Source organism: Balaenoptera musculus, chromosome 10 (genome assembly GCF_009873245.2).
Source record: "Balaenoptera musculus isolate JJ_BM4_2016_0621 chromosome 10, mBalMus1.pri.v3, whole genome shotgun sequence".
Classification (NCBI taxonomy): domain Eukaryota; kingdom Metazoa; phylum Chordata; class Mammalia; order Artiodactyla; family Balaenopteridae; genus Balaenoptera; species Balaenoptera musculus.
This window is the reverse complement of record NC_045794.1, coordinates 55,561,306-55,622,253: the sequence shown is the minus strand read 5'-3', so window position 1 is coordinate 55,622,253 and position 60,948 is coordinate 55,561,306. Positions and strand designations below refer to the sequence as shown.

The window sequence follows — 60,948 nt, the reverse complement described above, 5'->3', positions numbered from 1 at the left end:
ATTTAGGGGATTAGCAGACATCCCTAAATTAGATGGTATCATAGTTAATTGCTAATACGCTCAGTGGCTGGAAAATATTTTGATAAAGTTTGAGTTAAGATTCATTTACAGATTTCAAAAAAGAACTGAATTACAGCACATCTAAGACAAACACTCATTATATAAAAAGAAAGTAGTACTTGAGTCCACTTCATTAAAAGATTTTTATGACCACAAGTATAACTGAGCCCTATAGTTTTAAAAAAATCTAAGTTTAACACCTGCCAAAGTATTTTCAATTCTTCCTCCTATACCTCAAAGAGCTACTGAACGTTGCCCAGAAGGCATACGTTCATAAGTAATATTGCTTGATTTACAAAATTCTTTCCAAAGGAAAAATTCAAAAGATGGTTATGTGGATATTCAAACAATACTAAGAACAATATCTGACATCTTTCTCTCATCATTTCTGTAATTAATGAGTCTGCCCAAATGTTAAATTATGAAACCACGCTATGCAAAATGCACCCATTACATTTAAAAAGAAGTTAAACCCATATTTATTTACTAGCACTTTTAAACATTACACAAAACACATTCAAGTGGCAAGTAATTATAATGCAAGCCCTTGCATGGCAATCCAAATTTATTGAACTACTGATGCTAAGTTATACAAAATTGCACCACTTTAATTAAGGCTTTTAGTTTACATTTGGCCACCTCAAAAGTAGTTGTAACATTAGGTTGGTCAATTTAAATACTGTGGCTCCCTGTTGGATAGACACACAATCTTTACACCCAAACGTTAATGCATACAAAGCAACAAGGCATTGTTAAATAAAACAGCAATAGTTACTGCAACTTAGGCCTTGTGACCAATTACACATGATTAAAATTACTTCCCACATTCACATCCACAGTACTCGTCCACCATTTAACATCTCAACCAAAACGTTACACATGTGAAACAATCACTAACAGGCAAAAATACTAAACCTGTATATTTGGTATTGCAAATACACTTATGCATGAGCAAGCAGGGGATTCACAGTGAGAATCTACAGCTGCAGAAGCCTGAAAATGATTTACAAAAATTGTTAAATCATTAAAAAATTGTTTGAAAATATACACTTCTTGTTGTAGACCCCCACTGTACACACAACTATAAACATTGTTCCCTATGTAAACAAAAAAGGAAACATATAATAAAAGATTTGAAAAGTCTGGACATTTCCTTCCCAACAGATATTAAAGGCAACGTCTTTAATCTAAGACATTATACTGAAAGGACTATCATATTTTAAAGACAAGATCACTGTCTCCACAGGTTTTTAAAAATTAAAAAAACTATATAGCTGTGTTAATCAAAGCGCTTATTTGTACAATACAATGATAATGACCTTGAATTTCTTAAAAAAAATTACAATAAGCTACAAGTATCAAAGAAGCGAAGTTATCTGGAGTAGTCTATATAGGAGCTCTTTGGACTTTCTTTTATTATGCTAAAATAGTGGTGCTTTTAGGATTTACATTATTGTACTCTCCAATACAAAGTATGGGGTGTGTTAAAGTATACAGTACACCATTTTCATACATGTACAACATTGGTGGATGAAAAATGTCTCTTAGCAGTAATACTGGATTGTAGCCTCTGGTTTTACCAGCTGCATACTCTAGGACTATTATATAAGTAAAAATCTCTCTTGTGATACTGGAAAGTGATTAGAATGTGCAAACTGATGTAGTAGCTTTCATCCGCCTCTTAAAGGGTACCACCACAGAAAGTCCATTTAAGATGTTGGTAGGTTTAACAAAGTTGGAATGCTGGCACTGTTGAATTGGGCAACAGTTCTTCAGACCTGTCAAAATGAGAAAATTAAATTAATTGAAAACATGGGGTGTAAACAGCACAGTAAAGATCCAAAGGACATATTAAGACAACAGTGCTAAAGTGTCAGAAATAAATATAATATAGGTTCTTATCCTCGTCATTACATTATGACCATGTACCACGATTCATAGCAAAGCATGGGTAGACATTTTCATCTTTTTTTGGAATGACTTCATCTATTCTGCTGCCTTCTTCAAAGTCAGTCAAATGTAAGTTGAGTGTACCTTAATGCAAATTTCTCTGTATTACCTTCCAAAGATTAAAAGCAAGGGAAAAAACAAAAACAAAAACACCACATTAAAATTTTACATTAGGTCACCTTTACTAGAATTAGGATTATAAAACAGACAGCAATATTAACAAAATGGCTGATGTGTAAGTGTTTACAACCCTAGAATTACATGACGAATACAGAATGCACATCTAACCAGGCTTTCTAGTATTAGAAAATCAAGACTTTTCTTCCCTACTCTTCCCATAAGAGTGGCTAAAAAGCTGGTGCAGAGAAGTGAACAAAATAGAATTTATTTCACGAAGGCTCTCTGCAATTGACAGCTATATACTTTTTAATTCTATATAAACAGATTCTACCAACTCCTAAGACAGATGTCAGAAAAGGCTGTTATTACACTAAAATCATACCTAATTAAACTTAAAAAAATTTGAGTGATGTAAAGAAGGTAAAATCAGAATTCACGGGTCTGTCATTTATTTATTTAACTTTGGATGATTTTCTGCACACATGCCTGAGCTAAAAAAATGTTTCCTTTTTTTTTAACTGGTTTTCTGGGAATCAGATTTGTTGCAAGCTCCAGAAAGGTTGTTAATATAGATGTAGCTGATGAAATAATTTCCACAAATGCTTTGAACTTTAAGCCCTCGTTTGGAGTCTGAACGAGTTTTCTAAGTTTTCTAAATCTTAGCAGGTTGAATGTAGCAAATTGGAAAGGACAGATGGGAGTGTGTGAGCTCAGGCACATGTGTGCTGCTAAGAATGGGCACGTGGTTGGAAATGAGAGGATATAAAAAATGAGAGGTTGTATCTCTAAACAGAAAGCCTTAAATGGAGAGTAGGGACAAAAACTCTAGAGAGATACAGAATCAGAGTTCTATGGTAGTATAGGGCCATTTAACACAGGAAGAAGCAGAGCTACAAACATTCAAAGTTCCCAAGGATAAGAGTACAGTAAGATATGGTTTAACAATACCTGGCAAACAGCAGCTAATAGGTAAGGGTTTACCATGTGCCAGGCACTGAACTAACTGCTTTACAAGTATTAACTCATTTAATATGACTGTTTTCAAAAACTATGTTACAGTGTTGTATGCTCAGTTTTCCTTTGCTGTCTCATCTGAGGGTTGTATTTGTGGTTCTCTCTTCCTGGGAACTCTTCATCCCCTACACAATTTCTACTTATCCATCAGATTTCGACTTAGATGTATCTCATTCTGACAGACTTTCCCGGAATCCACAGTTCACATCTGACTGGTCTGGTGCCCCAGTTAAATGCTCCAATAGCACCCATAATAGTGACCAATTATGGACTTGGGAGCCAGACCAGAGTTCAAATTCTGAGCAATGTACTCAGATCACTAGATTCAATTCTGACTCTGCTATTCACTAACTGCAGGGCTTGAACAAGTAACAATCTTTCTGTGCCTCAGTTCACTCATCTGTAATATGGGAATTATAATAATTCTGCCTCACAGGATTGTTGTGAGAGTGCAATTAACATATATAGGCAGTAGTTAAGAGTGCCTGGCACATAATATATCAGGGGTTTTTTATTATCAGTACCATGCTGGACTTATTCTGCAATAGCATTTATCATATTTTGCAATTGTTTGTCTAATTCTCCAACTAGACCTTAGTTAGCTTAAGGCAACAAAGAAGAAAGCAGAGAAGACTGGTTTTCATCACCACTGTATTGTCAACACAAACCACTGACCCACTGAGGCATGAGTATATACTGGATAAACTCATCTAGAATTGTCACTTATGTGGAATACCTTACTTCTGATGATGATATATAAATGAAATAATTATTTTAATTACTAGGATATCATATTAACTCAAATCTTAAAAAGGAAGTAACCATTTCTTTTTTAGAAAAGAAAATTCTGTATTTGCTTTCTTAACCCTTAATAAAGTTGAGGTTAAAAATTAGAGGAAACAAACAAACAAACAAAACAGAGGAAAAGATAAATTAACATACCTGGCTCAGAGCTACAATGCATTTAGTATATTAAAGCAGCTGACATGACGACTTTTTGCGGGCCTTCCCAGGCACTGGAGTTTTTCTGTTAATTTGCCGCACTAGGTCATAAAAGATCTGCAAACATATTAAATTTTTTAAAAAATTTACAGGGAAAAAAAGCTCCCAAAAAACTAAAAGTGAAAGAGTAAAATGAAAAAACTGAACTTTCCATGAACTTTTCCCCAGAAAGCAAATATTCTGTTCAGTTAAGGAATAGGAGTAAAGCCAGGTATTCTTATAATCGCCAAGTTCTTTTCTGTTTATTTTTTGGGAGGGCTAAAAATCGTTCTCTTTAAAATAAATACTGAGTTGAAGGAGCTGCAGGGATCTGAGTTCAGACAGAACATTCACCACCATCCAAAGAGAACAATTCTGTAGTCTTCTTCAACTCTATGTATCCTTACTCTACAACATTATTTTAAGTCCCTTCAAGGCAACAACCGTTCATGCCTTTTTGAATTTGTCTTTGCCTTTTACATAACATCCTTCATATACCTGAAGACTTAATCTGTCTTCCCCACCCCTATCATTTTCTGTCCAGTCTTCCTTCATTTTATGGTAAATTCCACTGTACCAGTATTTAATAAAGAGGCTCAAAGAGCATTATTGCTTACTAACATGCATGTACCTAACACAAGACTTCTGCCTATATGATCAACAAAGCACCCTGAGTACAAATTAACCTGGGGTTGTGTTAATACAGACTCATTATTTTCCATTAACTTTGAATGCTAAATTCCAAATCAAGAGTTCTATTTCACCATACCTCATTAACATTTATTTTTGATTTTGCAGAGGATTCTAAGAATGCACAGTTGTTCCATTGTCTTGCTAAATTTTGACCTTGTTCCTTTCCTACAACTCTTTCATCTTCCAAGTCACACTTATTACCAACCAGAATCATTGGAACCTAAAAAGGGTAAAAACAAATAAGTAAACAAATACGCAATATAAATTCAAATCAAAATTCAAATTAAAATGTTTCTCCTAAGGATTACTTTTTATATTATGCCAGAGAAAAATGCTAAGTTAATAATGTGTAATAAAATTTACAGTTAAATATGAAAGTCTTGACAATGTTAATTTAATAACTTTTCACATGAAATTTTTTTAGAAAACAAGCTATGATCTACTTATAAAAGAGGGTGAAAACCCCTTAAAACTATAACACAATGGACTTTTATTTTATTTCGGCCACACTGCATGGCATGCAGGATCTTAGTTCCCCAACCAGGGATTGAACCCGTGCCCCCTGCAGTGGAAGCTCAGAGTCTTAACCGATGGACCTCCAGGGAAGTCCCTCACAGTGGACTTTTAACTAATTATAGTAAGCAAAACACAAAACCTTTTTAAAAGGAAGTGCAAAAGGGTATACCAAGAAAAGCCAATATATTCCACAATTTTAAAATGTTTCTCCAAGGCACATAAATCAACTTAAAATTTTCTGGTTTCCTAACATGTATTTATCAAATACTCATTCCCAATTTCATAACACAAAAAGGAGAAATCTGGAAAGCCCCCAAAGCAGAATTTTTAGCTTCTCATACAGTCTATATTAAAAAGCCAAAAAGTAAAATCATCGTAATTTACTAAAAATCTAGACCATATTTATCACGTGTTTGGATACATGTGATGTTTGTAATTTGAGAAGGACACTACAGGGAAGAATAATACTTATGCTGCAAAACTTCTATTAATCATTTAGAGATTGTCTTTCTAAAGAAGTTTTGGAAAAAATCCAAACTAGAAAATCAAGAATTTTGGCTTTTTAAGGAAGAGATATATAGTATTGTATTTATTAATATACAATAATGCAACTGATAGAAAACCATAGTAGTTACAGAGACACTGGTAAACAGCTTTACTGAGGTTGCTGTAAGTATGTCAGGGTCCCCCAAAGTTCTCCTGCTTTAAAAGTCCAGGAAATGGCAGCATTTCCCATAGGTGCCCTCAAGCTCTCGAAATATTTGCTATAATTAAACTATACATAGTACGGTGGTTCTTAAAAGTGAAGTGCCCAGACCAGCAGCATCAACACCATTTGGAAATCTGTTAGAAATGCAAATTCTCAAGCCCTACCCAGACCTACTGAATCAGAAACTCTGAGAGTGGGGCCTGGCAATCTGTTTTAACCAGCTTTACAGGTGATTCTGATGCAAGATCAATTCGATGCAAGATGAATTTATATATAGTGTGAGGAGGAATTAAAATAATCCATTTGAAGTTTCCTAAAGGGATTAAACTCCATTATGGTGTACTCTGAAGGGGCATGTAAATTTACATTAGAATCGAATACATTTGTTGGCTTTCTTTAAAAATTATTATTATCATTATGCTCCTTCTGTCATAGTTGCTTGAGATCTGTTCATATGTTGTTTTGATTCTTGTTAAAAAGGCTCTTAAATCTGCCAGAAATGTGGCCAGAACATCATATGCTCTATTAGTAATATTTGCCACCAACCCTCTCCTTCTTCTCCACGAAATGCATGATTTAAAAACAGGAAGGGTATAAAATTTATTTTACACAGGGGAGAAGAGGGTATTTCTCACTTTTTACACTACATATAGTGTTAAAGATATGTTTTTCCCCTTCAAGGAAAAAGCTTTTGAAAAACAAACAAAGCCCCCAAAATACATTAACTTTAAACTGGATTTAAATTCAAACTTTTAAGCTGGATATCACTGTAATAAGGGTTTGAAACAAAATATATTTATTTATTACGAAGCCAGCTTACATCATCAGTGTCTTTAACTCGAAGAATCTGTTCTCTCAGATCTTGTAAATCATTAAATGTGGACTGTGCTGTGATGGAATAAACTAAGGCAAAGCCTTGTCCGTTTTTCATGTACAAATCCCTCATTGCTGTAAATTGTTCCTACAGTAGAAAGAAAGAATCATTAAAGAACAATAATGTTTAAAAAAAATGTTTTGACAGATAACTTGACAATTTTCAAAGTCTATAATTAGAGCTCAAAGAAGAATGTAGTAGTGTTATGTAACATCTCTTAAAATTACAGTCTGTGGCTATTTGAAAAAAATCAGTATTTCAAGAAATAAGTGTTTTACTTAAAAATAATACACCAGAGCAGATTTATGTGCAGTAAATATACTCAAGTGGAACAGAAATGTCCTGTCTCCAAATGCTACTTAAAGGCAGCTTTTTAATATATCATAATATGTAAGGCACCCAAATCAAATCACCAAGTTACCCACAGCTAGCTCACAATGCTCTAGTTCTATGGAGTCCACCAGCATGTTACCTGTGTCTTGCCATTTTCCCACACTTTTCCTCCTTCACTAGACTGTGAGCCTTTGAGTGTAAGAATACAATCCATGGCACATATCAGGTACTCAAATATTAGTTGAATGAATACCACATATCCAGAATAAATTTTCCCTTCACCTTCAGATACCAACAAATCTAGTTGGTCTGTAAATATACTGAAGGAGGAAAGATAACATACAAAATACTTCACACAGCCACTGAGGAATAAATGTATACTCTAATATTATTTTCCACATTATTTAATAAATGGTAATATAGTTTAACTTGTTTTAAAAGTACTAGTGGGACTATGAAAACTTTCATACAAAGTTTCTACTTATTTCTTCAGTAAATGACCCACTGCAATGGCAAAGCACACACACAAGAAAAGGAGAATTCAAGAGGATAAGGAAGACAGCTTTAAGATTTAACGTAAGCAGTACTTTTAAATAAGCTTAACTAATGTTTGTCTACAGTATACTAGCATCTAAAGGTCAATACTGCACAAGCTGTGCATATACTTTGGTACTCTGTTTTACATACCGTTCCTGCAGTATCCAAGATTTCAAGCATACACTGTTGTGCATCTACTTCAACTTGCTTGGGGAAAAATTAAAATAGATATTCATTTTTTTAAATGTATACAAGACTACTTTAATATACCCAACAGCTAATATGATATTTAAAACAGAGACACAGATTATAGCAACTTCACAACTAATTTCAAGCAATACTTACTTTAACAAAACAGGAGAAAAAAATAGCTAGAAAATAGTTCTACTGACCCCCAAACTGCATTAGGTGCAAAAACCATGTGTTCTCAATTTAACACAAGGATATCTATTGATACAAGATACACAAGATCCAACCTCAATAGGAATCACTCAGCACTTAAATCTGGAGAGGAAATGATTTCAAAATAGCTCAAAAAAAATTTTGTAAAACCAGTAATAGTTCCAATAATATCAGAAGTAACTGTCTATCTCAATTCTTCCATACTTTAGATATACCTTCATTTCTCTAGATAACCACATCCCCTTCACCATATTGGAACAACAAAATTTCTGGGAGCAAGGAAGCAGAGGAGAGCTATCAAATAAATTATATATCCCTGCTACCCTTTTTACCTAACACTTCCTAGGGAACAAAGTTATATACGTGGAAAGAAGAGTAATATTGCCTCACTGCTGGGGTGCAGAAAGGGGTTTCCAGTTTGCTTTGGTAGACTGTGGACACAGAGGGAGGAACGGAAACACAATGTCTGCACAGCAGCAGGGGCCAGGCTGGCCGCTATGTCAAGGTGGGGGATAACTCTCTCCCTGCTAAATAAAAAATCTCTGCACATTTAGTTTTATTGTCACATGCTGTGTAAGTGAACATATTGACAGAAATAAACCTTTCTACTATTATGAGCAGTGGAACTTTCTCAAGGAGTTGTAAGTAGGAAGGTTAGGGAGACTTTTGTACTTACATCTTTATATTAAAAAGAAGGGAGCCTGAGAGTATTCAGTCTTTGGGGGGCAGGAAGGGGAGAGAAACATGGAGCTACCATTTGAAATGCATGGCCCAGCTCTAAAGTTAGTGTGTCAAATTACAATTTTGGGGTCAGTATAAACTTAAAATTCTTTGAGAGAGAGAGATAAGACAGAGAACGAGAGTGACTGTTTAAGATTCTTATAAGCTGGTAAACACACAATGACAGGAAATAATCAGGTGTGATCTTTCCCCACTAATTTTTAAAATTTATTTTTATTTATTTTTGGCTGCATTGGGTCTTCGTTGCCGTGTGCGGGCTTTCTCTAGTTGTGGCAAGCGGGGATTGCTCAGCAGTTATGGCGCAGGGGCTTAGCTACTCCGCAGCATGTGGGATCTTCCCGGGCCAGGGCTCGAACCCGTGTCCCCCACATTGGCAGGCAGATTCTTAACCACTGCGCCACCAGGGAAGTCCCCCACTAATTTTATAAATTAACTCTGCTTCTTCATCCTACTCTGTAAACAACATTTAATAATTATTAAGCTAAAAACAAGAATTTATATTTATAGTAAAGTCAAAAGCAAAAGGCCTTCTAAAGTAACATACCTTTCTATAAGAATCTTCTATCGTAGGATCATATTTTTCAACAAAAATTCCTTGAACAAATTGTACAGTCTGAAAAAAATTAACATACCATTATACTCCCCCCAAAAAGAACACATTCAAATCTGCACATTTTAAAGTATTGATTTCATATAGGTAGTTATACCATTGATTAAAAAAACATAACCACAACTACATTTGAACATACGCATTTGGTGGGAAAATTACCTTAGAAAGCTTTTTCTAAAAAAATTAATAATCACCAAGCTCCTTATTGGGTAAGTCTAAACTTAGAGATCATATATTGAAAAATCGTTAAATGGCTCCTGTTTCAGTCCTAAGGGCTTAAATTTGAATTTTAGTTAGAAAGCGGCTAATTATCTTGTGTACACACCTATGTGCACACTCACAACACCTCCCCATCACTTTGGGTATATTTACAAATGAAAAAGCAGTTCATGCCCCATTGTACACACTTCTCAGTTTGATCCAAGCATGTCAAATTCTGTGCTAGGTGTTTAAGTGGCGAAGTAATGGTCAATCTATCTTACTGTGGGGCTTTGCTAAACTCTGAACTGTTCACCAAGTTATTTCCCCTAAGTCTCTCCCCTTCCCCACCCACCACTGTCAAGTTGTGTCTTCTTTCTTGCTTTACTATTTCTTGATACAAAAAACATGGTGGGACAGTCAAAGGTAATCTTTGAAAAAGTTTTTAAAATAAGGTGTATTTAATTTTTGTAACATAAAATTTGTATTGTAAGCCAACTCACAATGAGATGGACCAAAATTTATTCCTGTCTGGCTCTGAAATGCAGACACCCATTTATATGCGCTGAAAGTCAGTCAGTTAAGAATGGACTCACTTTGGCATAATATTTCTTTGTGCTAAATCTCTTTATATGTTCTTTCCCTTCTGTGCTTAGTCCAAACTGTATTCTGGTCTGGGACCCATGTTCCAGAGAGAATATGATCTACCCAGATACAACTAAAAACTGACTAAATTACAAGAAAAATATTATATTACTTCTAAAATCATTACGAGATTTCACCTTAACAAATAAATAAAGACAAATAAGCAAAACCTAAAACTCAACAGAAAAAGAACATGTCTTGGAGTAAATAGCTTGGGTACAGTGAGAATGTCTTACCAGAGCAGATTTTCCAACTCCTCCGGAGCCAAGAACGACTAGCTTATACTCACGCATGGTGCAAACTTGTAAAATCTAGTACCTTATTAAAGAAAAAAAAAAAAAAAGAATTCTTAAGTACTATCTTTGTATTCATGTCCTTCTTATATAAACAAGACATTCAAGCATGTACTTAAAATGACTACTATACCATATTAATATGGAGCATTTCATAAACAGACTTACTAAAGGATGCTACTGGTAGTGCCCTTTATAAAACATCAGAGGAAGAAAGATCCTGCAGAATTATAGATGTGACTTTTAGCCCTATCCTAAATTCAATTACAATAAAATATTTACTCCATCAAGAAAAAAATGGAGGAAGGCTGAAAAACAGCATTAAGGGGCATTCTGTTAGCTATAAGATGGCAGTGATAGACATGCTATCCCCCTTTTCTGAACCATCTGCAACCCTGAGTCACAAGTAGTTAAGTGCCTACTAAGTACAAGGATATACCCAATGAACAACAAAAAAATTCCTGCCCTCAACTGAGCTAACATTCTGGTAAAGATGAACATGATAGGGGAGGGGTCTGCAAACAAATCCAACTCACTACCTGTTTTTGTACATAAAGTTTTATTGAAATACAGCCACACCCATTCATTTGTGTATTGTCCATGGCTGCTATCTTGTAATGGCAGAGCTAAGTCATTACAACAGAGGCCATCTGGTTCACAAAGCCTAAAATATTTACTATGTGGCATTTATAGAAAAAACTAGCTGGCCTCTGAGATACATAAATGGTAAGTGAGTTAGCAGAGAAAGCAGACCAAATATCTATTCCTGAAGTGTGTGTGGAGTGTGGGGTGTGGGGTGTGGGGTGTGGGGTGTGGGGTTGGGGGATGGATGGGGTGGTACAAAGAAACTGAAATGGTCAGGAATCAGAAGCAGATCTCAAGAACATGAAAGCCCAGACTGAAAAAGTCTACTGAGTGTTCAGTATGCTGAAATGGTGGAAATCAAAACAAAACCAAAAAGAAACAATCCATACCAAGGCTCATCATTAGAAAATTTCAGTACACTAAGGAGAAAGAAAGAAGATCCCGAAAGTTTCAGGGTGGGGAATAACATGAGAATACAAAGCTCCCACATTCTTAGAGAAAAATAATTGGCCAGTGGCCATGGTGCAAAAGTAGCCACCAGAACAGGTTTTAAACCTTCTTAATCAAGAAATGACAGTTCTTTAGTCATAGTAACACAATACCAGGACTGGTTTAAACACATTTAACCAACCAATAACCATTTGCTTCAGTGAATATGCTTCTGCAAACCAGCCTATTATTGACAGCCCCTTATTTCTGAAAGTCAGTCAGTTAAGAATGGACTCACTTTGGCGTAATATTTCTTTGTGTTAAATCTCTTTATATGTTCTTTCCTTCCAGTCCATACTCTTAGAAGACAGCATTTGTTTTACCTATCTCTATATGCCATCTCTTTATTTCTCCTCAGGACGCCATGTCTAATACCAAGGACTTCTTTTCAAAAATTTCTCCTTCACTTCCACCTTTAAATACATGGATTATTTCCTGTGCTTTCTTCATTCCTTAATGGGGGGGGGGGGGGGGGGGGGGGCAGGGAACCAAATATAAAAACCACCAAAGAAGTCGGCTGCTGACATTCCCACTTACTAGTCCCTACATTTTATTTCGAAACTTACTGAACCCATTATTTCCATAGACTTTTCTCCAGTTCCGGAACACTGTCTCCATAACTTTTGTGAACTGCATGGTTCTTACCAGGTATGATTTTAGGAAAAAGGATATGAAATAAAAGTTGAATCAACTTCCAGCTTTAAGAATATTCCACATGGTAGTGTGCATTTAATTTGGGACAAATAAATCTTCCTTTGTAAACATGTAACTCAAGTCAGGTTTATTTCTTTTAATGTAAAAAATCCTTTAAAAATAGGATTACTTAGGTGATAATTCTATTCAGTTCCATGCACACATTAGCCAACCACATGGACCTACACTAATATTTGAGAAATATTTAAAAATAAACTTAGGATTCTCATGAAAGACGCCTTCAAATAAATTTCTGTTTCTGAACCCATCTAGAGGGAATATGGTAACTTTGGGGACAAGAATTTCCTAAACATCCCAAAGAGCAAACCAACTAACTTTAACACAAATAAAATTAGACTCATCTCCCTGCATCTTTTATCCTTTAGGTAGCTGGGCTGTGTCACTTTTTGATGCCTTCTTTGTCATTGTTTATCATTAACTTAAAAAAAAAAAAAAAAAAAGACTCACTTCAGTGAACACGCAGCAAAATGCCAACCAATCAGCAATTGCCTCACTTGAGTGACACTGCTCTTACTGTTGACATTAACTCACTCCTGCCTTTGAAAGTCTGTGAATCTTTGGACTCTGAAGTTCCCTAAAAACCCTGTAAGACTAGCGGCCTGCTCTGCTCAGGGGAGGCAGTATCAGACCAGGATAGCTTTTCCTTAAGTAATCAATGATTTCAGCTTTGTGTTTTTGTTTAGATATTGAATGGTGTCTCTCATTCTTTGACAGTCAACCTAAGACCCTCATTTGGCATCATTCCAAATGACGCTCTTAGACAAACAAGTGTACTGAATGGGCTGCCTGTGTCCAACTTGTTTGTTCTTTGATTTTCCTATCAGATGAGTCAATCTCAACAATGACGGGTGCTCCAATCAGTGTCTTGAGCTCACACTGCTAACTTTGTTACCCTAGGATTTGTACCAAGTAGGTTTTTGTATTAGGCAATTAGGCCTTTTGGCTTTGGCTTGGAGTGTATTATTTGATAAATATTTTTGCCATTAGTTTACAATTCTTCAGCTACTTGCTTTGCTTTTGTTCATCTACTTGCTCAAAATTTTGTCTCACATGTTTTGTTTTGTCCTGTACTGTCTTGTTTCCATTCACTGAATAAGGGAGTGCTCCGTGTGGAATGGATGGACGCATAAGCCTGATAGCCTCCAATGCAATTCAAACTGGCCCCAAGCACTAAACGTTAAAGATGAGTAAAAACAGTGACCAATTCAGGCAAAGTTGAGTGATGGGCCAAACTTCACCTCGGGTCACTTAAACTTTCATGACAGCATTACAAGGTCAATAACCAAGGGGTTTATTATGTGGCACCTTCCTAACTTCTGCCTGATCAGGGAACCTGAGAATCTGTTTGTAAGGACACATTTGTTAAAAAAAATTTTAAACTTTCTGCCATCTTTCTGTGCTGATATCATGGTGCACATGAAAGTCCTAGCTGATGCTCTCAAGAGCATCAAGAATGCTGAAAGGAGAGGCAAGTGCCAGGTTCTTATTAGGCTGTGCTCCCAAGTCATCATCCAGTTTCTGTGATAATGAAGCACGGTTACATTAGCGAATTTGAAATCAATGATCACAGGGCTGGGAAAACTACTGTGAACCTCACAGGCAGGTCAAACAAGTGTGAAGTGATCAGTCCCTAGATTTGATGTGCAACTCAAAGACCTAGAAAAATGGCAGAAAAACCTGCTCCTGTCCTATCAGTTTGGTTTCAGTGAGCTGACAACTTCAGATGGCATCACGGACCATGAAGAAGCAAGATAAAACACAGGAGAGAAAATCCTGGGATTCTTTTTCTAGGGCTGTAATAAAAACATGCAAATAAAATGCCTCAATGGGGACTTCCCTGGTGGTCCAGTGGTTAAGAATCCGCCTTCCAATGCAGGGGATGCAGATTCGATCCCTGGTTGGGGTACTAAGATCCCACATGCCCCAGTGCAACTAAGCCCGCATCCTCTGGAGCCCACCCTCTGGAGCCCATGCGCCACAACTAGAGAGAAGCCTGCGCACGGCAACAAAGATCCCACGTGCCTCAACTAAGACCTGACACAGCCGGAAAAAAAAAAAAAAAGCCCCAATGGAAAAAAAAATTTAAAGCACTCTTAAGTCATTTTTATTTAGGAATAATTTACATCCAGTAAAACAAGGAGATCTTAAGCATACAGTTAAATGAGTTTTGGCATATGCCAATACCCTCACAACCACAAACACAGCCCTCATTCAGATTTAAAACACTTCCAGGGACTTCCCTGGTGGTCCAGCGGTTAAGAATCTGCCTTCCAATGCAGGGGATGCGGGTTCCATCCCTGGTCGGGGAACTAAGATCCCACATGCCATGGGGCAACTGAGCCTGTGCGCCGCAACTACTGAGACCGCGTGCCACAACTAGAGAGAAGCCTGCACGCTGTAACGAAGGATCCCGTGTGCCGCAACTAAGACCCGACACAGCAAAATAAATAAATAAATAAATAAATAAATAAATATTTGAAAATTTATATTAGAAAAAGAATTAAAACACTTCCATTACCCAGTTTCCCAATGTGCCTCTTCCCACTTAATTACCCCAACACCGTTTTCTTCACTCTAGTGATCTCTTACTTGCCAAGGCCATACCTTTTCTAGGGAAAACTTCTGTGTCTTTTATAAACTTCCAATATAATCTTGACTCTTGCACTTACATTGGTAAATTACAAAAACGGTGACTTTGACAACTGCAACATAACAACAGGACTTACGGCCAACTTTTACAATGTCAAAATTAATACTTTAAGAGGAATTATAAATATAGAAAAATTATGAGACAAAAATAACATTCAATAATCAACTTCTCTAATTGGTATTCTGAAGCCTCAAAATAAAATGACTAAGATTGTCTCTCTTTACTCCCCTGCTCAAACCTTTGGAAACCTACCCTCCCCGAATCATTGTCTCTTTATACTATGCACAATACCCTTCTATTCCATCTGCTCCTTACCCATACCTCTGAAATGAACTACCTTTCTTGGGGGTTTCTCAGCAAAGGAAAAATTATACTATACAACAGCCTCTCTAAATTGCTGGAGTAGAAGTCAGAGCTATAGAAACTGAATTTAAAGACTGGTCTAGAATTTAGTTGGGAGTTATGTTTAAAGATTTTTCTAAATCTCAGGTAGACTGACAGAAATTTGTTGCAGAATCCCAACTTACTTAGTAATTACTTAATTTCATCATAGAGGAAAAAGGTTAAAAGCAGCAGGATAGTAAAGACCAGATTCAAACAGCCCAGCCTGTTAAAAAAAAATTGGCCTTGAGAGAACAAGAACCTATTTAGGAAATACACTATTTCAGGGGTAGATTGGTCAACATTTAATATTGTAAACAAAATGAACACTACTTGATAGGAAACAAAATAAAAATTGACTTCAGGAAATTTTAAAGGGAGACATGTCCCTTCTTTCTGTAAATGGGCTCAGACCTGAATAGGAAACTGAAAATGGAAAATTAGAAAATCTGCAATAGTTGAGCATTTTCAGAGATCCTCACAAAGTAAACAAGCTAGAAAGAAAAATTAAACCAAAAGGTCTTTGTTTTCTAAGAAATGGGGGCCTATGGGTGAGGAAACTTGTGCATACTGACTATAAAAAGTAAACATTTATGGGAACTGCATTTCTTTTTTTTTTTTTTTAAACATCTTTATTGAAGTATAATTGCCTTACAATGGTGTGTTAGCTTCTGCTTTATAACAATGTTAATCAGTTATACATATACAGTATGTTCCCATATCTCTTCCCTCTTGCATCTCCCTCCCTCCCACCCTCCCCATCCCACCCCTCTAGGTGGTCACAAAGCACCGAGCTGATCTCCCTGTGCTATGCGGCTGCTTCCCACTAGCTATCTATTTTACATTTGGTAGTGTATATATGTCCATGACACTCTCTCACCCTGTCACATCTCACCCCACCCCCTCCCCATATCCTCAAGTCCATTCTCTAGTAGATCTGTGTCTTTATTCCCGTCTTGCCACTAGGTTCTTCATGGCTTTTTTTTTTCCCTTAGATTCCGTATATATGTGTTAGCATACTGTATTTGTTTTTCTCTTTCTGACTTACTTCACTCTGTATGACAGACTCTAACTCCATCCACCTCATTACAAATACCTCCATTTCATTTCTTTTTATGGCTGAGTAATATTCCATTGTATATATGTGCCACATCTTCTTTATCCATTCATCTGTCGATGGACACTTAGGTTGCTTCCATGTCCTGGCTATTGTAAATAGAGCTGCAATGAACATTTTGGTACATGACTCTTTTTGAACTATGGTTTTCTCAGGGTATATGCCCAGTAGTGGGATTGCTGGGTCCTATGGTAGTTCTATTTGTAGTTTTTTAAGGAACCTCCATACTGTTCTCCATAGTGGCTGTATCAATTTACATTCCCACCAACAGTGCAAGAGTGTTCCCTTTCCTCCACACCCTCTCCAGCATTTATTGTTTCTAGATTTTTTGATGATGGCCATTCTGACCGGTGTGAGATGATATCTCATTGTAGTTTTGATTTGCATTTCTCTAATGATTAATGATGTTGAGCATTCTTTCATATGTCTGTAGGCCATCTCTATATCTTCTTTGGAGAAATGTCTATTTAGGTCTTCTGCCCATTTTTGGATTGGGTTGTTCGTTTTTTTGTTATTGAGCTGCATGAGCTGCTTGTAAATCTTGGAGATTAATCCTTTGTCAGTTGCTTCATTTGCAAATATTTTCTCCCATTCTGATGGTTGTCTTTTGGTCTTGTTTATGGTTTCCTTTGCTGTGCAAAAGCTTTTAAGTTTCATTAGGTCCCATTTGTTTATTTGTGTTCTTATTTCCATTTCTCTGGGAGCTGGGTCAAAAAGAATCTTGCTGTGATGTATGTCATAGAGTGTTCTGCCTATGAGGAACTGCATTTCTTAATGCAATGCCTGGGGTCCTACTTCCCAGTTGCTTCATTTATCCATAAATGAGTATTACTTGTTGCTAGAATGAGTCAGGTTCATCCATATTATTGCTTCTATCAGTAATTTGTTCCTTCTATCTCTTATTATTGATAAAAAGCAGATCCACTGTATGGATATAGATAACATTTTCTTTATCCATTCACCCGCTCATGGACATTTGGTTTGTTTCCAGCTTGTGGATATTATAAATAACGCTTATCAATTTGTTTTAATTTTAGTAACTCAACCAAGAATTTTTACTGCAGATCTCTAAGATCACAGGAAATTGAAAACATTTCAAATTTTGAAGTAGGAAATACGAAAGTCATCAATAGACTTTCAAATTTAAAAACATAGTGACAAAACACATCTAACTTACCAATAAGCAGCTTTCTAACAAGGAACACTGATAAGTAAGAACCACAAATGAACAGTCATTCTCTTTCATTAATTTTTTGGCCAATATTTCCTTATATGGACAAACAACCAAAATATTTTTATTTAAATCCTAATAAATACCAATACTACGGATATTGTTTTCCTTAAAAAAATAAAAAAGTCTAGCAGTATGAAAGCCAAGATTTGAACTAATACCTGTTTTTCAAATCTGTGCCTTCTACTACACAGCTTTGAAAAACTGTTTACATATTCTAAGCCTGGGATAAAAAGTGGATTTCATTATGAATGCCAACTCTGATTGGCTGGCAATGACCATTACTTCTGTTTTTAAAATTTCATGCACAATTTTAAGATGGGTAGAGTTATATCAGAATTTCAAAGGGATTTGTGATAACTGCTGTTTGAGACATTGAGAACAATTGTTCTCTTTCACTGAACTCCAAAAGAGGGACAATTCTGACAGCATAGCATAGTGGTTCACAGCACCTAAGTTTTAAATCCTCGTTCTGTATAACCTTGGGCAAGTCATGAAACCTTTCAGAGCTTCACTTTCCTTACAAGGAAAATGGAGACAGTAATGCCTACATGGTAAAGTTGTGAGATGGATACACAAGAGCATAAACTCCACAAAAACAACAATTTTTGTCTGTTTTATAATATCCCCGAACCTCAAACAGTGACTGACATATAGTATTTGCTCAACTAATTCGAGAATGAAATATAGTGATTTCTCTCAAGACCACGTACACATAGTAATAATCAATAAAAGATAGCTTTTAAAATAATTATAACAGCAATGGTCTGGGCTACTGCTCAGTACAGTGTAGAATTGATGTTCCCTCGGTTGAGAATCACTGCTCTCCCCTTTTACCTACTAGCTTAATAACATTAAGAATGCAGGAGGAAGGTTGCTATCCAGCTTTTGTCTAATTTAGAAAGTTTCCTCTAGTTAGGCAAAGAGATACAACGCATAGCCTAAAACTATTTTCCAATCATATGTGGGTTTCTATCCTTAATTTAGTCCTCCTGTCACTACAACCAGTTTGGAACATGTTAAAATCAACTGAACTATATTATAATTCTTTAGCTATACTTACTATTTAAGTATCATCTAAGAGGCACTTTTAGAATACATTTTAACATCTATGAAACTTGAATGTACCTTATAGCAAACTCCCGTGTCAATACAAAAAGCTAATTATATATCAGTATTTTGAATCATTTTAAAATGTAGTTTAGGGAGAAAGACTGGGAAATTACTCTCCTGTAAGTCTTTAAAAAACATAACTATGCAAAAATCCTTTACTATTGGTGTTTTCCCTGACCCTTAATATTAATTACATGAGTCAATATACTTTATTGTACTTCAAGTTATGCAGACTGTAATTCTGACGACCTGGGAAGAATTTCAGTATTACTACTTTAGGAGTAGTGAGAAAATCTTGAGCTTGTAATGTAAAATGAATTTTAATTCTCTTGAACTTTATTTATGTAAATATATGGTGGTGGATTGTCTTTCTTCTTTTGCTTATGTTTTTTCTGACAGTTTTATTACCAATAAACAGTAAAATTTTAAAATACACAAATGAAAATTAAAACTGAAAGGTGAAAGAGGAATTGTGGAGTTGTAATTACTCCATTTTAATTGTAACTTAAAAATATTGGTAACTATTGGTATTTAAAAAAAGGGGGGGATTGGATGAAGGCAGTCAAAAGGTATAAACTTCCAGTTATAAGTGCATACTAGGGATGTAATGTACATGATAAATATAACACTGCTTATGTTATACAAAAGTTGCTAATAGAGTAATAAATCTTAGGAGTTCTCATTACAAGGAAAATATTATTTTCTATTTCTTTAATTTTGTATCTATACGAGATGATAGATGTTCACTAACTTATTGTGGTATCATTTCATGATGTAACTAAGTCAATTCATTATGCTGTACACGTTAAGCTTATACAGCGCTTGTACGTCAATTTTATCTCAATAAAACCACGAAAACAAAGTGGCCATTAGAAAATCAAAAATGCCAAGTTTAGCCTGTCAATCAACTCACAATGAATTATAATTATAAAATACTGACGTTGGCAAAAAAAGTATTTTTCAGATAAATAACATGCTGATTGTGACGTATGTTTAAAGAAAACAGACAAGCTTAAAAGAAGAACCAATTAAAATTCTTTCAATTCTATTTTTAAACCTTAATAACTAGTATGCCTCTTCTCAAAAAGGGCTAAGAGTTGACTATTAAACATTACAAAATTAAACTTATTATTTTAAGTGCTTTATAGAAAAAGAAATACTCTATACAACGTAAATATTGACATTTTAAACATTTTCCTCTCTTATGTCGAAGCAGTATTTGTCTTTTTTATTAATTATCATGCTAAAAAATCTAGAAAGAAAAGATAAATAGGGTAGCAAAGGATTTAAGTTCTAAGTACTTGGATTGTATTCTGAGAAGCCTGCTGATCTGTTGTGTCTTCTTGTACATAAGTAGGAAATAAGGATTAAGACACACAAAAAGATACAAAGTATCTTAGAAATTATTAGAAGTATATTAGAAATTACTGACAGATGGTAACCAGACATCATGGTGATCATCTCCTAACTTTCATAATGTATATAAACGTTGAATCACTTGAAACTAATATAACATTGTGAGTTACACTTCAGTAAAAAAAATTAACAGAGTTTTGACTATTATGTATTATTGCAGTGGACTGCCATTTAAAGAGATGGGAAGAACAATTAAAACTATTTTATAATCAACAGAAAAACTGACACTGAAAGAGACTTTAACAACCTTCAAGTTAAGGGCAACACCATCAAAAAGTGTTAGATGAAGATGTCAGCAATGGCGGATATCTCGGCTAAACATTTTGCCAAGAATTATGGTGCTACTGGTCAACTGTAAAACATTCTAGTTTGATTTCCATTGTAGGCGATGGGATTTGATTTTGTTGGTTTATATATGCTCCCTTTTATGGCATTTCTTGTACGTAATGGCATTTATCCAAAAAATCTGAATGCAGTTTGGAAGTTATCTGTAATGAATTATAAATTAACAATAACCTGTTTATATGTTAATCTGAAATTCCAGAATTATTTGAATCAAGCTTTAATCTATGAACTCACCAATTATATTAACTCATTAGTTAATGAGGGAATCTCAAATCCCCATTTTTTGGGGGGTGGCTAAACAGGCAAGAACATAGAATACGTGCAAAATGAATTTATCAATAGTGCCATTTCTCATTTATACTTCTTCATCAGCGAGAAAGTGCATATATACAAGTAGACATTTATCCAGTTATAAATATGAAGCATGATTCACACAGCTTCTCCAACCATCTAACATTCCAGATGAAGAAAATCAATTAAATTTGTAAAGAACTATCAAAACACGGAAAATTCCACTATGGTTACAACTGGAAGCATTTTCTACACTAATTTTTCAAATGCGTGAATATTTCTGCTACTTATCTTTGAATAAAAAAATTTGGGGGGTAATTTTTGGTATTATATGTCATTTGCATTTAAAGATTCCTTATTTTAGTTACTTATATAGATCCCCTAAAATCTGTATGACTACAACCAACTCCTGGATGAATCGAAGTAAGTGATACATTAGAGACTTATCTTTGCTTTCATTGGTTCTTTTTATCAGTTTAAGCAAGTGTTTAATTCTAGTCTCAGAGAAAATCATAGCAAAGACATGTAATGACAAGAAAATAAAACCCCTAGGGTTCCTTCTCAAGTCAAGTTTCAGTTGCTGCTTTGTAATTGCTTGAAATGAAAGTTGAGAAAAGACGACACAATCATATTCTACATAAAGTTCAGTAAGTTTATCTAAGATAATATTTCATCAATCAGAAATGACTGGCATTTTTACAAAAATACAAAACAATAATGGATGCTATAAAGATTCTGAGCAAAAAATTCTGAAGACATTTATGAGTCAAAGAAAATAAAAATTCAGTAAAGTTTTAGTCTAAATGTATTCACTATATAAAAGTACATATCAAAAAGCAAACAACTGATTCAATTATCTACCATTCTATATTGCATATTTTTCATTAACAAGACCTAGGGCACACCCAAGTTCAGATATTACTGTCCCCAATTAAAAACTATAAGAGTAAATCTAAATATCATCGGGGGAATTTTAAAAAGCATTACAAAATGATAAACAGATGTACTAAAAAAACCTCTTGGCTATTTACTTCATGTTGACATTTACTGAAGACCTACTCTGAACCCAGAATTGTGCTAGAACCTGAGGATTAAAAAAGAAAATCTAAGACATGACACCTTCTAATCAAGATTACTGTATTATACCATTCAATATTCAACATTCATATGTGAGTGCCTTCTGTATGTTAGGCTCTGTTCCAGGCAAAGGGAATAAAGCAGTGAATAAAAGACACTGCCCCAATAATTTACTGCCCCGGGGGGGAAACAAATAAAATCAATATAAAATATGTTAATTTGACAAGCACTATGGAGAAAAACGTATAAAACAAGTTAAGGGAGATAGTGTGGGAATGGAGAGATTATATAGCTCAGTACCCAGTCATTTCAACAAACTGATATTAAATCCTATTTTTAACAAAACACTCTACCATTAGGCTTTGTTCTGTTCAGTATTTTTAAATCAAATATTTTTGGTGGGGTAATGTTCCAACTAATTTGTGGCTGAAGTTAAATTCGGATTTGGGAGAGTCACAGAGATTTGTCTAGGATCCACGAGAGAGCTCATGGCTTCAATGCCCCTTCTTCTTTTGCTAATAGGGGTATAAATGGGATTTCTGGAGGAATCTAAACATTAGCTGGTCTCATGAGGTACCATTATTCAACATGTACACAATGCCCCTCGGTGATTTCCTTTGCCAGCTCTGAACAGGAGGATATTCATGATTCCCCCCATTGTGTAGAAAGAATAACACATAGATCAGGATAGAATAGAATGCTCCTGACTCACAAATACTCAGGATGCAGTCCTTAGGAGGGTAGTGTCAAGGAAACATCTTTGAAGTATTCCTCACACTATCTCAGCCCACAGTGATCATTCCTCTTTCTGACAGGCTGCACCAAATACTTTAGGACTTAATTATACACTATCTTGTCTTCTAAGAGGAGAAAAAAACCTGTAGAAAGCAACATTATCTTGTTATTTAAGAGGCTTGGCTCTATTTTAGAAGTTAAATAATTTGAGATAAATAACTTTATTCTCAATTTCCAGGTTCCTTTGTCTGTAAAATGAGAAAATAAGGGAAAGTGAAGTATTGAGCAGAGGTGCCTTACTCAGCCCGGTAGGCATGTAAATGCCTCAAGCAGCAAGGTGTTAATATTAGGGAATGGTGTGGATTGCAGCCAAATAGAGTGAATGCTTATACAGCTAAAGTCTTTCAAATTCTAAAAACTGTGAATATTGTGAAAACCAACAAATCTATTTGAGTTATGGAGATTTGGACACCAGTTTTTTACTTCTGGACTGGATGAACTCTAAGGTCCCTTTCAATTCCAAAATGTATTGTTACATCAAGTTTTGAAGAATTATACACAGATATAATTTTTGAAGTATCCTAATGTTATATTCCCTCTTCTTAATATAAAAAACGATACACAGTTGACCCTCGAACAACATGGGTTTGAACCATGTGGGATCCACTTATACATGAATTTTTAAAAATAAATACATACTACACAATTGGAGGTTGGTTGACTCCTTGGATGCTCAGGGCTGACTGTAAAGTTATACTTGAATTTTCGACTGCATGTGGATCGGTTCACCTAACCCTCGTGTTGTTCAAGGGTCAATTGTAAAATTCTATGTTTGTAATAAAATTTAATGATAATGTAACTATTCTTTTCCTAACTTCATAATGCAGGTTTAATATTATATAGACATTTTAGAATTATCATCTTTCAAATATAATATAGATAAAACTAAATAAAAAGACTGGAAACAATAAGGACAATCTCCCTACTCATAGGCTGTCCTATGGGAAAATCCGTCAACAACTACTGGGCATTCAACCAAGGCAAGATGCAAACGCCTTCTACATTTTCTTCTTCCTTCTGGCATGCTAGTCCAAGATGCTTTGTGCAGTTAAGCTTTCTTTCAAAGTAATTTAAGATTAGGGCATGGGCATGAGATTCTCCCTCAGGAAATATACTTCTCTTCAACTATCACCCCAAATGAAGAGATTGGTTGTATAGGGGATTATACATATTGATTATGGGGATTAAGACTGGGAAGTAAAATATAAAAAGTAAAAAGTGGTTGTAAAGGAAAAGTCTATATACAAAATATGCAAAAAATGTGGAGTGGGGACCAAATGTCACAAGGCTGACCCATAAAACACTGAATAATAGATTCTAATTAAAGACTGCTTTAATTCTATCCAGGACAAAATATAATACACCATCAAACCAAAGGAATTAAGGAAACTTTGGTTATATTAATCCAGTAACAAAATTTGTATCCACAAGGTTACCTTGAAAATGCTTGAAATCAAGATTATCTTGAAAAGCAAATACAATGATTCTTTTTTTTTTAAATGATGGACCTATGTTTCAACAACACAAAGCAATCCTATATTTTAAGCAAAACAAATAATCAACTGATATTTTTAGAGACATTCCTTAACCAAGTGTGGCTAATTCATTATCAATAAATAAAGAAGCCATTTGGCTAAGTTTGAGGACCAAACTTAGTTTTTCCTTATACCATAAAAGTAAAAATTATACTACCTTTGTAGTCCAGGGTGGTAAAACATGGATTCTGGAAATAAGAAGACCTAGAACTGGCCACCTATGCAATTTACAAGTGACCTGTCACTTATTTCTAGGCTTGTGTTTTTATGTGTAAAATATGGACAATGATAATACCAATTTCACAGAGTTGATGGGCAGATTAAATAAGAACATATATTATCTATAAAAGCCTTAAGTGTTAGTCATTACCATCATCAACTAGATGCAGAGTGGCCATTATTTATTTATTTTGGTGTTCCCTATTTGGTCTAGAAATGTTTGTTGAATAAAAGAATGACTATCTATAAAGACTAATAATTCATTTCCAGCAAAGGAAAGAACTACTTAGATTTTTAGAAGACCACTAACAAGTTACTTTTTTAGGTAAATTGCCATTTAAGTTCATCAGTTATTGACAGATGTCATGAATTCCAATGGAATTCTTGACATTAAAAAAAAATGAGGGGGGCTTCCCTGGTGGCGCAGTGGTTGAGAATCTGCCTGCTAATGCAGGGGACACGGGTTCGAGCCCTGGTCTGGGAAGATCCCACATGCCGCGGAGCAACTGGGCCCATGAGCCACAATTACTGAGCCTGCGTGTCTGGAGCCCGTGCTCCGCAACAAGAGAGGCCACGATAGTGAGAGGCCCGCACACTGCGATGAAGAGTGGCCCCCGCTTGCCGCAACTAGAGAAAGCTCTCGCACAGAAACGAAGACCCAACGCAGCCAAAAATAAATAAATAAATAAAATTTAAAAAATTAAAAAAAAAAAAATGAGGGGGACTTCACTCGTGGCACAGTGGTTAAGAATCCGCCTGCTAATGCAGGGGACACGGGTTTGAGCCCTGGTCCAGGAAGATCCCACATGCCGCAGAGCAACTAAGCCCGTGCGCCACCACTGCTGAGCCTGCGCTCCAGAGCCCGCGAGCCACAACTACTGAGCCCGCGAGCCACCACTACCAAAGCCCACGCGCCTAGAGCCCGTGCTCCGCAACAAGAGAAGTCACCACAATGAGAAGCCCGCGCTCTGCAACAAAGAGTAGCCCCCGTTAGCCACAACTAGAGAAAGCCTGAGTGTAGCAACGAAGACCCGATGCAGCCACAAATAATAAAATAAATAAATAAATAATAATAAAAAAGAGAAGACTTAAAAAAAAAAAAAATGAGGGGACTTCCCTGGAGTTCCAGTGGTTAAGACTCCACACTTCCACTGCAGGGGGCATGGGTTTGATCCCTGGTTGGGGAACGAAGATCCCGCATGCGGTGCAACTTGGCCAAAAAAATAAATAAAGAAAAAAAGAAAAGGAAAAGAGAGGAGGGGAGGAGAAGAAAGAATATATGAGATGCTTTGGGCATATAAAAAAAATTTCTTTTTTGATGTTAGTTTCTTATATTTGCCCTGTAGGAACTGTAATTTCAGTAGAAAAGAAAATGCTCTGGGCTTCCCTGGTGGTGCAGTGGTTGGGAGTCTGCCTGCCAGTGCGGGGGGACACGGGTTCGAGCCCTGGTCCGGGAGGATCCCACATGACACGGAGCAGCTGAAGCTCGGGGCCTACAGCCCGTGCTCCGCAACAGGAGAGGCCACCACGATGAGAGGCCTGCGCATCACAATGAAAGAGTGGCCCCCGCTCGCCGCAGCTAGGGAGAGCCCGTGCACAGCAACGAAGACCCAAAGCAGCCAGGAATTTAAAAAAAAAAAAAAAAGGAATAGTATTAAAACCAACAACTTTTGGGTTCCAGAGACACCTACTCTCAACCCCATAATCTGACTTATTCTTTATTATTATTTTTAATCTAACTTATTCTTTAAATCAGTCTCATTAATAAATGTAAAAAATAGATAATAAGAATCAATACTTAAAAAAAGTGATCAGCGACATTTCATAATTCCTTTCCATTAAAATTCTCTAAATAGCTACAAATTAAGATTCTCCCAAAACATTGGTAACTCTAGCAATTTTCCTATCCTCAAGTTGTTTAGCTACGACCCCCCTTTCATCCCCCCCAGTTTGAAATTCTGTGATCTTAAATTATAAATAAAGGGCTAAGTAAAAACACTTAACTACTGGTTCCTGAAGTCAAGTGACACTACTTCTCCCACTGAACACTTTCTGAGGAGATGATCCTTGATTTCTCCTTTCCGCCTCCAACTCCCGAAGTAGTATTTTAGCAGCTAAAGAGGATTACTGTGCTCTCTTCTCACTCCTAAATAAAATTAACTGATTCAAATGTTAAAAGAAACTGGACTAATCTTTTGGACACAATGACAGTGTTCAAAACTTCTGAGCAGATTAAAAAATTATTTTTTGGAGGAAAAATTAAGAGGTCCAAACATTACCTCACACCCTCTTTTAAAAATGTTTCCAATCTTACTAATTTAAATTCTGCCAAGAAAGGTCTTCTCTGTGAACTAGATTTCTAAATCTAGTTGAGCATAGAATTTGTAGACTGTCAAACTGTTTTACAGCATTTTCTCTATTCTGACCATATTTATAACACCTCATGGAGGAAAAAAATTCTTCCTTTGCCCTTTTCATGGACTAATAGTGCCAGTAAATGAAGCTTATTCCAACATATACTATGACATGCAATTTAAAGTCATGTTTCCAGTTTTATTATTGGACTTTTCACTGTAGTTACCTTTCAAAGTTCAGTACTTGATCACACCTCTGAGAGAATATATTAACTACAGTATAAAAATTTATCAGTAATCTGACAACTGCAGAAGAACCATATAAAGAAATCTTAATAGATTTCTCAGTCAACAATACATGAGCAAGGTAGTTAAGTGACAAAAAAATGGAGATCCCAAAAATGTTTCAAAATCAGGCAAGAAGAAATAATGGGGGCTCAAGATCACCATATTAGTTTCTATCAGATCCCTGCAAATAGGGTGGATTTGGAGGGATCTGACAGATTCCTCTCCCCTGCTCCCCAGCTCTTTGGACATGTCCTAAAAATTAACCTGTCAGTTTTTCTCCTCTTGTCAGATTTATTTATGGCTGTATTGGGTCTTCGTTTCTGTGCGAGGGCTTTCTCTAGTTGCAGCAAGTAGGGGCCACTCTTCATCACGGTGCACGGGCCGCTCACTATCGCGGCCTCTCTTGTTGCGGAGCACAGGCTCCAGACGCGCAGGCTCAGTAATTGTGGCTCACGGGCCTAGTCACTCCGCGGCATGTGGGATCTTCCCGGACCAGGGCTCAAACCCGTGTCCCCTGCATTGGCAGGCAGATTCTCAACCACTGCGCCACCAGGGAAGCCCAGTTAACTGTATTTTAAATTGAAAAAAACAAACAAACAAATGGTAAAATAGAAAAATATAACAACAGTTAAGAGCACAGTACTTCCCTGGTGGCGCAGTGGTTAAGAATCCACCTGCCAACGCAGGGGACACGGGTTCGAGCCCTGGTCTGGGAAGATCCCACATGCCGCAGAGCAACTACGCCCGTGTGCCACAACTACTGAGCCCACATGCCACAACTACTGAAGCCCGTGCGCCTAGAGCCCATGCTCCTCAACGAGAAGCCACCACAATGAGAAGCCTGCGCAGTGCAATGAAGAGTAGCCCCCGCTCGCTGCAACTAGAGAAAGCCAGCACGCAGCAACAAAGACCCAACGCAGCCAAAAATAAATACATTAAAAAAAAAAAAAAAGAGCATAGACTTTAGATCTGATTTCCTGGATCAGAATGCCGGTTCTAACACATATTAGCTAAGTGACCTTGGTCATGTTATTTTAACCTCTCTGTGCCTCATTTCCTCATTTGAAAATGGGAAAAAACAGTACTTCTTAAAATTAAAAAAATTTCAAATAAAATAAATTATTCCATGCAAAATGCTTAACACAATGAGTAACACATAATAAGCAGTCAGTATATGGTACTTGCAAATTTTTTTTATCCTATCTAGCTGTCTACAGTGCTTAAAACTTGAAGCACCTAAAAGACTTCAAAAGCATACTATACTATACTATGCTACAGAAAACTGTATACCCTGAGTTGTCATTTGTCTCTCTTCTCCACCCCATTACCAAGTCTGATACATTCTACCCTGATGTCCCTGAAATCAATTCCATTCTCTCCACTCCATTACCTCATAAGAGCTCTCATTTCTCATGTGGAAAAAAGGGGGATACAGGATGCAAATAAGAAGGGAAAATGTTAATTTATTATACACTTGAATATCCATGAACAGATTAGAGATGTTAGTTTTAACTGTGAAGACAAAGAGGTAGGGCATTCCAGAAATTTGAGAAAAAAACAAATATGACAGCTATATTTCAGTGGCTTTTACATCCCAGAAGATGCTTTGTAAGTATGGAACTTTAAAATGTTTATAGTGTTTGTACTGTGTTAGCTCGCAATCAAGACAAGTTTACACAACAAAATGCTATGGGTGCAGAGAAGAGAACTGTCTGCCTGTAAGGATATATCAGGCAAGGTTTCACTAAGTGGATATTTAAGCCAGACCAGTGGATATTTTAAGGGAATAGGGAGGTTCACTGAGAGGTAAGGGCATTCCGGGAAAAAGGACTAGCATGAGAGAATTCATTACATCATGAGTGCATGGGGAAGGGGGTTAGGTACAAGAGGAAGGGGAGCCTTGACCTGCATTCTATAAGAAACTGAGAAACAAAGTTTGCAAGTTGGGAAATGATATGAACATATCTGTGTTTTAGAAAGAATACAGAAGCAGAGTATTAGTTTCCTGAACTCTGGGAATTCAGTAGGAGTTTACCACAGGTAAGAGATGGTGACCTAAGTCAGGGTAGTGGCAGAAGGAATAAAGAGAAAGGATAGTTGAGAAATTTCTAAGTCAGAATCAAGAGAACATGGGGACAGACAACACTGGGTGAGGAAAAGAAGATGAGATGCAGCATGATCAAACAGATGGATAGTGACACCATTAAACCAGATAGGGAACCTAAGAGGAACACACTTGGTTTAGTAGGTATCTTTTATCTTTTGGAATAGTTCTCAAAGACAGTGGAGGAAAAACTGACAATAGTATGGACACGGCAGCAGCATCTTTTATTCTTAAAGCGATTAGAAAGAAGATGCTCAATGCCTGTGTTCAAAAGGCTTCAGGTACAGAACGGACACTGATTTGTTTAGGAAGATTATAAATGCACCATGTGTAATTTGTTTCACTCAATATTTCTGGTGTATTAATTTGAAATATACAATTTATTTAGACGATTACAAATCTCAATTTAAGGTTTTATAATTTTAGTTGTAAGCTTTTATCAAATGAACTTTGATGGAGTCTTTTGCCAGTTTACGAGAAAAAGAAACATGAACAGAAAAAATGAGCACTGTACAAAACCAAAAATCTTTCTAGGCTTAATGAGCTTCTCAGTGTAAAATACTCAGTGACTAGCTTGTATTGTATGTACAATAAACCATAACATATAAAAATCACTTGGCTAGATTGTGTCTTTGGACTTGGTCCTTGGTCCTTTTCCGCTTTATCTTAAGCCTTCTGTAAACAGGGCAGAAGTAAGCACCTTACATCCTATTTCTGATTTCTCTAGGAGTAAGTAGGTACTACGGCTATGGTGACACCACTGCCAGTGTTTACTCAACATTCTTTTAAGGTCTAGTCTAAAAATAAAATGTATCTATTAAAAATCAACAAAAACTACTACAAGCAAAGAAATGCAGATTTCCTCCTTCTCTTGTGAAAAGGACACCATTCTTTTTCAACTTCAATCTAAATGTTCCCATTTTCTTGTGTTCTCAAGTCTTTTCATCACCCAAATCTGACCTTTACATTTCTATACAGGAATATAATGTTGGATACATTTGCTTTAAAGGCTCAAGTAATTTTTCTACAACAATGTGGTCCACGATATAAGCTGGCAAGTCTCACAAGGTGGCAAAAAGAACCATAAAAAGCTAAAATAACAAAAGGACTCTATTCACATTCTTAAAACAAGAAAAATAATGAGGGCTTCCCTGGTGGCGCACTGGTTGAGAATTTGCCTGCCAATGCAGGGGACACGGGTTCGAGCCCTGGTCTGGGAAGATCCCACATGCCGCGGAGCAACTAGGCCCGTGAGCCACAATTACTGAGCCTGCGCGTCTGGAGCCTGTGCTCCGCAACAAGAGAGGCCACGACAGTGAGAGGCCCGCGCACCGCGATGAAGAGTGGCCCCCACTCGCCGCAACTAGAGAAAGCCCTCGCACAGAAACGAAGACCCAACACAGCCATAAATAAATAAATTAATTAACTTAAAAAAAAAAAAAAAGAAAAATAATGAAAGGATAACAACCAAGCAAACCATCCCAGAAGAGCCTATTTTAGCCAACAGATTAATCAAATTAAGGACATCTTTTTGGTATAAGTATCAATATTTTTAATGGCTCCTTTTCATCAATACTACCAGGCACAGTGCATGTCTCAGAATAGTTTATGTCCCACAATGGCTCAACTGCAGACCAAATTTGTAAGGATTTTTGGTAGCCACTTTAAGTTATATACCTGCTATTAGAGAGATCTCAGCCATGGTGTTCTCTGATTTACGTAACACAAACACGTACAAAAGCTAACTGCAGCACAGGAATGACTAGGCACACACTACCTTAGATGTTTCCTTACAAACACCGTCTGTTAATCTGTGATCAAAGCTTAAACCGCGTTAAGAGGAAAATTTCAAGCTGCCTAGGACTTTGCTATATCTAATAAAGTACATTTAAATAAAGCATTAATCATCTGACAGATGATACAATTTTTAATTAAGAAATTTAGTAGCACCACCTTCTGATAAGGACACCATGATGTCATACACAAATATATTCCTAATTAATCAAATGCACTTTTGTATTTTCATTTGAATATTAAAGAACGTCTATCCAAAATAAATAATATTCAGAAACTTAAGAAATAAAAGCCCAAGTGTCCCACCACCCCTCTCCCACTAAGCCAACTGTCTAGTTACCAGGCATTTATTAAACTGTGCTAACACAGTGATAAGCAAAAAAGATAGCCACATCAAAGTGAAATCAGGGTGACCAACAGTCCTGATTTTAGCATTCAGTCTTATGTCCCAAGAAATCCTCAGTCCTGAGAAAAACAAGGTGGCTGGTCGTCTTTTGTGGAATACATATTGATAGGAATTTGCTTCCTCTCATGTTTCATAATTTTAACGATGTGGAACTGTGAAGGCTTAGAAAACATCTTGCAGGGACTTCCCTGGTGGTGCAGCAATTAAGACTCCACGCTCCCAGTGCGGGGGGCCTGGGGTTCGATCCCTGGCCAGGGAACTAGATCCCACATGCATGCCGCAACTGAGAGTTCACATGCCACACCTAAGGAGCCCGCCTGCCACAACTAAGGAGCCAGCGAGCCTCAACTAAGACCCAGCACAACCAAATAAATAAAAAAATCTTCCCAGCAATCAATAAAAAAAAAAAAAAGAAAACATCTTGCAAATGTACTACAAGCTTATCTTTTTTCACAACGTGATCATACTCTTCTCTGAAATAAAACATGGACATTAAAAACCAAACTGTGTACATCACTTAGTATAAGAGCAAAGTTTGAGTGTGTATGGTAACAAACAATATTTGTATAGCCTTTACAATTTACAATGTATTTTGACACAACTTTTCTCATTTGGATAAAAATCCAAGGAATCTGTCATGAAGGAACACCGTCCCTTGCTTAATTAGAAAAGTATAGCTTTCATAGTATTAGTATCTGAATATGCGTTAAATGCAAGTGATCACAAGGGTTACAAAGATGAACAAAACATACTTGCTCTCAAGAAGCTTACAATTTTGTAAGAAAGGTGAGACAAAAATCATGGAAAATATCATGAGAAAAACAAAAATACTATGGAAATTCAGAAAAAGGTCAGGAACAGATTTATGAAGAAGATGGCAAATGACTAAAAGTTACAGCATGAAAGAAAACATACCAGGGAAAAGAGAAGTGAGAGTAAAGGCACAGAAGGCAGCGAAATATAGGAATATGATTAGACTACAATAGAAAGCATGGTCTGAGTGGACCTCAAGGTACAAAGGGACAGGAAAAATAAATAGCAAGAGAGTCTACAGTTAAGATAATGAAGATCTCTGAGTATTAGTCAAGAGATTTGACTCATTTTGTAATCAACAGTACTGGATATTTTGAAGAAAAACATACCAATATTGAGAAAAACTAAAGCTACTTTTTAAATAAAAGGAGTTCTAACAGAAATCTGGACAATACATCTAGAAGAGTTAAGCATTTTTATTAAATATGATTAATATGTGGCCTACTTTTAAAATGCATGGATTGATTTGCAAGAAAAACCTATAACAAAATGAAAACCAAAATTAAGAGGTCAGAAACAATATGCTGCATAGAGGAAAGAAGTTGCAAGAGACTGGCAGAAGATAGTTAAGACAACTGGTAATTTGTTTTATCCCACAACGCCATATGAACACTAAGTACCTACTATGTGCAGGCAGTACAGATACTAGATCCACACATCTTAAGCCCCCCCCCTTTAATAACAGGACGTTAACTTTGATACCACAGCATCTGATATCTAAAGCATACTGAGATTACTTTTACTTAACACCACTACCACAGAACATGGCACTTAGGGTATTTGCCTAAGATCTCACTTGTACTGACAAATGAGGCAGATGTATGGGCCAGGCCATATTTTTCCTCAAAAAGCTGCTTTGGATATGCCTAAAGCATAAAAAATACTCAGTTAAGGCTTAAATATTTCATGGCTAGAGATCTATGTACAATGTTAATTGCTGCATAACCAACACTTAACACAGTGCCTGGAATACAGAAGGCAATTATTTGTTGAATGAATCAAAACCAGTTTCTTGCCCTAGAGCAGGGGTTGGCTAATTCCAACCCACAGGCTAAACTTCACCATGTCTGTTTTTTGTAAATAATGTTTTGTTGGAACACAGCCATACAACTGCATACTGTCTATGGTTACTCCTATGAACACAGCAGAGTTGAGTGGTTGTGACAGAGAATACGTGGTCCACAAAGCCTAAAATATTTATTAACTGGCCCTTTACAGAAAGTTTGCTGATATGCCCTGGAAGAGATAAGGATAGATCTTGTCCATTAATTCACTGGTGGCAAATGGGTTTTAGCTCAAACAGTAACTCAAAATATTAATGGCTACCTGGAGTGCAGTGTTAATAACGATTCTGGACTCAAAGGGAAAGAGTACAGTTCTCAATTATCAATGTCTACTATGGTTTAGGGAAAGGAGAAACAGGACTATAACTAAAAAACATTTGAAAATTTCTGCTGTAGAATATTTCACATAGCTAGCATGTTGTCTGATAGTTTTACAAAGATGAATTAGTTAGCTGCAAAATAATATGCAAAAACCTCAACAACAACAACAAAAACCTTGAAAGGAATCACTGAGGATGGTCCACCTGAATGCTTAAGACTGTATCAAAAACAATTTTGGTTCTGGCATAGTTGATGTTGCTCTATTTTACAACATTCAACAGGCGCCTTATACACTTAGTCAACAGATTCAGCTGTCAAGGCCATTTGTGAGGATGATAAAACAGTGTTATTAGGGGAACCTAATGTAAGACCCCAACATATCCCAAAACTCCATCAAGTTTTACAGATAAAACTGAAAAGGGCATCTTGGGTAAAGCACATTTTTACATTTGGAGCTAAATCTGATCTATTAAATCTGCTCACTTTGATTTTGGAAGTAGTTAACATAATAAACAGCTTAACATTAAAGCATTCATGCCACTAGGGCTCTGCAAAGTTTCCTTTCAGATTTGTTTTAGAAAAATCCTTTGTTTCTTGGTCCTATGTCAAGTACTTGCACCCTAGCTACCAAGGGAGCTGAAAAACCTACCATTTTCATTTTCTATAAAGCAAGGTTATACACCAAGACTCATTTAGGTCTGTGTCTTTTCAGAGACTGATGAGTCTCTCTAAAGATGTAAACACACACATCTGTATGTCCATATTATAAGACATTTTTCATCAGATATTCTGTTTCTGTTAGATGTAGCCTGGCCCATGTGGGTCACACCCTGGCATGATAGGAAGTTATGGAGCCATGCATAGGGTATTTGAGGAGGTGGCAAAACAAAGTCACTGATGGGAATGGTGGGAGGGGACGTCTCAAGGTCAGATCAAATTTAAATCTGAAGACCCAGAAGCCTGGGAGAAATTAAGTGACATTAGAGCAGTGGTTTCTCTGATTATCATAGGGAGTGTGTGTGTGTGTGTGTGTGTGTGTGTGTGTGTGTGTGTGTGTGTGTGTGTGTGTGTGTGTGTGTGTGTGTGTGTGTGTGTAAGTTTTAAAAAGCACCTCTGGAAGACTCTTAACACCTCCCTTCCTCCTTAAGACCCTAAGACCTATATCCCTAGCAAAGAAAGATCAGGGTCTATCAGAGCCCATATTATTTGTCTTCTTTGATTCCAATAAGTGTCCCCTAATTTAGCACAGAAAAGGAAGGTCTCTGTGTTCCTCAGGTCTCCAGAAATCAGTATTTTAAATAATCCTCAGTCATTTAAATAATCCACTCTTAACATCTTAGCTCCCACACGTCACAGAAAAAAAGAGACACCACCACTGCATACGGATAAGAAGGTTAACCAGATGTTTTACTATGTTCCTAGTGAAGCCACATTTTCTCCAAGTCTCCTGAATTTGTGATTCCAGAATTTAACACTTACACCGAAGGTGCTCAATAATGTTTGCTGAATAGGTTGCAGAATGAGATGATTACATCAACCACAGAGATATCCCCATTAGTTAGGGAAAATATGTGCTTTCATGCATTTTAAGAAATCAGAAGTGAGGCTCTTTACTACCAGCAGACAGATCAGAATTCAAGTTAAGGGTAAGGACTCCAGAACAAACCACACCCACTTTTATGACTGGAAGAATGCCACAAATATTTCTTTTAATATAGATACTCAGATTTTATAATACACCACCCTCCACAAGGATGGGGGAACATTTTTAAAACAATTTTACAGTCTATTTCAACACAAGGTTGAATTCAGAAATAAAAAGAATTAGTCTTTCATGAGAGAAGGAACAAATGACTACAAAATTTTTTTTATTTCATTTTACTGTTACCTTCCTAAGATTAAGACAAAGCTTAATATGACTGCCCCCAAATGCATTTGAAACCATAATAAGAATGCCATAATTTCAGATTGTGGGTTTATAATCTACATGACATTCTAAACGAAATTTCAAGACCAGGACATTCCTAATGGAAAATCCCCTAGTAAATGTGCCACAAGTTCAGAGGAGAAAAATTAACCAACTAACAAAAAACAGTGGAAGCACAGGTACTTCCCATAGTTTTCTCTAATAATTTTAACGTCTTAATCTAAGCAGCAGTTTATGTTAGCTAATGCCCACACTGGCTTGTGCAGCTAGTTGTCTTATAAAGTTGTTTTAGACTAATGTAACAGTTCTTCCTTTTATACTCTAGCCTCTTCAGTTTATTCAAAGAGGCACTTAGTACCCAGTATAATAAAGACCACTTAGAAAAATAAAAGGCACGCTACACTTTGTAAGCCATAAATAATGCTTACATTTGGCTTTTCCATACATTATTCCACTTACTTGCATAATTATTAGGTCAGTAAGCACTTTTATTTTTTATAAAGTAGCTTTGAAACATGCCTATCTTGGCAATTCTATAAGATACAAGTCAATATACAAAAATAGCACACACATGTCTTCATTCTTGGACATTAATATACACCAAATGAATGGATAAAGACAATGAGGACTCAATCTGGGTGTTAATTAGGTTGCAAGAATAAGGAGAGCACATGGGGAAAACACAGAAAGTGAGCAGGCACTTCTTATAATCAATCCTGAGTTTCAAAGTAGCATCTTCAGATATTTACTTCTTTCCTTGTCAATACCAAGTGATTCCATCAAGGATGTTAAAACAGATTACATTAGTCCTACAATATTCCTATTCTAACCTTCTCTTGCGCTCTTACCTCACAATTAAATGTATTATATAATTCTTACAAATCTATCAATTGGGAGACAAACTGCAGGGTTTAAGACTTTAAAGAAGAAATCGCATCTAAAATATGAGCTCTCAAGCATTACACTTTTTTTTAACATTTACTATTTTCCAGGCACCTATATACACTGATGAATCTCCACTACTTCCAAACATTTAACTGGACTCTAAGGAATTAGGTGGTTCTCCCATACCTGTAAAGACTCATTGCCCTCAGTAGTGCCTTCCACCCTGAGTCTGTCAAAAAGAATTCCTTGGCAGAAACTGTTTCTAAGCTAATTGCCTCAAACTAACATTTTCAGACCCTGATATCCTCCCCAAAGACACAAAGTAATAAAGAGTAAAGCCTTTCCAACTATTTCAGACCCATTTCTCACAGAAATTCTGAAATCAGAAAATCTCTGAAATCTGCAAGTTTAATTTAGCGGCAAAACCTGACCTAACATAAATTTTTTACACAGCAAAACTTCACCCAAGCACTGATGTGCGGCTATTTATAGTTTTTATTTATCCCATTAAGTGTAACTATTCACATTTCACTTTAGAAATATTAAGTGCTTGATTACTCTTACTAAAATTCAAAATAAATCTTTCCAAAAAGTTCTGAATTCCAAAATACCTGGCACCAAGGGTTATAGATAAGGTATTACGGACCTATAATCCATTTCACAAACATCTACTAGAGTAAAATACTCCCTTAAACATACTCTGCACTTTTCAATTTCTAAACTGTCTACTCTGATTCACTGTTAGTCTAAAACTTACATACCCTTTTAATATCATGTACAGATCCCACCTCATTTTTAATGTCTTCTTGGACTACAAAAGCCTAAAGGTTTTCACTTCTTCCTTTGATTCTATAAGCACTCATCTATATCACTCATTTGGGTATTACTATTATTTTGAACTATTTACATTTCATGATGATTAAATTTTCATGTCTTTGCTAAGAACCTTTTGTGCATAACTACTCAATTTAACCATAACATACAGCAACTGAGATCAACCAGCTCCAATTATAGGCAGTCAGATGAACGACTCCTCGAGACAGATGCCCTAAGTAATGAGAGATTATAGTTGGAAATAAATGTAACACTTAAAAAAATTAGTGTAAGAAGTAGCCTATGATGGGAATTGATAAGGACAAAGCACTGAAGTTTTCATGTATTCTTTCAATTAAAATAAAACAAATTTGAGCACTTACTATGTGTGCCAATTACCATTTGAGACTGTGTTGGAAAAGTGACATGGTGTTCCTTCCCTCTTGAAACAAACATTTTAGAGGGGAAGAGAGGATAGATGAATAAATAAATATAATTATTTGGTAAGAACTGTGAAGGTAATAAACCTTTATATAAGGTGATCAGGAAAAACTTCTCTGCAGATGAGACATCTGAACTGAGATGTAAGGTTCAGACTAAGGCAGAACTGCAGACAACTGAAGAAAGAGCATGACAGACAGACTGGTTTTTATTTTAAGCCACTGGGGTAGGAAATTGGGACTGGAGAGTATTACATGATCTGGTTTACATTTTTAAAAGATGACTTTGTCTTCTGGGTGAAGACTGAGGAATGGCAACAAGTTAGGAAGTTCCTGTAGCAGTCCAGGCAAGAGATGACTGCGGCTTTAAACAAGGGTGATATCACAGCAACGCAGGATTTTAGAGCTCAAAAATACCTTAACAACAATTAATCAAACTTTGTCTACATAAAGGTAAGTTCTAAGAGAGGAGTTAATTTGTTCTAGGCTTCATGGCCAGTGCCAGAGGGAACTGAAGCCTAGATCATCCAGGTCAAAGTTACCACTATTAAACCATGCTACTTAAATAGCATAGAATCAAACTACTCAAAACTAGCACATCAGGACTTCCCTGGCGGTCCAGTGGTTAAGACTTTGCCTTCCAATGCAGGGGGTGCGGGTTCGATCCCTGGTGGGGGAGCTAAGATCCCACATGCCTCGGGGCCAAAAAACCAAAACATAAAACAGAAGCAATATTATAACAAATTCAATAAAGACTTTAAAAGTGGTCCACATCAAAAAATAAATAAAGCATATTCTAAAAAAAAAACAAACAAACAAAAAATGCAAAACTAGCACATTATTTCTCAGAGTTAGCCCTCATGCTCAATGGAATCAGTTAAAACTTATGAGAAAAATTGAAATAAGTAAGTGTCCAATCCGAGCACCTGAAGGTTCAGAGAAAAGTGCATAAGGGCTGTTGGGAGTAAAAACAGCAAAAGTACTCTCAACTCACACTGCATAATTATGAAACTTCTACTCTAATACCATCATCTCTGACAGATAATATCGATTTATCCTCTACATAGGACCCACTGGTGGACAAGACGTATCAATCACTAAAGCACCGCAAGTGCTTTTCAAAGTAGACTTTATCATTTTTGCTCAACCAGAACTCTAAAGTGAATAGCAGTAACAGCAGCCCTGCTCATTAGAAAGAGAACCTCTTAATCACCATCTTCACTCTCTTTTCTGTTCTACTTCCTGCCGTTCCACCTCTTCACTGACTATTATCACCATCATCACTTTCATGTAAACAATAGAAAACTTTTATAAGTGCTCTTCCGCCCTTAAAAGCTTGCAAATCCTATATTCTCTTTGTTCAACGAAGATCAAGTAAGATGACAGGGCTCTTGGAGGAAAAAAAAGCTTAAGTATAAAAAACCTAAAATACAGGGAATTTCAAACATTTTTCAGCTAGCAACTTAAACTATATAAGCAATAGTGAGTGGCAACTTTGTGACTAATTTGGATGTCAAGGACATAAAATATGATCTCAGTATGTTCCCTAATTCAGAACAGCTGACCAGTTAATTATTTAATATAGGGAGAACTAAAGCTTCCTATTAAATGAACGCCCCCTACTGTGGGATTAGCTCATGGGGGCAGGAATTCTATAGTGCTTACTCCCTGAAGCTATCCTGAAGCTAGTTTTTTACACTTATTTCTTCTCTAAACCACTCGGAATCTCTTTCTTTCTCTGATGCCAACCCTGTTCTTTCAAACAGTGGTGTTCAGACTCAATACTCTCCTTATTCACACCCATTTTATTATTTCTAGGGAAATAACTGGCACTAAATTTCCAAGAAACTGGGTGCAGTACAAACTACAACTTATGTATCTTACTTCTTTCATAACCTGAAACTCGTTACTTGAACCAAATGCAGGTTGTCCTAAAAATCCTTTAAAATTTGGAATGGTCCTAAGCCATGACTTTTATGAAAATAGTTGTTTAACAAGGATTGCTACAATTATTCTTAAATAAACATGAAAAAGAAACAACTTTCTCCCAGAAGGTAAAAACATTCTCATTTGTTTTGGAGAAGTATCTAGACAACACATCAAATTCTCAGGTCAAGGACACATTATTAAAACTAGAAGTGGGAGAAAGTACATAGCTTTACTACATGAAAGCCACTACATCTCCTAAGATTGTGAAAGTTAACTATTAAAAATCTGTTTAGGGTTATATCAAAACTTGACCATATATGCAACCTATCTATGGTTGAGTAATCAGATGTACAAAACAAGTATTAAAACCAAAAATTGACTTAAAAAATAACAATTACCTAATTTCCTACTGCAAAGTTTCCAAAGTTGGAAACTAGTTTCCAAAGTTGAATGGGGGGAATTCCCTGGCGGTCCAGCGGTTAGAACTTGGTGCTTTCACTGCCAGGGCCTGGGTTCAATCCCTGGTTGGGGAACTAAGATCCCACAAGCCACGCAGCACGGCAAGTTGAATGGACTGCTCAATTGAAAAAACTGCAAAGAAATTAAACTTAAAATGATTATATATTAATAAGAGATTCCAAGATAAAGCACATGAAAACACTGCCTCATATTTATCTATGGTTCCTATTCTTCTCTACTCCTCCAACAAAAATATGTTCAATATATTGCAAAGCATGGAAAAATGAGTAATACACACAAAAAAGTAAACAATAACCAAACGGACATTTGGGAATATTTTAATGGCCTTTCAGATAAATGTGGCTATTCTCCTTTGATACTATACCAAAACTCAATTGGCTGAAATACATTGGAATCGGTAACCTTATCAATAAACTATGTTCTCTATAATATTAAGACCCATTGGTCTCGGGGGCTTCCTTGGTGGTGAAGTGGTTAAGAATCCACCTGCCAATGCAGGGGACACAAGTTCGAGTCCTGGTCCGGGAAGATCCCACATGCCGCGGAGCAACTAAGCCCGTGTGCCACAACTACTGAAGCCCGTGCGCCTAGAGCCTCTGCTCTGCAACAAGAGAGAAGCCACCGCAATGCTCACACACCGCAATGAAGAGTAGCCCCCACTCGCTGCAACTAAAGGAAGCCCGTGCGCAGCAACGGAGACCCAACACAGCCAAAAATAAAATTAAAAAAAAAAATGACCCATTGGTCTAGCTAGAACTTTGTTTCTTATCCTTGCATGATATTATAATATCATGCACTGGTGACTTGGAAAACATTGGCTTACAGAGTCATGTAGATCTTCAAATATTGACATATTTCATTATACATCATTTTAAAAACCATGTCCATCAACATCACTAATATCATCGGAAAAATCTTCCAAAATTCTAATTTTCACTTGAAAACTAGAACTTTATCATTGCCCGTAAATACTGTCAATCTTTTCCTTTTAAAGATCCAGGTTCGCTTTTTGAGAAAATGTCAGTCTAATACCCAATTCTGAAAAACTTCTTCAGTTTGTCAAGCATTTTTTCAAGTAAAAATGGTGTTCATGAAAAAAGTGGCTAATTCAGCTTGCAACTCAAAAATCACACAAATGCTTTCCCTAGAGGCAACCATATTTCAGTATGACAGCAGAAAAAGTGTTTTAAGCATACTTCCTATTTTGTTACAGTACATTAAAATGATAAGTACAAAGTTGAGATCTGATAATTTTTTACTTCTTCATCAAGTGCATTTAGACTTTCTTTTTTTTTTTTTAAACTGTGAGTGCATGGCACTGAAGGATATGTACCATGACTTCTAATACAGGGAGGTACTCTCACCTGATTTGTTCTCAGATGTCAAAAGTTTTACCCACCTTTGCTTTTGTACATTGGTACAGATGTCAACACAGTGAAAAGGCAAAGGACATCTCAGTATTATTGTAAACAGTTTTGTACTTGTAGACTCCCTCAAAAGGTCTAGGCAATCCCCAGGATTCCTTGGACCATACTTTAAAAACCACTGAGCTACACAATTTATTTGTTCACAATCACAATTATTCTTCCTTACTTCTCATTCATACCTTAATAGGAATCTTAAAAATTAAGCAATCTAATCAACTTCAATTGGCACTAGCGATGCTACAGGTAAACAGAAGCTTTATATGTCATCTTTCCCGCTGAGGAAGCAAAGAGGTTCGGAAAGCTTACAAACTTTGCCTAAAAACTCATTGCACTGGTATGATTACAAGCAATACTAATTTTCTTCATTATACTTTTCTGTATTCAAAACACTTTAGTGCAAAATCTCAAGTTCAACAATTTCAAGAGCAGCAGAATAACAGATGCACATGTTTATATACCTCATTACTATCCCTTGTTATTATCTGTACAGTACAGAATTCAAGATTCCTGAGGGATTCCCAAGTTTTGCTATAGTTACTGAGGAGCTTAATGATAACTTATAAATCTGAGAAGCAGCAGCTATAACTATGTTAGCATAATGTAGTCTCACTGCAATCTTACAACACGTAGGTAACAGTTGGATGCGATATGCACACCACTTTGACACCTACAAACTATTAATTAAACAAAAAGAGCTTATATTTATAGTCTTCATTCCCAGTAACTAAGAACTTTTAGAAACTCCCACCCCCTTTTTTAGAGTACAGTGACTTGAAAAATATATTCTAGTAAGAAGGATAAATTATAGAAAACTCAGATAATTAGAATTTTGCATAACATTTTCGATTTCCTTTCTAGAAGCTTTTGCCAAAAACTGCTATTAAATGGACAAACAGGGCTTCCCTGGTGGCGCAGTGGTTAAGAATCTGCCTGCCAATGCAGGGGACACGTGTTTGAGCCCTGGTCTGGGAAGATCCCACATGCCGCGGAGCAACTAGGCCCGTGAGCCACAACTACTGAGCCTGCGCGTCTGGAGCCTGTGCTCCACAACAAGAGAGGCCGCGAAAGTGAGAGGCCCGCGCACCGCGATGAAGAGTGGCCCCCACTTGCCGCAACTAGAGAAAGCCCTCGCACAGAAACGAAGACCCAACACAGCCAAAAATAAATTAATTAATTTTTTTAAAAAAAGGTTAAAAAAAAATGGACAAACAGATTTTCTTTCATCTTTGTGCCCTTCCCACAAGGCAAAGAAGAGGAAAGCAACAGGTAAAGGTGATCCACCAATGGGGCAATTAGTTCACTGTATATTTTCAGAATAAAGTTACTTAACAAAATGCTAAGTTTTAAATAGAAGAGAGAAAACTATTTTATTAAAAATACATATTTACTGAAATAAATATTCAAGGCAACTACTGAAACGCTCAGCAAGAAGCTCCGTGATGTAGCAAAAGTGACGATTCCAAGAAGTCATAATTGAAAGTGTTCAAAATTACGTATAACTGCTTTTAATGGATGCTCTCTTCCTTTAACATCTTTAGTCTGCCTGTACAACAGTTAAAAACGTTCTATCCCCACCACTGGAAAAGATTACCTAGCAAGTTATCTCATGGGATCAGAATCCAGTTTACATTTAAAAGGTCTTACTGAAATAAATAAATAAATAAATAAATACGCATGCACGTACAACTACAAAACAGCATAACTACAAAAGTTAAGCGTTAGGAACCAGCCCAATATAAAATTCAAAATCAGAACGTTAGATAATTATTCTGTATAGTTAGACTAAAATTATTAATTTAAAGGTGAACACATTTCTAGTACTCGAGCACCTCATATATAATTTTAAGTGTGGTAATACTCCAGAATATTGTTCTGTATAGTAAAAACCAAATGGAAATTCTGCAATTTATGTTGTAATATTTTTTTTTTGGCCGCCACGTGGCTTGTGGGATCTTAGTTTTCTGACCAGGGATTGAACCCCGGGCCCTCTGCGGTAAAAGTGTGGAGTCCTAACCACTGCACCACCAGGGAATTCTCCAAATATTCATTTCTTTCTTTTATAAGTTTTAAGGTTCCTTGGAAACTGTTTAAAAATTTTGATCCACTATTGATGCAAAGAAAAATTCTTCATAAATCACTACTGAAATAATAATCAGTTGATGTTGTAGCCTTAATTTGACTAACACTGGGAATAAACACACCAGTGTTAGGAAGTATGGAGAAGTGGTATTTCTTTTGTTAGTGGTGTATTTTAAGAAGTGATTTTAATTTTTTAAAGGCAGCACAAAAAGTTCCTGATACCTTTCTTCTCTAAAATACAAATTCTATGACTAAAGGGATTGGTCTTAGAATCCAGTGATCAACTAGGTTCAAACAAAGTACAAGAGACTATACAGCAAGCCAGTCGTTACTGCAAATAGATAAATTCATCCTATTCCTTGCACCTAATGTTTCCATTGCATTCATAACATTTCCAAAGGACTAATAAATGAAAAGACTTAAGTTCTCAAATGGTAATTAGTACCTTTAAGTACTATTGCAAAATATCTTAAGACTGAAAAACATCAGGCTTTCAGCACAAGGGTAAGCCACGGTACAGACCTCCTGTGTGCTGAAAAATCTGTCCAGTGTTAACAATGAATCATTGCATCAGCCAAAATATCTGTTTCTTAACTTTTTCTAAAAGAAATCCAATTTGAAAAGGGTAACTGTAAAAACTTCAGCCTAATCTCTGACTCTAAGGGTCTCAAAAATGATAGGAGGGGGGGACTTCCCTGGTGGCCAGTGGTTAAGAATCCGCCTGCCAAGGCAGGGAACACGGGTTTGAGCCCTGGTCCAGGAAGATCCCACATGCCCAGGAGCAACTAAGCCCGTGCACCACAACTACTGAGCCTGCGCTCTAGAGCCCACGAGCCACAACTACTGAAGCCCGTGCTCTGCAACAAAAGAAGCCACCGCAATGAGCAGCCTGCGCAACGCAATAAAGAGTAGCCCCTGCTCGCCGCAACTAGAGAAAGCCCGCGTACAGCGACAAAGACCCAACACAGCCAAAGATAAATAAATAGATTAAAAAAAAAAATGATAGGAGGGGGAAGAAAAATCAAGGCATAAATTTAGTCAAAACCCTATATGGTCTTACAAAGTTTAAGATCAATCTTCATCAAGATTTTCTATAGACTGAACATGTGACATTATTGCCATAATAGAAAAGACAGCTTTTGAATATTCAGTTCATAAATACTAAAACTCTTCCTGGTGCCAATCAAATCTAAAAACTACAGATCAATACCCACCCTTCTTTACCAATACATAACAACAGAAACACATTATTTTAAGCCTTTGGGAAAATGACGACACATGCATAGCAGTAAGACCTTGATATTCAATGATAAAACTGCCTACTTACACTTTTGGAAGAAAAATAAACGACACCTTTGCAAAATCAGTCAAATCCTATTTGTATGAGATCCAGTTTCCCTATTTAATTTCACTGCCTTAATAAATATTGATCAAATACCTACAACAGAAGTCAAAGAAAATTGAACATGGACAGTTTCTCATTCAAATCTTAGACTTTATATTTAAAACAACATGTATAATTAGTTAACTATGTTATCAATCTCTGCACAGGTCTTCTACCAATCTTGAATTATACTGGAAGATACACTTGTAAGATCCAACTGTACATGGATCAAAGTTTTTTATGATGAATTCCCTCCCTATTACACCCTGCTAGACCCTCCTTACATGGTGGCTCCTAACCATGGGGGCTCACTTCCCCTTTATACAGCTAAGAGAAAATACTGAAATTCCACAGTAAAGGACTGTTTTGAGGATAAATAAAATCAATTTGTAAACTTAAATGATTCCAAAACCAATGTGGAAATGCTTCTTCTTGAAGGAATACAAAGTTCTCTTCAAATATCATCTCTTTAAATGTTTATTACAGTTAATCCCTAAATCTAAGTGCTAAACACTTACTGTGTGCACAGGCAAGGTTCTAGTAACTAAGATACAGTAGAGAATAAAATGGACCAAGTCCCTACCCTCATGGTGTTTACATTTAACAAACTGGTATTGTCTCTGTGCAAAGAACACATCCTGTCCATGGAGTTTTATAATTTAGTGGGATAACAAAAAAACACATAAATGATAACAGGAGGTAGGAAGTGATACTTGTCACAGAAAGGAAGAGAGATGACTTTCATAGGGTGGGGGAGGGTGGGAGGGGACAGAAAGAGCAATCATTTTCATGAACCCATACCACAGTTTAAAATTAAGCCTGTTTATTACTGGGTTCTTCAGTTGTATTCCCATACTTGGCATATTAAAACCAAACTGGATACACGTGTTTCAAAGACTTACTTTCCGGCTTCTTCAGATAAGGGAGCTTCACAATTTATTATGAATGACAAAAAGAAAATGCAAGTGAAACCACTTTCCTGTAGTGCAGAGATCAAAAGCATGGATGGGCTCAAATAAGACTATCATTCAGGGCTCTGTGTCCTTAAAGTTAATTCACCATTCTGAGTATCAACTTCCTCTCTTAAAACCTGGTAATGAAACTACCCAAATGGTTCTACACTGTTTGACTAACGTACTCACCTTTTGTGGGGTATGATGGGACGACTATCCTCTGTAAAATGTAATTCACTATAAAAATGTCGTATATTTTCCTCCCGGTTCTCTATTATGGATAGGTTACTGTCCTACAAGTCAGCAGGACCACTGACTAGTTATCTTATCTTTTCCAGGCCTCAGTTTCCTCCTCCGTAAAATCAGAGGGTGGGACTGGATGATCTAAATAGCCCTTTCCGCCCTTAAAAGTCCCATGACTCCATTATGACTCAAACACAATTCAAGGATCAGCTTTTAGGAGTGATACCAGCTTTAAGTTAAATGAACGTCTACCCTTTTTATGTACTTCTTGCTAAAGCTAAGGTTTTGTTGAACAAGTCCAAATAGCATTCTAATTACAAAAAAAAGAGGATTAAAAAATGAATTTACGAGTTGGAAGCTTTAAGTTTTATAAGCATGATAAATTATATTTTAGATATTTATATATTAGATGCTATGCTACTAGCAAAACAAAAATCCAATCAGTCTGAATTAATTTTAAAATATTAAAATCACAATCTTCATTTAGCGTTAACTTTCTAACCCGTTAAAAATGTGATTCCCCGTTTTTGCAACACAGAACTGCTTATGCTCACACAAGAGCTGCAGGGCAAAAATGTTGTTCTGAACTAATAAAAGGGAGTGGGGGATCAGGAGAAGGGGAAGAAAATCGTCTGCTTAAACTCAGCAAGGATGATCTTTTCTCCAAAAGCCATCAGTTTGTCTTTTTTTTCACAAGAAATATTCGGATGGGCCGATTCACTGGGGGTAGTTTTAAATAAGATTCACGGCGCTGACAGTCAATGTTAGGATTACACACATCGAGATGGCGAAAACGAGAAGACAAACTTCCTGGATTTTCTCTCCCTCTGTAAGAGAAAGAGATTTTCTCTTGCTGACGAAGGGAAAGGCCCCTTTAACAGTTTTTCTCTACGCGGTGGCCGCTGCCAGACTAGGTGGGGCTCCCTCCGCTGCCTTCCTCCTGCCACTTCCCGCAACAAATGGAGCAAACCAGCCCCGTTTCAGGCAAACTTTTTCCCTGTCAGGCTCGAGCCCGCAGGGCGCCGGGGAGTGGTTTCCCTCGAACGCTCCTCGCCCCACCTCGGGACTAGGGGAAGCTGGGTCTACGCAAAGGATAACTTTCTGGTTTCCGTTCTAACTTCCACTCACACCCGGGAGGAACAGAGGCGGCCGGCGAGGGGGCTCTGGGGCGAGGGGACGAGTCTTACGGGGAGCCGGCGGGGGACCGCGGGCAGCGGGAGAGGCTGCGGCGGCCGCGAGCAGGAGGGTGGGGGGGGGGGTCCTCGGGCTCTCACTTCCTCCGCCATATTTCAGACATTTGACCCCTTCCGCAAAGCGCGCTGTTCCCCGCGGCGGCGGCGGCTCATGCCCGCCGGCCTGGGAGGCAGCGCACTCGCCGGCCGGGCCCGGGCCCTCGCACCACCTGCCGCGCTCCGAGGCCGCCGTCGCCGCCGCCGCCGCCTCCCCGGCCCCCTGACCGCCGCGCGCGCGCCTCGCCCGGCCCGCGCCGCACCCCACCCGCTCCCCTCTGCCGGCGCCCGGCCCCCGCCCCGTGCGGCCACCGCCGCCGCTCCCCTCAGCGGCCACGCACGCACTCTGCGAACCTCTCGCGCTGTCACCGGGTCCCCGCAGCCAGCGTCGCCTCGCGCTCCCTCCGGGTCGCTGCTACCGGCGCCACGGCGGTCCTGCCGCTACCGCCGCCGCCGCCGCCGCTCCGGCTGGCTTACACGCCTGACTCTGGGCGAGGTTTGGCGGTGTCGCCTTGACGTCAAGCGTTCAGCCTACGCTCTCGCTTCCGCCCGCGGGCGGGGCCGCGGGTGCGCGGCCCGGGAAGGGGCGGGGCCGAGGGGAGGGGCGAAGGGGAGCCGAGGGGCGGGGCCTTCGCGTCCCCCGCAGCGCAAACCGGGAGCGCGCGGCGCCCTTCGCGGCGTTCTTCCTGCGCGGGTGTTTTTCTCTCTCTTTTACTGCCTCTTCGGCCTCCCCTCGGCTTCCCAGATCCTAGCGGGTTTCAACGGTGCGAAGAGCTTTAAAAAACCGTACGAATTAAAAACGTGCCTTTCATGCAAACTGATAATTCAGTCACCAACGCCACCAAACATTTGGTTCTATCCCCGTACTCCTTGTGCTGGGAAAGTGGTGGATAGAAGAAGTAACAGCGCTCAATTTTCCACACCTAGAGCTCCCGTGGGGTGCCTTGGCTAGGGCACAGTCTTTTTTCATTCTTGAAGTGGTTCCTCTTGAATTGTCAAGGCGTCTTCACCCAGGACAACTCTTTGCAAATTATCCTGTCAAACTCAGTTAATTAATCCAAGATTCCAAACAACTTTTTACCTAAATCAACTATTTATATGAGTAAAATAAATTGCACGTTTAAATGCGTGACTCGAGTACTTTGAAGGGTTACCCATAGGTGGTTTATGATGTGACTGCTGGGCAACAGAAAGGACTTTCTGTTCCAAAATGCCTTGTTTCAAAAAGGGTGGGAACTTAACAGTGGAATTTACCATTATTAGAGAAAAGACTAAAATACGACTACCCTTTATACAAGATATTAGCTTTTTAATGAAAACTGGGTTTTGATGGGCAAAAATATTCAAAGAGAGCAGAAATATTCAAAGATGGGCAAATATGCAAGGAAAAGTAGGGGTTGGGGGGTCATTAAAGGCTAATTTTTGCTTAGTTCAGAGTTTAACTAGGCCCTGTGTTATAAGGCATTCTTGAAATAAATTTTTATGAACTTTTATAAATTTGGAAGATTAGCAAAAAATATGATTAATTTCACTCCTGTTAAGAATACTAGTAATTGAAAACTAAAGGAATAGATAAGAATGAACTATAATTATCCTAAGTTTTCTGTATAAGTGCTTTCTAGGTGTTTCACGATTTAGGGTTAACTGAATATGTTGAATATTTTGGTAATTTCTGTTTCCTTAGAAAAACCATTTTTGATGGGAATTTCAAGGCAAGTGTCAGAGCAGTCTGTAGGAAATACTGTAAATTCCGAATGAATGAATTTCAAATAAATTTGACATTACTAACTTTTCATTTATTGCATGAAACTTTGAGAAGTCTGAAAGCCTGAAAACTGAGTTCATGGGAGAAAATATTACTGGGTATACTGTTTTTTCTTTTCTCTCTCTCTCTCTTTTTAACTCTTTGACCTTTGTGCAATTGATTTTCTTTTTTCCCCAGAAAGAGTCAGTTTCAGAAGATTGGAGCTAGGATTATTTAGAATTTGAGAGAATATGTAAAATAGTTAAATTAAAAATACATTTGTTTTCTTCTATTACACTGGAAATCGTTTCACTCGTATTAAGCTATTATCTCTATGCAGAGAATGCCAGACTGTACATCTCTTAAGCACTGAACTCACTTCTGGGTTTGAGCTCCTCGTTCCTATCCCCTTGAAAACTTCACCAGGATATTCCACTGGCAACTTGAACAGGTCATGTGTGCAAACTGAACTCATCTCCTTTGTCACCAAACCAGTTTCTTCTCCTTTTGTTAATCATATCGCCATCTTTTAAATTACCCGGTCTTCAATCCTGATACTCCTTTTTCTGCCTTTCCTGAAACCATCAGTCAACTGGCACATCTATTAGATAGCAATTCATTTCTATTGAGACCACACTTGTTTGGGTTGGCATTACTTCTCAACTCCTGGACTTCAGGTGCACCTTCCTACCTTGCCTGTGGCCTCCTGTCTGTTCCTGCTGTGATCCACTCTACACATTGTTGCCAGATGAATTATCTTAAAGCATACTGAGCAAGTCACTCTCTTCGTCAAAGAGCATTCAGTTACTCCCCTGCCCTACTGAAGTTAAAAATGCTTGTATCTTATTTTTCCTTCACTTAAAAAATGCCTTACGGTCAGGCAGACTTCTCATCTTGCCCAGACATAGTGCTTTCCCACTTCTCTGGTGTGCAGACGTGATTTCCTCTGCCTGGAATGCCCCTTCCCACCTCTGCCCGTTATTCAAGGTCCATTTACTTTCTCAAGAAAGAGCACCTTTTCTGATATTTCCAATTTAATGTGTCTCTCCTCTATTGAATCCCCATAACACTATTGCTCTCTTTTTTTGTCACTTGTTTTCTACCTTCCTACTAGAACAAGGGCTTGCAAACTTTTTCTGTAAAGCCAGATAGTAAATATTTAAGGCTTTGTGGGCCAGATGGTCTTTGGTACAACTACTAAATCCTTTGTTGTGCAAAAACAACCACAGGATACATAAAGAATGAGTGTGGCTGTATTCTAATACAACTTTATTTATGGACACTAATTTGAATTTCATGTAATTTTCATGTGTCACAAATCTTCTTTTTAAAGAAATCGTTAAACATGTGAAAACTATCCTAGCTCATGTCTGTAACAAAAACAGGCAGTGGGCTGTCATTGTGTGCCCTTTTGTACTCAGGGCCAGCTTCGTGGGCATGTGACAGGGACCTGTGCTTAGAAAGTCCCCATGATCCTTTTAATGCTCTGATGGCACCATCTTGAATTTTTTGTTTGTTTGTTTGTTTTTAATTTATTTATTTTTGGCCGCGTTTGGTCTTCGTTGCTGCACACGGGCTCCCTCTCGCGGGCTCTAGAGCGCAGGCTCAGTGGTTGCGGCTCACGGGCTCAGTTGCTCCGCGGCATGTGGGATCCTCCAGGACCAGGGCTCGAACCCACGTCCCCTGAATTGGTAGGCGGATTCCCAACCACTGCGCCACCAGGGAAGTCCCCATCTTGAAATTTTTAATGATTTTTGAACAAGAGGTCTGCATTTTCATTTTGCCCTAGGTCCCTCAAATTATGTAGCGGGTCCTACTGGTACTAGGAGATAAAGTCCATAAGATAAGGATATATATTTCTCATGTTTGGTATGGTGGTTTTCATATAATAGGCATTGTTGAATTTTCTGTTCCTAAGGTACTGTGGAATAGTGGAGAACACGAGAGTCAGAGTTCAGCTCCACTGCTTATTAGCTGCAGAGTCTTGCACAAATTCCTTAATCGTGTCGAGGCATAGTTTTCTCATCTGCAACGTGGGGATATATAACCTCTGCCTTACAGAACTGTTGTAAGAGAAAGTAGAGAAAATAGCCATGTCTTAGTCCCTGAGACTAGAAGAAGCTCAAAATTAGTTTTTAGGGGAAGTGAATTAATAGTGTGCTCACCCATAACTCTTGCTGTATTTAACCTGATATGGTATTTCTGATTTTCCATGTATTTGCCTCCTTAGAAGTTTTACTTCAAATACCATTTATATCTCATTAGTTTCATTTAAAAAGTCCACATAAATAAAGGTCTTATTGCAAATGCAAAATTAGATTTTAAAAAACCTTCACATTTACAATTTTCCTAATTAACAGTTAATGATTATTTGCATTAACAAGAGTCATGCTGTTTAACTTCCAATTAAGCATGGTTATCAGTAGCATTGAGAGTCATTAACCCTAAATATTATTATGTTATTTCATTCACAAATGAACAATATTGAAATTTGATCCTTCAAGGCACTTTGGTACCGGTTTTTCCCTCTGTTGTGTAAGTGTGTGTATGTGTGTGTGTGTATGTGTATAGTATATGATTATATAAATGTAGTTCTATTTCTTTGCAACACCTTGCATAGCTGGGGTTGGAGGTTGAGAAGGATAAGAGGGCTGCTTGTTGATACAAAAGAGGAAAAACAATGACTTAAATCCCAAGTTAGTTTTGTTCTGTTTTCTTGGTCCAAGATTGTTTCAAACGCTATGCAGTTATTTTAGAAATTCTAGCACTTAATCACGTGAGAGACCAGGTAAGAGCATATTAGATCATTGCTATTATAGGAAAACAACTCAGGACTCATACTCTCCTAGGGTAGTTTGTGTTTCTCTAAGATTTCTGTTTTGGGGAATCCATGTACTTATATATAAGAAAAAATGAGGCAGTTTGGCATGTTTTCTACTCTGTGTAATAGCTATAATAACTGCTTATTTGTCTCAAGACATATTTTAAATTCTGTCTGTACTCTCTTTCAGCAGTTGTAGGCTTGACCACCAAACCTGCCTACACCACATTAAATAACTCTAACAGTTCTGTAATTTTGTCATTGATAATGTCTATGGTGTAAGGAACAGATTATACTTAAAATTTCCCCCTTTCTTAAGCTGTAGCTGAGAAAAACCATACAAATGAAAATGACATTCCCAGAGCCATCATGTAAATGAATGTTGAAGTAGAAAACCACTGGAAGAACCAGCCTCATGAAATTCCCCCTGTCATGAAATTTTCAAAAGAAATTTAAATTAAGAAAATCTTCAAAAACCGCATATAAATACTTTCAGAATCTGGGCTGTCTCCAAATCAAACAGCTAATAAAATCATGCCAAAGATGCTCAAGAGTTAGGCATCCCCTTAGAACTTATCATCATGATAGTCCTGGCTTCTACTCCCAGTCACTCCCAAGTCTTGTGTATGAATCACATACCTCAATAATGATGACCAAATTTCAGGAGGTTGGTTTGAATGATCCATTATACAGATGAGAAGCCTAAAGCTTAGGAAGGCTAAGTGACCAAGGCTATATATAAATATGTGGGCAGAGTTGAAATTTATATCTTAGTTTGCCTGCCTTCCTTTGGCACCATGCTGTGCTATTATTCCTTTGTTAATGCTGTTCTTTCAGCCAGAAAATCTCTCCTGTCTCTTTTGTATTTATCTAAATCTTAGTCATTGTTCTAGATCTAGTGGTTTCTTGCTTCTCTGAATCTCCCTAATAATTATTGTTTGTACCACTCATTTGGTACTTATCAGACATTGCCTTACTTAAATTGCTTTTGTCTTCTCTCTATCCTGAGATCCTTGAGAACCAAAAGCATATCTTACACTTCTTTGTATTTACCATACTGCCTGGCATCACATATTATAAATAAAATGTAGTCTGGGGGGTCTTGCTAATCTTGGTTTGATTCTCCAAGCTGATCATAGTGGATTTGTGACCTCTGGCAGTTATTTAACCTTTCAGAGTTTCTTATTAGTAATCTTTAAAAATGTACATAAAAGTATCTAAAGTGTAGGGTTTTAATTTTTTTAAAAATAAGGGACCAGGTATAAAAACGGAAGTAATACAGGGTAACAGTTAAGTGGATTGGCTCTGGAGTCAGATTGCAAATTCAAATGGAGGCTCCATTCATCTTAGGGAATTTACTTCTGGTGCCTGTTTTCTCATTTGTAAAATGAATACAACAATAGAACCTACATTATGGTATTATTGGGAGGATTAAAAGAGTTAACAATACAAATAGAATAGTGCCCACCACAAAGTAAGCACTCTGTAAATGTTAGGTACGTCATCATGAAAAGATTCTCAATAAATACTGGTTCCTACTACATCCTCTGGCACAATAAAACTTTGTACAAACATGGTAAGAGTTCAACAGATGCTTGTTAAACTTTCCTTTTGCTTTGCTTATGACAGTCCTCAGTGAAGGATTGGTTGTGTTCTAAAGTTTCTTTATGTCAGTAGTTTGTAACTTGAAAATACTTATGCAATGGAAACGATGCTATAAAGTTTATGGTGTGGGTACCTTAAAATATTACCTGATTATTAAGAAAGCTGAAAAAAAACCTGTTTTAATCCATTGACACTAAAAACACAGTTCCAAAGGTACTATTTCAACTGCTACTAATCAGCATTTATAACACTGTTCCCTTAGTTTTCATGGCACCTTATTCTTGAGGTTTTGTTCTTTTCTCTCTAGCTTTTTCATCTCCCCCTCTTTACGCTATCCCTTCTTCCTCCTGACTTTTAAGGGTCGGAGTCCCCAGAGCTTGAGTCTGGTCCTTTTCTTATTGGATACTTTCTTCTAGGCATTTCTAGTCTTTCCCATGGCTTTATATGCCATTTAAATGCCAGTGGCTCATAGATCTATATCGCAGTTCAGACTTCTTTGCCAAGCTCCAGTTGCATAGGGCAATGCCTCCTGGAAAGCTTTCCTTGGTTGACCCTCCAAATATGCTCTTCCTCCAGGAATCCTCCATTCAATAAATGGTACCAGCTCCTAAAACAGAGAACTATCACTGCCTCTGCCTTATTCCACATATCAAATTCTTCACCAAATCCTGTTGATTCTACAGTTGACCTTGAACAATACGGGGTTAGGGCACTGACCCTCCACCCAGTCGAAAATCTGAGTATAATTTGTAGTTGGACTCCTTATGAGGGGGTCCTCAGATCCTCAGTTCCTCACGGCAGATTCACCCAACCTCAGATAGTGTAGAACTGTAGTATTTACTATTGGAAAAATATCCTCATAATAAGTGGCTCCGTGCAGCTCAAACTCATGTTGTTCAAGGGTCAACTGTACTCCCAAATCACTAAAATATGACCACTTTTCTCCATTTCATTGTCTGATTGGTTTATGTACTTTTGCCCTTCTTCCCATCCATTGTCTAAAAGTGGTCTTAATTTTTTAAAGAAGCTTTTTATAATGGAAAATTTCAGTTACACATAGAGGAGCCTCTATGTACACATCTCCCAGTCTCAACATTTATCCTAATTTTTGCTACTCTTGTTTCATCTGTCCCCTCCCTTTTTTTTTCCTAGTTGGAATAGTTTAAAGAAAATCCTGTAAATAATTTAGTATGCATTTCCCACAGATACGAACATTTAAAAAACATAACCACAATGCCGTTATCATACCTAACAAAATTTTTAAAGTTTCCTTAACGAAATATAATACCTGGTCCAAATTTAAAATTTCCTGATTGTATCAAAGATGGCTCCTTACTGCTGGTTTGTTCAGTTTGTCATCCAAAAAAGTCCAAACATGATATTTAATTGTTATGCCTCTTAAATCCCTTTCAATCTCTAATAGCCCCTCCTCCATTTGCTGAGTGGATGACCATTTGTATTCTGCTTTTGCGATGTGCCTTTCCTTATCTTTCAGCTTCTCTATAAATGGTATCACTTTTGGTGGATATCTGTGGCAAAAATCCTATAGCCTTGACATTACACATCTTTATCTACAAATGCTAGATTGAGTAAGTAAGGACCTCCCTTTCATATATTTATGTTATGTGAAGAAAATATGGAAGATGGATTGAAAACTATTTATTCATATCAAAATCCAGATAAGAAGTGCATATACTACATACTAAGAACTTACCTCACTTGATCCTTTAAAAAATCCTTTGAGTTTTTTATCCCTGTCTTCAGGTTAAGAAACACATTGAGAGAGGCTAAGTAAAAAATACGGGGCTATGGTGTCAGTCTGAGACAGGGCCAGGCCAGAATTGAAGCCCTGGACTCTTTTTCCCAGGGACTCATGGTCTCTTCATCCAGTCATGCTGCTGTAGTAATAAAGTAATGAAGTAATGAAGGATGGTTTAAATAGGGGGAAAACTACCAAAAGACAATTCTGGTAGATGCTTTACCGAGATAAAAATTAAAAAAAAACAAAAAAACAAAAAACCCGAGTCTATGTCAGAGGGAGTAGATTATTTTGGTGTAAGGTGAATCTATTTGAGATAATAATATATTTGAGAAAATAATTACTCAGTGGGGATTCTGATAAAAATGGTTAAAAGTCTGATGAAAGTTGAACAGTGGCAGAAGCAGCCTTCTAAGGGCATTTATCTCTGAGTGCCCTCCTGCTCTATCTGATTCTGTCCATTTCTTTTTTCTTTTTAAATTACATGCTTTTGCCTTTTTAAGACGGACTTTAACATCACTAATGTGCTTATACATTTCCTTCCTGCTTCGCTGTAGGCCTCAGAACCACAACTTCTTTTCACTAGGATCCCTTTCCTCTCCTAACTATATCTAAATTCTTCAGTGGCTTGTCATGTCCTTAATGCCTAAAAAAGCTTGTCAAAAGACCATGTTAGCCAAGGGAGAGAAATTATTTTTAAGATATAGTTGGCCTGAAAAGTTCTGTTTCACCAGTCTGCCTGCATGTGCCTACATCTACCCCAGCTGTGAGTTAGCCCAGCCTCCTCCTGCTGTTCTTCATGCTACTAGGTTAAGATAACACAAGAATCTCCCTAGCTAATTACATGTTTATAACTGATTCATACATGGAGACATCCACAAACAACAAACAAAAAGCAAAGAGTAACTGACCAATAGCAAAGAGAAGGAAAGTATTTTAAATGTCTTGGTTAATGGATATATTCCCCCCAAAATTGAAATGTCAGGGAGAGTAGATTACTTTGTTCATAGCAGCATTGCTCACAATAGGCAAAAGGTAGAAGCAACCCAAGTGTCCACTGATGGATAAATGGAGAAACAAAATGTGGTGTATACATACAGTGGAATATTATTCAGCCTTAAAAAGGAAGGAAATTCTGATCAATGCCACAACATAGGTGAACCTTGAAGACATTATTATGCTAAGTGAAATAAACCAGCCACCACAAGACAAATTTGCATGATTCCACTTATATGAGGTCCCTAGAGTAGTCAAATTCATAGAGACAGAAAGTAGCATGGTGGTTGTCAGGGACTGGGGGGAATGGGGAGTTAGTGTATAATGGGTACAGAGTTTCAGTTTGGGAAGATGAAAATATTCTGGAGATGGATGGTGGTGATGGTTGCAGAACAATGTAAATGTACTTAATGCCACAAAACTGTACACGTAAAGATGGTTAAATTGGTAGATTTTAGGTTACCTATATTTTACCACAATTTAAAAAATTGGTTAAGAACCTGGGCTCTGGGTAAGAAAGCCTGGGTTCAAATTCTGACTCCATCACTTCTTAGCTGTGAGAATCCACACTATTTCCACATCCTGAGTTTGAGTTGCTTCACCTAAAAAATTGGAATAAGAAGAGTACATACCTAAATGTATGACAGGGAGAGCAACAATTCCTAACCAAACTTGTCTCCTCCCCAAAAAACAAACAAACAAAAGCCTTGTGAGGATTAAATAAAACAGTCTATCTAATATCCTTTGTACATTGCCTTGCACATAGTCAGCACTCAATCAATGTTAGCCACTATAATTTTATGGTCATTTATTTACATTTAACTCACTTTTAAAGGTTAGATGGGTAGATTTTCTTATGTGCTTTAGAAATTTACTCCAGATTTAGATCTCTTAATTATGTGGTTCCAGGAGGGTGATTTCAGTATCTAGATCAGCTACAAGGATAGCTGATCCAGAGATACTGATGAATAGCATGAAGTACTGATGAGTTTGCAAAGTTTGGTGGAAAAAACAAAGGTATTGGAGTAATGATAAAAGTATTCCTTTATGTTTGGGAAATGAAATTTTCAGCCACTTTCTCTCAGCTCTCCGAAAATAAGTAGCAAGGAAAATAATATTGATTTTTGAGTATCCTGAAACTTGAGATAGTTTTTCAGTTGTTTGGTAACATTTGTTGTGTAATCCAAGAGATACTCTCCAAGTTGCAACCACAGGAAAATTTCCCCCAGCCTAGATCATGGCTCTCTAGGAAGCTGGCCACTGAGTATACATCTGCTAACTTGAATAATTACAGAACCATAATTGTGAAATGTCTCAATTTTACACTCAGAATTATGATCCCTTTGTGAATAATTTTGCGTGTGTGTGTGTGTGTGTGTTTGTGTGTGTGTGTGTGAAGGAGAAACAGTGGAAAAAGCCATGGAGTTACTGCTTTTGGAAAAGGGTAAACCTGAATAATACAGAGGAGACAGTGTGCCAGGCTTTTTGCAAACGAATGAATCCTCAACCCTTCAACATTGCCACTATCATCACTGCATTTTAAAGACGAGGAAACAGGCTCAGAAGTTACCTGTGTGAGCAGTGAACTGGAATTTGAAAGTAGGTTGATTTGGCTCCAGGCTGTGTTCTTTCTCTCAAACCACACTCCCCAAACCAGAACTTCTTGCCACTTGTTACTGTCACTGGAGCTAGTGTCACTTTTGGAGCTGCTCAGGTTCTGAAATCACCTTCTGGAGTGTGCTGCTGTCCCTGGACGATTGTAATGGTGGCTCTTTGCTCGCCAACCCACCCTCTGCTAAGAGGGAGAAGCTGCTCCTCAGAGGAGGTGAAACAGAGGGCACAATAAAGCCCCTATTGCCCAGAAATATTCCTTCTCCTCTTTTCTGACCTGCAGTGGCCACTATTAAAGCCACTCAGTTTGGAAAACAAAAGTGCCATTGTCTTCAGAAAGCCCCTGTTACAGTATACACATGCTACCTGGGAGTCAGAAGCAGGCAGAGATTCTTCCAGCTCTCTCTCTCTGTCTCTCATTAGCACAGTTTAGTTTATCAGATAAACTCGTTGTCTCCTGGAAAGCCTAGAAAGACTATCTCAGGGAAGACATACTTGACAAGCAAGTGTCACCAGTGCTCCATGAGGCCAGCAGGTCTGGGTAGGGGTCCCGAAACCCACATAGTGATGGGACCCTGGGAGTGGGCCTCAGTCACGGCTGCCTGGGGTGGTGATGGTCTGCTGGTTGCAAGTAGGAGATACCAACCGGAGCTACCTGAAGCAGAAAGGGAATGGATTAGAAGAATTAGGGAGGTGTCTCAGGGAACTGTGGAATTATGGGACAGCCAGGTCTCAGGAAGGGAGGAGCCAAGGAAAGCCCTGGGACTGCAGTGGCAGTTGGTAGAAGTCCTAGCCTATAGCACTCAGTGACTTGACTTGGCTCCTGATTCCAGTATATCTTAAGCCTCAAGTGAGAGTGAGAATATGATACGTTCAGCTTAGCTGATTGTTCACAGTTGGCTTGATCAGCAAGGGTTGTATGGGGGGAGGGGCAGAGATTGGTGCAGTGAGAAGTTCACACAACAGAAAGAGGAACCCTCCCTGTGGGCAGATGAGGCAGTTTCCAGGTAAGAGGGGCTGGGCTGACACTGTATTAGACACCTACCACATATTCCTTAGATCTTATCTGGGGAGTCATTCTGGAGGGGGAATTGCTTAGAAGCAGTGCAGCGTGGTGGTTAAGACTGCTGGCTTTGGAACTGGATTGCCTGAGCTTGAATGTCAGCACCGCCACTTCCTGGGCAACTTGCTTAAGTATTCTGTGTGTCTGTTTGCTTCTCTCTAGAGTGGTGATAATAATAGTACTTACTACATCAGAGCATTAGGATTAAATGAGTTATACCAGCAAAAGAGCTTAAAACAGTGCCTGGCACACAGTTAGCCCTGGATAAATCACTATTATTATCTGGCTTTTGAGGCTCATATATTCATTGAAATTGTCAAACAGGTTCACCCTTACTTTAAAATACCCAGTGGGGCTCTTTTAACATGTAATTTTATGAAAGAAAGAGGAATGCAATGAGATAACACTTGTTATGAAATACCTGTTTGGCTGAACTCAGGCATAAATACAGATGAAACAAATATCAATATCAAGAAAAGAGTAAGACAAAGAAAATAAAAACACTAAAAGAAAAAAATATGGTTGCAACATCAAAAGCACAGGTCACAAAGAAAAGAATTGATAAATTGGGCTTCATCAAAATTAAAAACTTTTGCTATTTAAAAGGTGCCATTAAAAGAATGAATAGACAAGCCAAATATTTTGAGAAAATATTTGTAAATCATATATCTGATGAAGAACTTGTATCCAGAAGAAAAGAACACTTACAATTCAATAATGATAATAAGACAAATAATAAGACAAATCAACTAATTGAAAAATGGGCAGAAGATTTGAAAGACATTTCACCAAGAAGCTATCTGAATGGCTAATAAACACACAAAGAGATCCTTGACATCCTTGTTTTGGGAAATGCTGATTTAAAATCACAGTGAGATACCACTATAAACTCTTTGAAATGACTGTGATCCAAAAGATTGACTTTATCAAATATAGGAGGTGTGGGGAAACTGGAATGCATACCTACTACTGGTGAGAATATAAAACAATGCATTCACTTTGGCAAATACTTTGGCAATGTCTTAAAACAGTAAAACATAAATTTAGCATATGACCCAACCATTCCTTTCCTTGGGTATATACCCAAGAGAAATAAATAACATATGTTCACACAAAGACTTGTCTAAAAATGTTCATAAAATCATTATTCATAATAGCTAAAAAATGGACAGAATCCAAATGTCCATTGACTGGTTAAATTGAATGTGGTATTATATAATACCATTCAGCAATAAAAAGAAATCATTAATGTATGCACAACATAGGTGAATCTCACAAACATCATGCAAAGTGAAGGAAGAAAGACACAAAAGATTATACCTTGCATATTCCTATTTATATGAAATTTCTGGAAATGGTAAATCTACAGAGACAGAAAAACAGAACAGTAATTGCCTGGGCTGGGCATGGGAGTGGGGATTAACCACAAATGGGAATGACAGAAATTTTGAAGGTGATAGAAATGTCCTAAAACTAGATTGCAGTGACAGTTGTACAACTGCATGAGTTTACCAAAATCACTGAAATATATACGTGTTAACAGGTGAATTTTATGATATGTAAGTTAGATCTCAATAAAGCTGCTTCTGTCCTATATTCAGTCATTTTGACTGAGTTACCAGTGAAAACTACAACTAAAAATAATTAAGAAAGAAATCTCAATTATTAGATTAAGAAATCTAAGAAATCTTAGACTGAGAAATCTCTGTCTTAGTCCAACACTATTTGCTGAACCTCGTTTTGGTTTCATAATGTTTTATGCCCAGTCCCACCCCATCCCCC

The 60,948-nt window shown here is 37.4% G+C and overlaps 1 protein-coding gene and 1 pseudogene across 3 annotated transcripts; one reads left to right on the top strand and one right to left on the bottom strand.

Moving 5' to 3' along the window:
• Positions 1-521: 521 nt before the first annotated feature.
• RAP1B (RAP1B, member of RAS oncogene family) lies at positions 522-48,086 on the bottom strand. Of its 3 annotated transcripts, none has more exons than XM_036865188.1 (8): positions 47,922-48,086; positions 10,620-10,701; positions 9,475-9,543; positions 7,938-7,994; positions 6,864-7,004; positions 4,895-5,038; positions 4,087-4,203; positions 522-2,119 (listed from the first exon to the last, which is right to left on the bottom strand). In XM_036865188.1, the coding sequence occupies exons 2-7, from the start codon at positions 10,674-10,676 to the stop codon at positions 4,117-4,119; spliced, it is 555 nt and encodes a 184-aa protein (XP_036721083.1). In that variant the 5' UTR covers positions 10,677-10,701; positions 47,922-48,086; the 3' UTR covers positions 522-2,119; positions 4,087-4,116. The 3 variants fall into 3 exon arrangements, with proteins under 3 accessions (XP_036721083.1, XP_036721082.1, XP_036721081.1); XM_036865187.1 differs by having other exon boundaries at positions 522-1,838; positions 47,913-48,085; XM_036865186.1 differs by having other exon boundaries at positions 522-1,838; positions 47,922-48,084.
• Positions 10,719-14,322, top strand: LOC118901720 (annotated as a pseudogene).
• Positions 48,087-60,948: the final 12,862 nt, after the last annotated feature.

Excerpts from the sequence above, each read along its gene's own strand:
- RAP1B (XM_036865188.1), bottom strand. The coding sequence starts at position 10,676 with ATGCGTGAGTATAAGCTAGTCGTTCTTGGCTCCGGAGGAGTTGGAAAA. Across the intron at positions 5,039-6,863 it reads GAGTTAAAGACACTGATGAT|GTTCCAATGATTCTGGTTGG; the intron begins GTAAGCTGGCTT and ends TACCCTTTTTAG. Across the intron at positions 4,204-4,894 it reads CAAAAATAAATGTTAATGAG|ATCTTTTATGACCTAGTGCG; the intron begins GTATGGTGAAAT and ends ATATGTTTGCAG.